This window comes from Vicia villosa, linkage group LG2 (genome assembly GCF_029867415.1).
Source record: "Vicia villosa cultivar HV-30 ecotype Madison, WI linkage group LG2, Vvil1.0, whole genome shotgun sequence".
In the NCBI taxonomy this organism is placed as follows: Eukaryota; Viridiplantae; Streptophyta; class Magnoliopsida; order Fabales; family Fabaceae; genus Vicia; species Vicia villosa.
Genome location: NC_081181.1, coordinates 18818403 through 18890491, shown reverse-complemented (window position 1 = coordinate 18890491; position 72089 = coordinate 18818403). Strand labels below are relative to the sequence as shown.

Below are 72089 nucleotides of genomic sequence, written 5' to 3'. Positions count from 1 at the left end.
ATGTAGAAGAAACACCTGTTTGTTACTATGTAATGGGAAAAGGAGTAGTGGAAGAACAAAAGGCTGTGTTTGAGAAGCCAGGTCGAGGAATGATGTATCATTTGAAGCCTTTATTCATAAGGGCAAAGGTAGATGGTGTTCCAATAAACAAAGTGTTTGTCGACGGTGGGGCTGCTGTGAACTTAATGCCCTATTCTTCACTTCAGAAAGTGGGTAAGTCTGACAAAGATTTAAGGCCCCATAATATGGTGCTGTCTAACTATGAGGGCAAGACAAGTGGAATACTTGGAGTGATTCAGGTAAAATTGGTTGTTGGTTCGACTGTCAGGTCAACCATCTTTATGGTGATTGCATCCCAAGCAAATTTTAAATTACTCCTGGGTCGAGAATGGATCCATGGTATAGGGGCAGTTCCTTCAACTTTGCATCAGCGTGTGGCTATTTGGAGGCCAGATGGTATAGTTGAAAATGTTGAGGCTGACCAAAGCTATTATAAAACTGAGAGTGGTCGCAGGCATTTCGACCAGCATCTAGCAAATGTAGCCCCTTGCTACAAAGCAGAAGAGGTGTATTCTTCTGATGAAAGTGTGTCTAAGTATCTGAACTTGGACCCAAATTATGGTTTCATTTGGAATAAGGAAGATCCCAATGAACCATTGAATCATGAAAGTCCTCCAGAGCAGAGGACAACAGTCAAAGATGATGACCACTGAGTCAGAATACCTGGCTCGAATAACGGCTTATTTGGCGGAAAATAAGAGAAAAGCGGCTTTAGAAGCCGAAATGGAGAAAAACATGGCTATTGAGGCCATGATGGTAAAAAGTGAAAACAATCAAGAAGTCGATCACCAGGTCGAAAGATTTGATGGGATATACGATGACGAACTTTTAGGCTTTGAGATGGATCCGTTAGGATCAGTAAAAAGAATGCAGGCTCAAGATCCTCTTGAAGAAATTGACTTGGGTGATGGAGTCATTAAAAGACCTACGTATGTAAGTACAAAACTTACAAGTGATCTAAAAACCAAGTTGATTCGACTTTTGAAAGAATATAAAGATTGTTTTGCATGGGATTACAATGAAATGCCTGGGTTAAGTCGAAGTGTGGTAGAACATCAATTACCGTTAAATCCAGGAAAGAAACCTATCAAGCAACTTCCTAGAAGATTTGCGCCAGAGGTGATGGAAAAAATCAAAGTAGAAATTGAAAGATTGCTGAGAAGCAAGTTTATTCGAATTGCATGGTATGTCGAATGGTTAGCTAATATAGTGCCTGTAATAAAGAAAAATGGTAGCCTTCGTATATGCATAGACTTCAGAGATTTAAATAAGGCTACCCCTAAAGATGAATATCCCATGCCTGTTGCTGAGATGTTAGTCGATTCTGCATCAGGATTTGAATATCTTAGCTTATTAGATGGATATTCAGGTTATAACCAAATTTTTATAGCTGACGAAGATGTACCTAAAACGGCGTTTCGATGCCCAGGTGCTTTAGGTACATATGAATGGGTAGTAATGCCTTTTGGTTTAAAAAATGCTGGAGCTACGTACCAACGAGCTACGAATTCCATGTTTCATGATTTTATTGACAAATTTATGCAGGTTTATATTGATGATATTGTAATAAAATCTAATTCTGAGAGTGGTCACTTAGACCATCTTTGACAGTCTTTTGAAAGAATGAGGAAATATGGACTAAAAATGAATCCTTTAAAATGTGCTTTTGGTGTACATGCAGGGGATTTCCTGGGTTTCGTGGTTCACAAGAAAGGTATTGAGATAAAACGGAACAAGACGAAAGCAATCTTGGAGCTTAAGGCGCCAGAAACAAAGAAACAACTCCAGTCATTGTTGGGGAAGATTAATTTCTTGAGGAGATTTATCTCAAATCTAAGTGGCAAAACGAAGATCTTTTCACCACTTGTGAAGCTCAAGAATCAAGATCAATTCAAATGGGAGCAAGAACATCAACAGGCATTCGACCAAATAAAAGCTTATTTAACTAAGCCTCCTATTTTGTTACCTCCCAATAGGACAAAAAGTATGAAGTTGTACATAGCTGCATCAGGTTCGACAATTGGGAGTGTGTTAGCCCAAGAGGATGATAATGGCGTCGAAAGAGCTATATATTATCTAAGTCAAACCTTAGTAGATGCTGAAACTAGGTATAATGATATTGAAAAATTATGTTTATGCTTGTACTTCTCATGTAATAAACTTAAGCAATATATAAAGCCTGTTGATGTGTATGTGTCCTCTCATTTTGATGTTATTAAACATATGTTGTCTAAACCAATTTTGCATAGTCGAATTGGTAAATGGGCCTTGGCGCTAACTGAATTCTCCTTAACATATGTTCCTTTAAAAGCTATGAAAGGACAAATCGTGGCTTATTTTATAGTCGAACATGGGTTAGTTGAACTATCAGCAAATCTGGTCGATCAAACTAACTGGAAGTTGTTTTTTGACGGTTCTAGTCATAAAAATGGATCAGGCATTGGAGTCCTGATTATTTCTCCTCAAGGACTTCCAACCAAGTTCCACTATAAAATAAAGGATGTATGTTCTAATAACGAAGTCGAATACGAAGCTTTGATAACTGGTTTGAAAGCCCTAATAGACTTGGGGGCAAAGGGAGTTGAAATTCGGGGTGATTCTGAGCTTGTGATTCAATAAATCAAGAAAGAATATAAATACATCAAAGAAAATCTAATAGTGTACTATGAAATAATGGTACGCTTGTTAGAGAAATTTGAGCATGTTGAGATCTTGCATGTACCAAGATCTGATAATTATATTGCCAACGAATTGGCACAGATTGCTTCTGGGTATAGAGTTTCCAAAAATAAGTTAGAAGATATGGTCGATATCAAAGAGAAGGAAACTCATGAAATGTTAGACAAATTAGGACAATTGTCGACGTCAAAACTTGAGGGGGTAGAATACAAAGTTAAAAGTGAAGATTTGCATGCCTTGGAAATTTTTTCCATCGACAATATGACAGTTTCTGATTGGTGAAACCCATTGGTCCAGTACCTAAATAATCCAGTCGGAGGAACTGATCGAAAGATCAAATACAGAGCTCTAAACTATGTGATATTGGGAAATGAATTATACAAGAAAACAGCTGAAGGTGTATTGTTGAAATGCTTAAGTGAAGCTGAAGCATATTTGGCCGTGTCAGAGGTTCATAGTGGTGTTTGTGGAGCTCATCAGTCAGGCCATAAAATGAAGTGGTTGTTGTTTAGACAAGGCTTATATTGGCCGACAATGTTGAAAGATTGTATTGAATATGCAAGAGGGTGCCAAGAGTGCCAGAAATTTTCAGGTATCCAACATGTTCCAGCTAGTGAGTTGCATTTTATTGTCAAACTTTGGCCTTTTAGAGGATGGGCTTTGGATTTAATATGAGAAATCAAACCTGCATCTTCTAAACAACAAAGATTCATTTTAGTGGGAATAGATTATTTTACTAAATGGATAGAAGCAATTCCCCTGGTTAATGCTGATCAAGAAGCAGTGATTAGTTTTATACAAAAATATATTATTTACAGATATGGGATTCCAGAAACTATCACTACTGATCAGGGATCAGTCTTTATTGGTCGAAAGATGCAAGCTTTTGCAGCAGAAACAGGATTTAAATTGCTAACATCCACTCCGTATTATGCTCAAGCTAATGGTCAAGTCGAAGCTGCTAATAAAGGTATTATAAACTTGATAAAAAAACATGTAGGGAGGAAGCCAAGAAACTGGCATCAAACGCTCGACCAAATCCTTTGGGCTTGTCGAACATCACCAAAGGAAGCAATAAACACTACCCCATTTCGTTTGACCTTTGGGCACGACGCTGTGTTGCCTGCAGAAATTCATCTACAGTCGGCTAGAATTCAACGACAAAACAATCTTTCGACAGAGGAGTACTGGAGTATGATGTTAGATGAATTAGTAGAGTTAGACGAAGAACGACTAATAGCGTTGGATAGGTTAATAAGACAAAAGAAAAAAGTGGCGAAAGCTTACAATAAGAAAGTAAAAGAGAAAACGTTTGTGGTAGATGATTATGTGTGGAAAGTTATTCTACCCATGGATCAAAGGAATAAATTATTGGGTAAATGGTCCCCAAGTTGGGAAGGGCCGTTTAAAATTTTGCAAGTATTTTCAAACAACGCATATGAAATTGAAGAACTGAATTCAGATGGTCGAATCTTGAGGATAAATGGTAAATATTTGAAAAAATATAAACCTATACTTCAGGAAATTCGCATAATAGAATAAAGCCAAAGATTATATTAAAAATGGCTGAAAACTGAGCCAGTCATTACAAAAAGATCATTGGAAAGTACATGGACAATCAGTCGAAAACAAAAATTTACAAAGTAGGAAAGTTGTTCCTAAAATAGGCTAGCTTGGCCGACTCAAAGTCAATTTTAGAGTCAAGTCGAGATAAGTTTTGTCTAAGTTGTCGAATGCTACTTTCCAATTTGAGAGCATTTTCACCATGACCAAGACCTTTCAAAACCTCTTGATTAACAGTTTCAGGCGAAGGGATTTCCACAGTTTGAGCCAAAGTGATTTTCTCTTGTTCAAGATCTTGAATTTTCTTGTTGAGAGCATCAATTTGGGCCTTATAGTCAGCAATCTTGTTGTCGATTTCTCCTTCTTTGTCAGAAAACTTTAAAGTTTTTTCCTGAAATTCTTCAACCTTCTTAGTCGAGGCTGCGCTGGCATCCCATTCCGTTTCCACTTCGCGCTCTTTGTTCTTTGCCTGTCGATTGATGTTTTTCTTTGTGATGAGGTCTCTCCAGAGCTGGTCGAAGTACGCCTCAAAATCAAAGAAGAACTGAGCAACAACTGCTAGAAGAGAAGCTTTAATGAGTGAGTCTAATAACTTGCGAATTTCTCCACCAAGATGTTCACAACTCTCAAGGATAGCAAGAAACTCAGGTTCGTTTAGGTGGGCTTTTAGTTGGCACATAGCATCGACAAGAGAAGCATCGATTTCAGCATCAGGATTAGTCGACTGAGCAGGAATATCAAGAGAACTTGGCCGCAGCTTCTGAAGTCAAAAGAGAGCTTCTAGAGGATTAGTCTTCTTCAAGTCCAGAATCTCCTCCTGACTAAGAGAACTATTAGAGTTAGTGTCATCAACAGTAGGATGTTGTTTGGACTGAGAAATGGTATTGTGCTCTGGACGAGAGGCATGGTCAGCAACTTCAACATTTTTAATTGTAGGTTGAGCTTGGTCGATGATGGGATTGTTTTGGGGCTCCGTTCGACTTCGACCTGGAGTATTAGCTGAATCTGTAGTACTTCCAAAAGCATCATTCTTTTGGGGACTAAGAAGGCTGGAATCAGAAGCAGCCTCAAGAATCTTTTCAGCAACTTCGACAATTTTCTCTTGAGTATGGTCGACAGTTGATGCACTCTATTTTAGAGGAAACATATTAGAATAAAATTTATTGAAAGAAATACATTAAAAGATAGTGCTAAGTTACCTCAGGAGGAACTTGAGATGAAGAAGGGATTATTGTTGGAACTGTTTGGGGCTGGACAACCACTTTAGGAATGTTTTTAACACCCTTTCGTTTCTTTGTTGGAGTTGGAAGAGGAGGTCGTGAGAAAATTTCACTCTCTTGATTTGGTGGAGATGTGGTTTCGTCTGAATCCTCAGGAACTACCAACTAAAGAAAGATCAAACAATTAATGAATGAGTATTGATAAGAGATGAAGGTTAAAAGTAGTACCTTTCTTACAGTCTTGTTTTTCTTGGTTGTGGTGGTGTTCGACGTACTGGGACGTTTTCGACCTGGTTTAGGAGCAGGGACTCCGACTTGAGTGGTAGGATCAGGCCCTGAAAGGTCTAAAATTGAAATTAGAACATTGCAAATGATAATAAAGAAAACGAAGTTAGATGTAAAATGCTTACTTATAGTAAGTTGATCCTCCAACACGTCGAATGCAGTATTCAGTTTCTTGACAAAAGAGTCTCCATCATATAGTTGGAAGTATTCAGACCACCACTCACTAAATTCCTTAGTTGTGAAGTAAGAATTTTGGAAAGTAAAGGTGGGGTGTTCCAAAGATTGTTTATTGTGGAATTTTAAGCAGTCGAGATGTTGACGAGCTGTGAATGGTCGACCAGAGTAACAGATGTCAGCATCATGGGTGTACAAGCTTTTGGGCAGCATTTGGCTCAAACCAAATTGTCGAGAGACCAGATTTGGTTGATAACCCACAAACCCATAACATTTACCAGTCGATTCAATGCGACGAGAGAGGAGTGTTGGAGTCAAGAATGCAGCCCAAATGGCATTCAATTGAGCTTGAAGGGTTGGAGTGTTTCCAGGGAAAATGGCTTTAAACCAAGTTGGCCCAAAGCACCGATTTGAGAAAGGGGCCATAGAAGCTATGAATGTTTTACATTCAGAAAACAATTTCACATATTTGAGGAGGTTTGGCCTGTTAGACTCATCTTGAGGAGTTTGAAAGGCAAGTTTGATGCCTTCGACCCTCCGGTCATACATGACCTCTAGAATGGACCTAGAAACAGTATAACCAATATGTGACTCGAAGGTAGCATTCAACCAATGTTGCAGAAGCCAATAGGGTCCTGACAGAGATAGTTGTTTTGGGGTTTCATGAAGGCGTTTGATTCTTAAAGACGCTATACCCAAGTTATGGTAAAGATAGGCAAGTAGAAGCTTACCTAAAGAAACCTTTCGACCTTCATGGATTTGGATAGCCAAGGGTTTATAAGCTTTAGCTATCTGGACCGACCCTGGGCAAAACAAGTAATACGAAAGCCAGTAAGTAAGGAAAGCAACATGTTCTTCTTCAGAAACTTCCTCAGTGGACTTGTCATAGTGATCTTGCATATATTTGGTGATAGTAGCATTGGTAAAGTTGAAGTTCATCTCCGTTGAGAGAGTTGGGTCGAAGATCTCACCCAAGGGCGAAAGCCCTGTGATGGCAGCCACGTCGAAGAGAGTGGGAGTCATCATTCCACAAGGAAGATGAAAAGTGTTAGTCGAGCCTTCCCAGAAGAACAACGAAGCAAGCAACATAGGAGGACAAACCTTATGGCTAGTTCTGGACAATTGGATGGCATCGAAGATACCCAATTCTTCCCATCTTTGTTGTTTTTTCGCTTGAACCTTGTTGAGCCAAGCCAGATACTCCTTGTTGCCAGGAGTTGGGGTCGAACGAAAAACCCTCACTGAAGGATCCATAAACTTCAGGTCGAGAGGGCGTGGTTTATCAAATGCTACAGGCATTGTAGTTTGAAATGAAGGGAAGAAACCAGTGGTTTGTGCTGGGTGAGAACGATGATCTGGAAGAGGCCCTGAGAAAGCCATCAACTTATCAGTAATCTAGAAAGGAATCAACATTTGATTATGCCAGATAATGGCTTTAGCTTCTGTGAGTTTGGGTTGAGGGACGAAATCCAACCCTTTCTCTTCCTCTTCACGAGAGATAATGGCCCCTAAAGGGTTAGAGCCCGTAGCATAGACGGTGGTGTTGGTGTTAGTGGTGGTGTTTGCAGCCATTGTTATGTGTTGAAGAAAAGAAGAAAACAAGTGTTTAAAGGTTAGAGAAAAAGAGAGCTCTGAAAACGTTTGAGAAGAAAAGGAAAACGAGAAGAAAGGAAAAGGGAGAAGAAACTCACATACATATATATAGAGGCTATAATGACGTCAATGAAATCGTGTGGAAAAGAAGTTGTTGAATCAAAGGTCACGTCAAAAACGCTTTGGAAACTGGTACAAGAAAGTGGGGAGCAGTTATAGCCCACTACCTAGGATTTAGGTAATAATTAGTGTCTAGGAATGTGTAAATTAATCATGGCGTTTAAAGACACCAAAAGTCGAAACCTACGAAGAAGATGAAACACCATCTTTCTCTTTTGTAAAAACAGTCGAAAGAAGCCGCTTGGGGGGCAATTTGTTACCCTAGGATTTCGACTTGTTAATAATGGTAAATAATCTTTAAGATATGTTGAAGTTATTAAAAAGTCTAAGGCAAAGCAGTCTGGTTAAGAGGCTTTCCTAGTCAAAGACTATGGTTCGACTACAAAATGCCATCGTTATCAGGGTTCGACTAAAATTGGCAAGCTCGCCATGATGGTCGACTAAAATAAGCAGAAAACTTAGGCGTTTTTGCCAAGTATAGTTTTGAAGTCGGAAAGCATCAGAAGTCAAAGGAAGCAGTTTCAGACAGTTTTCAGCAGTTCCTACAGGACGCGTGGAAGCCTCACAGACGAAGATGCTGCATGTCGAAGACACGTGTTGGCTAGTAATCAGTCGACCGTTAGTAGTAGTTATTTTATTTTCACTATTTAAGCAAGTTCCAGAGGAACATTTTAGGGTCCGCATTTTCTACAAAAACACAAGTAAACTCAAATCTCTGTGCAATAATGAGTGACGAGTGCAACTTTGGAATGTATGTATGCGTACCAGTTTAATTTATGCAATCATTTTACGTTATGCATTACTTTCAGTGCACATTTACTGCTTTTTATTGCTTTCATTTACTTTAAAGTCTTGAATTTCAGTGTTTACTTTTACTTTAAAGTTATTACTGCATTTAATACAAACCAAATACACATAATAGACAAATAAAAGCAATTAGTCCTAGAATATTCTATTTGATTCCGCAAAAGTAACCTTTAAAAAGGAAACTAGCGCTTGTTTACCAAATTTCTTGGTAAACACATACATAAAAGTTTGAAAATATTGGGATAAGTATTCATGAGCATTATCACTTTTTAAAGTATAAATAGACACACCAAACTAAGTTTTTATTTATTTGTAAAATTGCTCAAAAATAAAAAATAATTCATATATATTTTTCATTAAAAATAACCATGTGCAACGTGAAAAATCATCAATAAATGTGACGAAATACCTAGACTCAAAAGTAGAGACAGTACACGATGGATCCCAAACATCGGAGTAAACTAAAGTAAAAGGAACAAAGCTCGCTTATTGACTAGATTAGGAAATTGACTACGAGTGTGTTTCCCTAACTAACACGACTCACAATGTAAATTAGATACCTTCGCTAAACTTGGCACCAACTTCTGTAGTTTGGAAAAACTAGGACCTAACTTAGCAGGGATAGTTAGTGGAGAATCTTTGGCTGAGCATGTCTGAGATGACATAGAGAGGTAATAAAGGTCTTGAGACTCACATCCAACGCCAATCGTTTGTCCCGAACTCTGATCCTGCAGGGTAACATTACTTTAGTGAAGGTGACAATACAATCAAGAGAATGATTTAAACAACTAACTAAAAGTAATTTAAATGGACAATTAGGTACATAGAGAACATAAGAAACAGAGAGAGAATATAGAATTTGAACAATACAAACTCCTTTGGATCAGGTTTGAGAACCATTGAAAGAAGTTATAGTAGGTAAGAAACCAGAAGTAGAGAGGGATGAGAAATTATTTTTTATTACTGGTAACATGATCAGATGCACTAGAATCAAGGACCCAAGGTCTAAGATAAGATGATTAAGAAAGGAAAATAGATGAGTTACCAGTGTGTGCAACCGAAGTAGTCGAATCTAAGTTCTGATAATTATGATACCACTTGAGAAAATCATTGTAGTTTGGTGTAAAGTTCTAAGGAGTAGCCATGTGTATATGAAGAGAGAAAATATTACACAGACCGGGTAAAAAAGGCTATGTTTGAACTAGATCACAATTTTCCGTGAGTGGAAAATAAGATATGAGACTAGATCTTGAACAGTTGCATGATGGTGAGTGGGGTGGTGGAAAAATCATAGGGATCTAAGGAGGCACTTTTTCCAATAGGGCTGGTTTGGCAGAAGGTTCCCAAGAACAGTAGCGACGGTGGCAAATAGCGGTGGTGTGAAAACTGATTTTAAAGGTATTTTTCACAAAAGCATCAGGTATAACTGGTTACACCATATGGTTAACCGGTTACACAAACGAAAAATATTAAATATTTTTGAAACAGCATCGGGTGTAACTGGTTAACCAATTGCTGTAACCAATTACACCTTCGAAAAAAATCAAATTTTCTAAAAATGATTCAGTTGTAGTCGGTTTCGATCATGTGTTGACCAACTACCACTGAAGGAGTGACACTTTTTCACATAAAATCTGATTCCAACAATTTCTAAATTTCATCTATCAATCAAGGCAATGATTCATGGTATTATACTCATTCCTATGGGTATAGTGCATGCATAAATACCCGAGGTTTCAGATTTTGAAACAAACCTCTTTCATTTCAATTCAAACTTAATCTTTCAATTTTAACCAAGTGCATTGAGCCTTAAATTTTTGTTTGAAACTTTCTGCATTCAATTTCATTGCATCACTAAAAAATTTATCATTACAGTTTTGAGCACTTGTGTAACATACTTGTGAATTATTTACTTGAGAGAGAAGATCAATTCTACAAATTGATAAAAGTATTTCAACTTCAAACTCCTTATAAAAATCTAGATTTGTGTATATACCTAATTGTCCAGGATTGTTGGAAACAAGAGAGTGAAAAAAGAGAGGATTGTTTTCTTTTTCTACTTTGTAAAATCATAGGTGTTTGCCTTAGTGATTTAGTTAGTAACCTATGTATAGAGGCTATGATTTGGCTTGTACAAGGCTCTAACAAATAGTAAAAATCTCCTACATGTTGTAAGGGGACTAGACGTACTCTCGGACTGTGAGAGAAACTAGTATAATCCCTCTGTGTTCTTTACTTTTCTGCACTTTACTGCTTTCACAATCACTATCAAACTAGAAAATTAAAGTAATACTTTTCTAAAACTGAAAAAATCGTTCAAAGCACCTATTTCACCCTCTCTTAGTTGCACTCTGTACTTACAAGCAGAAATTTTTTGAAAACTAATGCCGAAATGAGTCACGACGGTTTATGGAAGGCAAACCGGAGTTATGACACGATTTGCCAAAAAATTTCTCACCGGAAGACAATGTGTCAATCGAGTAAAGCACATTGAAGAGTTGTCTCTCAGTAGGCAGTAGATATCATGTTGAAGAATGACAGACTAAGAGACATTTGAATGAGCCATGTGACTGAATAGCACTACGATAGATGCATTATATAGTAAAGTATACAACTCAATATATTAATTATACAAAATTGAGATATTTATATGGACCAATAATATAATTAACCCATAAAATTATTATGATTGATTTTTTTTATCCAATATCTTAAATACAAAAAGGAAAATATGTGAATTTTTATGAAAATTTAATTTTTTTAATAAAATGTTACAAATCAAATAATAAAATCTATGTAAAACTGATATTTTGATTAAGAAAAAGATAGTACTATTTAGGTGGTTCTTAGTTTTTTAAATTAAATTCAAGTATTTTTTTATTAAATCTTGATTATATTACTCTTTTATATGTGAACTACAAACGCTTCCATTTTATCTTAAGTCAAAAGAAACATTAGACAAATGTATTACTTATAATAGACTAATACTTCGAATATTTAAATAAATATTTCAAAAATTAGACTAATACTTCAAATATTTAAATAAATATATTACTTATAATAGTTATTTTCTTTTTTATTTTTATTTGTCTCAAATTATTTATTTTTTTAAAATATCAATGTGATATTTATTTTTTTTCATTAACATACTCACTACGCCAAATTTAACATGTAGCAGCGCAGCTACTAAAGCGCTTTTAGCAAAAGCGCTCTCGTAGGGCTCGCTAAAAACAAAATTAATAAACAAGGGAAAATGATGCAAAAAAAGTGCTCTGGTAGAGGGGGTTATGAGAGCGCTTTCAAAAAGCGCTCTGGTAGGGGGGGTATGAGAGCGCTTTTAAAAAGCGCTCTGGTAGGGGGGTTATGAAAGCGCTTTTAAAAGCGCTCTTATAGGGTGGGTGCTACGAAAGCGCTTTTGGGATAAAAGCGCTCTAGTAGGGGGTGTTATTAAAGCGCTTTTGAAAAGCGCTCTGGTAGTCCATTTAAAAAATTATATATTTTACAAACGCACGCGTTTTGTTTCAGATCCAAAACACGCGAACCTTCTTCTTCCTTTCGTTGCTCCGCCGTCCTCACTCCCTCTCCAGCCTTCAACCGACTCCGCCGCCGCCTTCCTCACTCCATCGCCACCCTTCAACCGTCTCTTCTCTGTTCAGGTTAGGGTTTTGTGCCGGAAATTTTCCTTTTTTTCATTGTTTGCTTTCAAAAATACAAAATTTTATTTAGGGTTATAGTTAATATTATTGGGGCTTTTTTAATTTATCAGTGATTTAGGTTTTATCAGTGTGATTTAGAGTATTGAAGACAAAGTTTGTTAGGTTTTTATCAGTGATTTAGAGTATTGAAGACATGTATCAAGTAAGTAGAAGATGTTATTGATAATGAGACCTACAAGGGATATCTGTTTCATCAACTTTTACATGATTCAAGATTTTCTATATGTAGTTAGTAATAATCACGTTTTTCTATTGTAGGTTGAGCTTCAAACAGTGGATGGACTGGTAAAGGATAGAACACAATGTGCCCCTGCCGATTATGTTCCACAGAATATGAATCAAGTAATTGTACCCCGAAGTCTTCTGTGGCAGGATCCTTCGGGGTATAGTTACTTGATTCATATTCTGTGACACAATACAACTTGGATAGAAATGAGGCGATGCAGGTTAAGTCCAACAAAACCTTCAAATTTCTAGTCCAACAACCCCTTCTCATTATTGCAACATTTATTGATTGAGTAAACATACACCCCTAGCTTACACCAACACCGTAATTTTCTACATACAAGGTATACAATTCATTTTTTATTAATTTATTCTATCTTAATTTCTGTGCACAAGTATCTATCTGTGTTAAAATATACGGTGTAATATACAAGTCTAGGAAAATAAGTGTAGATATAGCATAGCTCAAAGATGAAGGAAAACGCTGAAGGGTAAGTAGTAGTAACTAGTTGTCATGTATTATTTGTCATAGAAATTAATATTCAACTTTTATTTGTGTCTAATTTTTCCTGTCAATTGGTTGTGAACTTTACATTAATTGTTGTTGCAGAGAAACTTCTTATATTGCTAAGAGATAGTAGAAAGCTCACAAGGATACTGGGCTCTTTTGATCAATTTGGTAACAACTTCTCAAATTCTGTAATTGTTTGACATGCTGTTGGTTGAGTTTCTAATAGTGTTCCTATCAATAACATGTAGCTAATGTTGTTCTTGAGGGTGTCTGTGACAGGATTATTGTTAGTGATCTATATTGCTTTATCCCTCTGGGCTATATGACGTGGCTGTGTTAAATTTAAGGTAAACTTTATGTACAAAATTTGTTGAACTAATTTACAATAAATGATATTCCATTCCATGTATTCAAGTTAGATATATAAAGTCCTAAATATTAATAAATTAATTTGTATTTATTGATATATTTAATTTGATTATTCTTTTTACACGACATATATATATATATATATATATATATATATATATATATATATATATATATATATATATATATATATACTCGTTCTACTCTTTACCTTCTTATTTTAGAGCCTTTATATAATAATAATCTTATTTTGATTATATTATTTTTATTTTGTAGATTGTGAAGATTTTCAGTCATTTGAAGATGTTCAGACTTTGCAGGACTAGGACCGATTTAGTTGATTTAGTTGTTTAGGGATGATTTTCTTATTGTTATAATGTCATGTGAATTGGTTTAGTTGTTTTCATGTTAGAAATATGTGAATCGGTGTATATATATTTTGGATTAATTACAATGGTATAATTATAATGCATGTTTAGTATATAATCGAAATCGCTTCTTTGTTGAAATAATGAGATTACTGAAATAATGGGATTACGATTGTAAATTATAGGTTTATGGGATAACAATGGTAAATTACAGGTTCATGAAAGAATGCTGCCATAAATGTAGGTTTAGAAATTATAAAAATAATAGGTTTATAAAAAAAAAGCATAAAAAATAAAATAAAAAACGCAACCTACGAAAGCGCTTTTGGAAAAGCGCTCTTATAGGGGGGGCTATCAGAGCGCTTTTTCCAGAAAAAGCGCTCTAATAGGGGGGGATACCAGAGCGCTTTTTCCAGAAAAGCGCTCTTATAGGGGGGGTCTACCAGAGCGCTTTTAGAAGCGCTTTTGTTACCTACGTCAACGCTGACTTTCACAGCGCTTTAAAGCGCTTTTAAAGCCCAAAATAAGCGCTTTCGTAGGCCTTCCGTGTTGTAGTGACTGTTATTTATTATATTTTAATTTATATAACTATTCCACTATCTATTATTAATAAAGATATTTTAATAAATGTCACTCGTTATATATATATATATATATATATATATATATATATATATATATATATATATATATATATATTACAATTGAATTTTGACTTTTGATCTTTCATACATCACATTTAGTTATGTTTATACAATAGTTTGACTTTTGATCTTTCATACATCACATTTAGTTATGTTTAAAACCTTACACCAATGACTCATTCAACTACTTGACTGACAGAGACAGAAATGAAAGTATTCAATTTGAATGACTAGGAATTACTATTGTTCGTGGTGGTAGTAGAGTCTTGTACCATGGAATCAAATTTCATAAAGATTTACAAGTGCAGTCAAAATATTGCCCGGGTGGTAGTCAGTAATTTTATATTTTTGAAGACTTTCAAAAAGTAAAAAGTTAGTTACATTTAATCTTGTTTTAATAGTGATGATATCTGTTGTTTTTATAATTGGCGGTTTTAGGTAAGAGAAATAGCATGCCTCTTTAGGTAAAAACAATATAGGTAAAACAAGTGCATGTTTAGTGCTGCACACACTATACAGTTTGATATTTTTAGGACAAAGTACTATTGCCTTTCAATGCTCAATGTTTCAATTATGCGAATAAATTTATAAATTGATCTACAAATGATTAATCTATATAATATTTACTCGATAAAATTAAAAAATGATTATTTATATTAAAGATGGGGTTTTAACAAGAATATGCAATTAATCGAGTTAAAAGGTATCACTAAACTATACTAAATCTTAACACAATTTTGCCCCTAACATTTACCTCGGCGAGCTTCTCGACAATTTTCTTAGCATCCTCAATCTTCTTCAATAAAGAATCATTCAGCTCAATTAGAGGTCGAACTGCCTCATTACACTCATCAGTTGTGAACCTCGTTGAGTCTTCGACCTTAGTAAATGCCTCATTTGTTGTGTTTATTTTATTTTGGGCTATGTGCGTCATGCATTTGACGTTCCAGCATTAGGAAACTTAACAGGTGGGTCACCAGCAAGTTAGACATAAGTCTGACCCCCATTTAACTCGCCATATTCTGATCGTTGGGAATTTGGCTGCAAATTTAAAGTGATCACGTATGTAGCTTTTAGCGTAAAAATTCTCATTCTAGATGGAAGGCGCCGTCACGCCATTTAGCGAAACCCCACAGAGATCCACCCTTATAGGTGATCCTTCATGGTCCTCGCCATCATCTTTGTCCAAAACGACAGACTCAAGAGGTTAACACCTTTGTTTTTCTAACTTAGAGAGGAAATGTGTTAACCTCTCCCGACTTGAGTGTCTTGATAGATTGGGGAGAAAATATTGTTGCCCTTTATACAGGACTCTTCTTACCCTGATCAAAATGTGATAGCAAGCTTCTCCAAATATTATGTGTTTTGATGAAGACAACATGTGTGCACTCATAAATATCAAGAAAGGATGTATCAAAATTTGTACTACTCAAATTATTAAAGTCAAAGAAGATTGTCAAGATACAAGATCACTTGAAGACTTTATGAAGCTCATCTTTTAAATAGGTACAAACATGTTTTTATAAGAATAAATTTAGTGCTCAAAATCATCCTCAAATCATGTGCATTTTGGTTTGTTGAAAAATCTGTTTTTCTAACTTTTTCAGTCTGGAAATCGCTTTCCTATAAGTGGAAATCGATTTCCTATGCATGCCCAGCCAAGTCAGTTTCTGGAAATTTGTTTTTTGCTTGTGGAAATCGATTTCCTGTGGTGGTAAATCGATTTCCAGTATCAGATTCTGAATTTTAAGGCACAACGTTTCAGGGAAATCGATTTCCCATACTGGTAAATCGATTTCCATCGTTCCAGAATCAAAAAACAGTCTGTTTACAAATTTGAACGTGAACCATTTTTATACCATCAACCTTTGCACCTTTTCATTGATTCATACACATTCCTAGGGTTGTTAAGACACTATATATATCCTATATTTTCAGAATTGAAATCACCTCTTCCTATTGCAATTTAACATCATTCTATATCATAAAAGTTTTCATTCAAGTGTTGTGATTACCAAACTTTCAAAAGAATTTTCTGCACTGTCTCATAAACCATAACCAGAAAATTCATATCATATTCATCAACATTTGAGCACTTGTTATTCTTATAAATTGCATGATTGGTAGAGAAGATCAATCCAAGATTGATATATTACTCATCTTCATAAACTCTTGTATCATTCAAAGATATTTTTCTTTTTCCTTACCATCCAGGATTGTTGGAAGTAAGTGTTGTGTTTTGAAGAGGATTGTTCTTCATTCACATTAGTGTTGTTTGATCTTAAAGGTGTTAAGAACCTCTGATCACCCTATAGGTTAGATAGTAAGCATATGCCTGTACAATAATTCTAACTATAGTGAAATCTCTTTCGTGTTGGAAAGGGGACTGGAGTACTCTCGGATGGTGAGGGGAACCAGTATATATCATTGCGTTCTTTACTTTTCCGCATTTTATTGCTCTCATCACCATTACCAAGAAAAGAAAAGAATCACTCAAAAACCTTCATACATTCAGTAAAAAATTGTTAGAAGTATTCTCATAAAACCGATTAAATTTTTGAAGACCTAATTCACCCCCCCCCCCTCTTAGGCGTACTTTAGACTTAGACAAAAAACTGTCCGAATGACTTTTATGGTCATATAAACCACCTTTAGCATCGTCGAACAATATTCATATTTGCATCGCGAGCTTTTCATTCAGCAACATTCATGAGAATCATCCGTTTTTCAAAAAGGAATGAACATTAGAAAGAAGAAAAACCAAATCACAAAGGACTAAATAAAAACTAAACTTATGTAAGTACTCGTCAATTTCTTCTCCTAGTCATTGCAACGGTCAAGTTCCACTATTTCTCAAGAACTCATATTGGCGAATGCTTCAAGACCTCTACGACTTCCCTCTTTATGACAAACAAATTATCAGGACTAAAGTCGTTTATGGCCACAGGGTCTCCGGTCTTGTAAAGAGGGAAACAACAGTCTCCGTTTTTCTCGAATATTACCATGAAAGTGCTATCATTCCCACTCACTCTCATGATAATGTCCTTTCTATTCATAAACTTGTCTTTCCATCAGGTCGAGTGCTTCAAGCACTACTAGAAATACACGTATTTCCTGCGGAATTACCTGCGGATTTTTGATAAATTTCCGCAGGAAACGTGTTTCCTGCGAATTTTCCTGCGGTTTTATGTCCCCAGCTAAAACCTTCGTGGGTAATATTTTTCGCAGGTAATTCCGCAGGTAACTCCGCAGCTAATTCCGCAGGAAATAATTCGCAGGTAAATCCGCAGCTAATTTCGCAGGTAAATCTGCAGAAAACGTATATCCGCAGGTAAATCCGCAGGAAATTTCTTTCTCAAATTAAAATAATTTTTTTATTTTAATAAACTTTTGAACCATTATATATATTTAAATAACTGTAATATAAAATAAAATTATAATTTTTAATTTAAATTAAACTTGAATTCATAGAACATAATTGGTAAGAAGTACTTACATAGTCATTACTAAAAATGATTCAAAAAATCAAGTTATTACTAATCATTTGTCAACCAACTTAAAAAGATAATACAATCCAAAAATAAGTCAAAATGAAAAAAAAGTACAAATCAAAATTCATTACTAAGGTCTTCTTCATCTGTTTCATCGACGCCATCTTCATTTGTGTGATCACTTGAGGGTTTCTTTGATACAGAAACCAAAGTCTTAGATGCGGTTCCAAGACCAAATACCCTATTCCTTTTCTTCTTTCCAACCGACTCTACCCATATATCCAAATCAGGTGGCATTTCATTAGTTGGTTGACTATCAGCTCCGTCCTCTCCTGGAATAGTTGGATTCTGAGAAGAAATCTCCAACTTTTTCTGTTCAAATTTATCCTAAAAGAAAATTGAAAAATTAGTAAGGAATTAAATTCAATAAAAGTGATATTTTCCAAAAGACTTGTGTGCAGATTTGAAATTCAATCAAATTAACACTTCCCGAAATACTTACATATGTAGATTCAGCATGAACTCCAACCCAACTTTGATCCTTTTTCCGATGTGTGCGAAAATAGAACTCGGTCAATGATGGATCTGCACCCTTTTTCTTTCTCTACGAATTACAAAAGAAATAGAACTCAATAATTTTATCTATCAAAGTATATGATATTGATACAGTGAGACTTAACATGTGAAATTACACTCATATTCTCCAGTGTCTATTAAAATGATATTAAAATGACCCTGGTATTTTGTGTAATTGTAAAATATACACTAACTTCATCAGAGATATATTAAACCATTTCACCAAAACTTCAATCCAATGATTACATGTGAAATTAAAGCAGCAATTCCACACTTACATAAGGAAAACCATTCAAACCACCCTGAATCAGGAATCTGTCCCTTACTCAAACCAAAACATAACTTTTTCTAACCTCTTTTCAAGTGCCTTACAAGTGACCACATACACATCTGTGTGTGTCTGCTAAATTAATTTGTAGAGAAAACTTATAGAGTTTAAAAATTAGAAAATCTATTCAGAAAATGCCAGGGTACGTAACCATCAGAATTAATTGTTGAAGTAAATTTTAGACATTTCAAGCCTCTAAAAAATTAGTAGGTTTTCTTATCTGTGCATATAGCCCTTTAGTTTTCAAAGTTGAAACAAATATAATCACCAAGTCTTAAGAAAGACCTCTTTACTTTACAAATATAGCACATCTGTGTGACATTACTTTAACTCTGCCAAGTCTTAAGAAAGACCTCTTTACAGTGTAATGTGATCTCTTGTGAACAAAACAATATTTACAGCTCATATATAGTGTGCTACTATTAGTGTATGACTAATAATTTTCTCCTATTTCTTGGTGTCATATATCAACATTAAACTTTGTTGTCAATATGAAAAGAACATGTGTCATGTCTGAAAATACTAACTCAGCACATTTATTTCTTAACGTTAGTTTTTTTACTAGTATAATTATATAAAGGAAAGAGACAAAAAGAAACAGACAACTTACTGTTGAGTAGAAGAAGACAGATCTTAGAAGAAGATTATTGAAACACCCATCATGAAACAACCCATAGCTACCCACGGACTTAAACGCTTGCAAGAACACGCTCTCTTCTTTCAATGTAACTAAATGGAAACCAGCCCGCTCTACCTTTGCATTCCCCCTCGGCCCATCCATTGTTTGTCACCTGTTGAAAACACAACAAACATATTGAGGTGACAAGAAAATATGACCTTTTTTTTCTTTAAAAATGATGCTAAGCTAATAGATGGTGAAACACAACTACTTGAATTGGAACACACTAGATATATATCATAAATAGATGGGCAAACAAATCAATGATAACGTAATCATGTTACTCTGTATTAGGTTACCATGCTGTCTTAAGCTTAAACGCATCTTCACTAAAGATATAATGGAATAAATGATTTTTACTTGTGTTACTCCTGCATCAGTTTTGAAACTTTTTTTAACTTGTTTCCAACTCACAAGTGAAATGATGATTGAAATTACAAATCAATAACCCAAAAGAGATTGAGATAAGCCATCTTTGGTTCATTGAAGAAAACTATAGTTATACTCAAATTCAGTAAGCTACAAACCTTTCGAATGACAATATAATCACCAACAGATAGATTCAGCTCCACTTCGGATACAGCAGAGTATGGGAATAAAACCTGCATGAAGAGTAAATAAAAGTTACCAAGGAGAAAGCAGCCACTTGTTTTACAATTTTTAATATATATTTGACTCTGTGTATAAGAAAAGATCTCTTAATAACCTCTCCTAAGAAGTAACCCATGCTATCCGTTGATCCATTATGTGTCTGAGAAGCATAAACATCATTCACTTCTTCATATGGTGGGGGTGGTGGCATGTTATTATCCACACTAGGAGTAGGAGGGGCTTCAATTCGTTGTCTTTCGGATATCATCTATCATTAATTCTGTTTAAGAATTTGGGGATTTCTTAGATAAGGTAGCTATTTTTGCCATAACTCTAGTCGATGGTTCATTTTAAACAGTGCTAATTTGAAACCCCTAAGCTAACACTAAAAGCAAATATCTAAAAGGATGGTTCATGCAGAGATTAATTGCAAATAACACATGAGAAATAAGTCAAAGATCGTGGAAAGATATATCTTACCTTCAAAGCTGCTTCAGTAGGCATTCCATGGGCAACAAACTTATGCTCCGACAAAACACTCCGGCATCAAATGAAGAGAAACAAGCTAGGGTTCATTCGGGAGGGTTCACTTCGATCGATGGTTGTACTTGTGAGTGTTCAGATTCTGAGAGAAGTTTTCCACAACTTTCTTAATAGATGTTTCCTTTGCCGCTAGTTAAAGCTTACAACAGAGTGAAATATATGAAATTGTCAACCTTTACGCCCTGTCAAATTCAAAGCACTCATGTGTAAAGAAAGATACTAAATGATGAGTCAAATAGAAACCTTAAAAGCCATAACTCTAAATCTAAGACATAAACTATTAAATGAACTTTCCAGCACTTGACCTTCTATCGATCCAGCCTGCAGTTTGAACAAATTCTCAGATGCATTCAAGAAATATCACACCTTCAATGAAATATACAGCTCTCTAAATAGTTCAAAATTTCCAAAATTCATAAAATTATCTTTCCCTAAACAAATAATATAATTCAACATTCCATCACCATAATAAAGCATATTAACTTTAAATAGATAAATATTTATTAAAGACCAAAAAGAAATGGTGAAATAAAAAAAATGAAATGATGGAAAAAATAAAAAACTCTATATAATAGTTGTCCTTACCAAGTAACAATACTGAAAAGGTAATTTTACTTCTTAAAACCAATAGATATTGCAACACATAAATACTTAAATCAAATATTGGCTAACATTTAACAAATTTTCTTTTAAAACTAAGCTAATGCAGAATCGTAAACATGTAAAATTGGAGAAAACAGAAACCAACATTATGAGGCTTTCATCACTTAACCATGAATTGTAAGGCAAAGAGAGAGACTTTAATTGAGGGTATACTCCAAATTCCATCAAATAATCATAATTCACTACACTCTTACACCCAATGTTATCCATTTTGATATCACTAAGTGAAGGACATTTTCTAACCAATGTAAACAAAGTTGAATATGTGACAATAAAATTACGGAGACTTAGCGACAGCAAACCGACGAGATACGAAGACAGCTCCAATACATGATTATCATTCAAAAACGAGACTTCGCGAAGATCCAAATGTGTAATAGATTGACACTTGGATAACAAACAAAATGGTCCTGCATAACTATAGTCCGTATAAGATCGAATAACAATCTTACTTAAAGGAAGACCTTCGATTGCAATAGAGTTCAGCATTTCATCCGAAATAGAGCAAAACGACATATCAATATAAGTTAAATCCTTTAAATTCATCAAGGAGTCAATCACCCCTGTAACTGGAACAACATGGGAATTGTCAAATACCTCAATTTTGGTGGTTTCTGCCTCATAATGTTGGTTTTTGTTTTTCCCAATACAAACAGGGTATTAGTTGCTGGAACCAAAAGCCAACTTAGTAAAGATGGGTGCTAGTAGTAACACTCTTCTTAACACACTAGTTTCAAAATATATTGTCTGATCAGTATGCTAGTGGGCATTCATTAGAAGCCGCAAGAGCACATTTCCACATATTATTCTTCTTTTTAATTATGGTCACTGGTGGAACCCAGACAAAACTATTAAGTCGTAGTATATGTTAAATCTCTAGTTTTTTAAATGCAAGTATATACTTCTCTAACAAAGATCCGCTGAAAATTTTTAATGCACGACACAGATAGCTTAGGATATACAGAGCCTACAACCAGTGTTATCAAATATCAGCTATGGCAAGATATACATTGCGGGTTTTGATTCTTAATAAAGGTGTGATTACTGTTTAGTCTTTCTAGAACATCAAAATAAAACCAAAACCAATTCAAAGTTCACTCCTTTCTTATGTAAACCCAATAACTTCGATTAACACTCATGTTAAGGACTTACAATTCGGATAAACAATGGTAAAAGATATCATGTTAAGGATCTACAATTAGAATGAACGGTGGAAAAAGATATCATGTTAAGGATCTACAATTAGGATAAATGGTTACCTGGAGTCTGATGATAGTCAAATAAATGTACTCTGTGCTCTCTTTATTTGCATGAGAAACAGACCCCACAAGCTCCTAGAACACACAACATTAAACACTGAGTTTTGTTAACTGAGTTTTCACAAGCTCCTATTAACTGAGTTTTCACAAAAAGTATAAGGAAATAGTTATGGATTCTTATTTCACAAAAATGCATACATTAAACACTGCTTATTGTTACAGTAGTGTAAAATGGGACTCTATAAACCTCGAACACCCTTCAACTCTTGAAACCCTAGCTATGGAAACTGAAACTCTTATAACATTCACGATTTCAATTGATTTTTAGGTTAAACCATAACTTGAGAGAGGACCAATCTGAAGATTTCTATAATGAGAAAGAAGTGTATCTAATGTCGAGAGAATACCTGAGTTGAAATGTGAAGATGAAGAAGACGACGGCGAAATCGTGCTCCGGCGAGGTTACTGCAACAAAACACCGGCGAAAATGCGGTGATGGGCCGGCTACGACTATGGCGAGGTTGCGGCGAAGAACGTTGAGTTTTGAGGTTTACGTTTTTGAGCAGTAACAGTAACAAGGTTTTTGAGTCTTAACGTTTTTTAGTCTTAGTTTTATCAAATATAATTTCTTTCCAACTTTTTTTTAGTTTTTTAATTTTATTTTTAAAAAACTTTGATACCTATTGTTTTTTTATATAGTTTTTTTTTTATTTTATTTCTTAAAAACTATTATACCTATTATTAAAAATTTGCCTACCATTTATTTATTTTATTAAAAATTAAGATTAAAATTAAGATTAAAATTAAGATTAAAAAATTAAAATTAAAAATTAACTAAAATATATTATAAAAATAATTAATAACATAGAAAAAATTATGATTAAAAACAAAAATTAAACTAAATAAAAAAACACCATAAAAATAATTAATAAAAGAGAAAAAATAATGATTAATATTTTTTATAAATTAAAATATTGAAATATGTTAAATCCGCAGGTAAATTCGCAGGAACATTTTCTGCGGATTTACCTGCGGATTTTGTGTTACAGTTGGGTTTTATTAAGATAGATATTCGCAGGAAATTCCGCAGGTAATTTTCCTGCGAAATTACCTGCGGAATTCATATTTTTGTTAGATATTTTATTTAAAATATATATTTCGCAGCAAAATCCGCAGGTATTCCTGCGGAATTTGCTTCCAATACTTAATCCGCAGGAAACTTCTTTTAGTTAGGAAAATCCCAGAAAAATCCGCAGGTATACCTGCGGAATAAATTCCGCAGGAAATTCCGCAGGTAACTCGAGTATTTCTAGTAGTGAAGTCTATTGATTATAGAGTGATTTAATAAGTTTTTTCTCTTTAATTTGGCGTGTTTCTCACAGAGTTTGTTGCGTATTTGGTGCGTCTGGATTTTGGAATTTGAACTTTGAAAATATTTTTGAAATTTCGCAAGGGCGAGCGAGTAACCCATGGAATGTAATAAACAATTCCTCTAAAATAATTGAAAGAAATAACAGACTTGTAACCCAGGAAGCTACGGTTGATCCAACTCATGATATCCAAGAAAAAATATATTAACAATCCATTCAGTTTGGGGACAACCATACAAAATAAGATAAATAAAAGAAAAATGTTATTCATACACCATATACTACACTTACACCGTAAACACTGTTCAAAAATACGTAAACAGTGTTTTTCATTTTTTTACTTTTAATATTTTTTTTCTAATACTATTTTGGTTAATGAAATGTTAAAACTTGGTTAATATAGTTAAAAGGTTGGTTAATATATATTTTGACATAAAAAATTAATATATACGGTACAGACTTTGGTTAATCGTATTTATAAAATGGGTTAATAGAGTTCATAACTTGCACAATGAGTTTTCAAAAATAAAAAATATTAAATAGTAAAATAAAGTTGGTTAATATAGTATAAATGTTGGTAAATATATTTATAATTTAGTGTCAGAACATGGTTAATAGTATGTATTTTAGTGGTTAATAAAGTAGTGAAAGTGGTTAATAAATTATAAATAAAATAATTGGTTAATAACTTACATTTTTGTGGTTAATATAGTTGTGAAGTTGGTTAATGACACAATCTTATATTTGTTTTATAAAATGTATTTTAAATTTTTCTTAAAAATAATATTATTTCATTAAAAAACACTGTTCACCATATAAATACGGTGAACAATATATACGGTGTAGGTATTGGTGTAAGAATAGCATAGCTGTAAATAAAAACATATAACTACCTTGACACCAAAACCTACACTCAATTCTTACATTGTATACACTGTTCACCGTATTTATATAGTGAACAATATTTTTAAATGAAAAAATATAATTTTTAAAGATATAGTTATTTTAAATATATATATATATATATATATATATATATATATATATATATATTTATTTATTTTAGGGTTAAATATATTTTTGGTCCCTATAAATATCTCAACTTTCATTTTTATTCCCTATTAAAAAAATAATATATTTTAATCCCTACAAAAAATTTATGCATACAGTTTTAGTTCTTACTATTTTCTAAAATTTTGAAAACTATTTAATTACCCTTAAAATTTCAAAATTTTGAATTATTTTTTTCATACATGCTTAAAATACAATAAAACATTTCTTTACAAAATTTTAGAATTTTTTAAAATAAGAAGATCAAATTCATATTTAATTCAAAAATTAAATATGAATTTTTTAAATTTCAAAAGATAATGATAAAAGTAATGAAAATCTTGACTTAGAAATCAAATTTTAAGTTTCTTTGTTTCAGAGGAACTTTTAATAACGTTTTAAACATGCCTTCAAAATACTCATTCAAAAATACCTATTGGTTAAGCAGAAGAGACTAAAATTACATGCATAAAATTTTTGTAGGAACTAAAATATATAATTTTTTTAATAGGCACTAAAAATGAAAGTTAAGATATTTATAGGGACCAAATACATATTTAACCCTTTATTTTATAACACAAATATAAAATTGTGTCATTAATCAACTTCACAATTTTATTAACCAAAATGTATGTTATTAACCAATTATTTTACCTATAATTCATTAAACAATTTCATTACTTCATTAATCAATAAAACACATACTATTAACCATATTCTAACACTAACTTCTAAATATATTAAGCAACTTTTACACTCTATTAACCAACTTTATTTTACTATTAATATTTTTTTATGTTCGAGAATTAATTAATCAAGTTATGAATTGTATTAACCAACTTTATATATAATATTAATCAAAATTGATTTATCATGTAAACTGTTTTTTTATGTCATAATATATACTAACCAAACACTAAATTTTATTAACCAATTTGTAATATTTTATTAACCAAAATAGTTTTAGAAACAAATATATCAAAAAATTAAAATAATATAAAAATAATGTTTTCGTATTTATGAATAGTGTATACCACTAGTGTCAAAACAATATTTTTCAAAAAACAAATTAGCCAAGAAATAAAATAAGTCCAAAGAATAAGAAGAACAAGAGAAAAATGAATATTTCATTCTATTCTTGTGGCAAAGAAAATTGGACCCTGTACTTATAAGGCCAAAATTAAAATAAGTTAAAAAAACATACAGAAATATAACAATGCATTTTAACTCATTTTGCATTCTCTGACCGATGTAAATATTATAACTCATGATTGTAAGATTCGATATTAGTTACAACAGTTACCATTAATGTTTCATCTGATTAACTAGTTTCTCAACTGAGATGTATGTACCAAAGATTCCAATCAATGTACCAATGATAAGAATTCCAATGATGATCATCATCTCTAACCCAAATCTCTTAGCAGCTTTGTTTATCTTAAGGTAGCAAAGACAGGGGAACATCAAGGAGATTGCAACACTCAAGAATGCACCAATAAATGCCATGATGTATGCAAAAATGAAGAAAGTCGTCCTGATATTAAGTGTCGTGTTTGTCTTTGTGCTCGGTTTTAAGCAAATCCAAAGGAATCACATTTTGCCTCCATAAAGAGAATCATGAAGTACCTCAAAGGAATAACAAACGTCGGTCTATAGTATCCTAAAGGTAGCTAAGTCATCTGAGCATTCTCCCATGGCTCCTTCAAGAAGGTAAAAGGGCAGGGGAAATTTGTAGCTGAGTCATCTAGGCATTCTCCCACATGACCTAATCCATTGAACCTTGGAAGGTTGGTGTAAACCTCCAAAGAGAATAGATTAATGCTAGGGTTCCGAAACAAACCTCTCACTCCTCCCAAGTATGGTCACTTATCTACTTTCCTTCTGCAAGCCTTGATTTTCCTACACTTCTCCATTATCAAGGTTTAGGAGTATTAATTGTTGATTCTGGACCAATCTACCCAGATTTTGTCAAAACCTTTTACTCCAACCTTTCAATTGCACTTAGAAATATTGTGTTCTCAACTGCTAGGGGCAGAGAAATATTTTTTGACAATGGAAGAGTTTCGGAAATGCTTAGATATTCCTTATGACGATGAATAAATCATTCAAGATTTGTGATTGGGATGGTTATGAAAAGAAAAAGTATTATTCTAGCATCAGTCGTTTGTCTGAGAATGAGATTTTCACCAAGAGAGCTTGAAATTCTGGATCCTCTCAAAGTCGGATAATTTTGTATTCTTCCAACTTATTTGTGAGCGGTCAACTAATTCATTATTTTATTGCTTACATTTTCTTTTCTTATCAAAGCATTCAAATCACTCACAAATCAAAGATACCGAAATGCAAATTATCTATGTTGTGAAGAATAAACTGAAGGTTATCTTGTCCTATGTTACCATGTACCACATGCATAACCAAAGAGGAATTAGTGATGGTCTTCCTTATGCGAGATTGATTACCAAGATTTTAGAGTTTTGTGGCATTGATTTTAGAGGAGAGCCAATGAATAAAATGACTTCAATGGAATGTGGGATAACTGTCGGGGAAGCCAACAAAAACATGGAGATTTTCAAAGACAAGGACGACATCTATAAACATAGAAACACTGCTCCTTTCGCTTCATCCGCTGCTCATATTCTCGAAGGTGGCTACACCAATGAAGTAATCTACAACAAGATGTGATCCACTAAAAACCTTGTCATAACCGAATTTCGTGACCTCCTCCTAGAGGTAGTCGATCTTAGAAACAAAAACCAAGAGGAGGAGAGTGAGGAAGAGATATGGAAGATGAAAGTGACTAGAAGCCTTTAGTGTTCCCTTGTGTTGTTTATGTTTTTCGTACTTATGTCAGTATTTTTATACAATTCATGTTGTTTCCTTTTTGTTTTATCATCATTTATGTTATGTTTCATACTATGCTTTGGTTATGTAATTCTAAGACATTTTCAATGTTATGTTATGGCATGAAGTTCATGTTTGGTTATACTATTAGTTGCAAAGTTTATGTTTTTCTGATACTGCATCTACTTTTATCTCGTTTCCCCATCATTTTTGCTTATGAAAAAAAAGGGAAAAGATATATGTGTATACCTGTGTTTGTCTCTAACTTTTGCAGCATAAACAAAGTCTTCAAATTTTTACTATTGATCAAGGGGGGGTCATCAAAATTAGGGGGAAAACTCTCTTCAAATATTCTAAGACATTCAAGCATTTCAAGTTTCAATATTGTCATCATCAAAAAAGGGGGGAGATTGTGAAGACAGGCTTCCCCAACATTATGTTTTGATGAAGAAAATTTTAATCTCTCAAGATCATGTGTATTGTCAATAGATGAGCAAAAGCGTCATAAGTCAAAGTTATGGTATCAAGACTTGTATGTCAAGAAACATTGTCAAGGTGATCTTCGACCTATGGAGTTTGATGATTTTATTAAGGTACAAGTTGCAATTCCATCATATGTCCTACCATAATGCTCACAAATATTATACTCATTTTATCTTGATGCATTACATATCTTTCAACATCAAAAGGTTTTGTCTAAAAACTGATTTTAAAGGTATTTTTCACAAAAGCATCAGGTGTAACCGGTTACACCATATGTTTAATTGGTTACAAAAACGAAAAATTAAATATTGAAACAAAATCAGGTGTAACTGTTAACCAATTACTATAACTAATTACACCTTCGAAAAGTTCAAATTTTCAAATAACGCTTCACCTGCGACCGATTACGATTATGTGTTGACCGGTTATCACGGAAGCAGTGACATTTTTTCACATAAAATTTGACTCCAACGAATTCTTAATTTCATATATCAATCAAGGCATTGATTCATGGTATTATAGTGATTCCTACAGGTATAAATACCTAAGGTTTCATATTTTGAAACAAACCTCTTTCATTTCAATTCAAACTTAATCTACCAATTTTAACCAAGTGCATTGCATCTTAAATTTTTGTTTCAAACTTTCTGCATTCAATTTCATTGCATCGCTAAAATTTTTGTCATTACAATTTTGAGCACTTATGTAACATACTTGTGAATTATTTACTTGAGAGAGAAGATCAATTTTACAAATTGATAAAAGTCTTTCAACTTCAAACTTCTTATAAAAATCCAGATTTGTGTATATACCTTGTGGTCCAGGATTGTTGAAAATAAGATAGTAAAAAAGAGATGATTGCTTTCATTTTCTACTTTGTAAAATCATAAGGTAGTTTTCCTAAGTGATTTATAGATAATATCTCGTACATGTTGTAAGGGCACTAGACGTACTCTCGCACTGTGAGAGAAACTATTATAATCACTCTATTTTCTTTACTTTTCTGCACTTTACCGCTTTCATAATCACCATCAAACTATAAATTAAAGTAACACTTATCTAAAACCGAAAAATCGTTCAAAGCATCTATTTCACACCCTCTTAGGTGCACTTTGTACTTACAAACGGCAGTGTGGCGGAAGCCGGAGAATTTTGAAAACTGATGTCGGAATGAGTCTCGATGGTGTATGAAAGGCAAACTATAGTTATGACACGGTTTGCCAAAAAATTTCTCACAGAAATATAGTGGATCGATCAAGCAAAGCGCGGTGAAGTGTTGTCTCTTGGTAGGCTCTGGATACTAGGGATGGAAAAATAGGCCGCCCGCCTCGCCCTACGCCCGCCCCGCCTTAAGCCCGCCAAAAAGCGAGCAGAGTGGGCAAGGCCGCCAAGTAAAATGGACTTAAAAATCATGTCCGTCCCGCCAAGATGGTGGGTTGGCGGGCGGCGGGATTGCCTGCCTATTTTTTAATTTATTTTTCTTTCATTTTACCTTTCAATTAAATTTTTCACTTATTTTTTAGAACAATTTTTTATAAAATATCTTTTAAACAAATTTTACATAAAAAAGTATTTAATATATTTACAAATAAATGTATAAAATAAAATCATCCAGAACTTAAATTACTAGAATTAACTAAAAAAGGGTGGACTTAAGGCGAGACGAGCTTAACGAATATGTGAGGCAGGCTTTAGCGGGCGACAGGCTTTGGCGGGGCGAGCTTAGGCGGGCGGCAGGCCCAAAATCCCAACCCAACTCGCCATTTTTTAGCGGGTACACGGGCTGGCCCGGCGTGCCACCGTCCATTTTGCCACCCCTACTGGATACCATGTTGAAGAACGAGAGACTATGAGACATTTGAATAAGTCGTGTGACTGAATAGCACTACGGGAGATGCATTATATAATAAATTATACAGCTCGTCGTATTATTTACAGCAACGAATATACTTAAGTATATCAACTAATTTCAAATACAATTTTCATTTCACTCTTCATCTTCATATATTGACTCGAACGTTGGAATGCTAACTTTACAAATATCCTCAATTCTACCGCACCAAAGACAACAAGTCACGTCACCTCCGATTAAACTCCTTATTTCTAGTTCCAAGACGGAACATATATATATATATATATATATATATATATATATATATATATATATATATATATATATATATATATATATATATATATATATATATATATATATATATATATATATATATATATATATATATATATAACATTAAAAATACCTAAAATATTTTTAAAAATAAATTTGTTTGCAGGAAAATGAAAAATACACTAAAATAACAACATCAGTATTGTTGTAGCTTTTAAAATCACTTTAATATATTTTATTTTTGAATTTATTATATTATAATTATATACATATAAATTATTACAACTGACTTTTTTTATCCAATATCTTAAATACAAAACGGAAAATATGCGAATTTTTATGAAAATTTAATTTTTTTAATAAAATGTTATAAATCAAAAATGAAATCTATTTTTTTTTACCGAAAAATGAAATATATTTAAACCTGATATTTTGATTAAGAAAAAGATAATAATATTTTAGTTGATTCTTAATTTATTTAAAATTTAATTTAAGTATTTTTTATTAAATCTGGATTATATTATTTTTTTAAATGTAGACTAATGTATATTTCACTAGTTATTACTCCAATACTTCAAATATTTAAATAAATATATTAATGTTTAGACTTTTGATCTTTCATACATCACATTTAGTTATGTTTAAAACCTTACACCAATGACTCATTCAACTACTTGACTGAGAAAGACAGAAATGAAAGTATTGAATTTGAATGACTCTGAATTACTATTGTCGTAGTGGTAGTAAGTTACGGCTGATCCAACTCATGATATTCAAGAAAAAATATATTGACAATCCATTCAGTTTGGGGACAACCATACACAATAAGATAAATAAAAATGAGCCAAAAAATAAGAAAAATAAAATAAGTCCAAAGATTAACCAAACTCTAAATTGTATTAATCAAGTTGTAATATTTCATTAACCAAAATAGTTTTAGAAAAAATATATAAAAAAATTAAAATAATATAAAAATATTGTTCACGTCGTATTTGTGAGTACAGTGTATACGGTGTAGTCTCAAAATAGTATTTTTCAAATAAAAATGAGGCAAGAAATAAAATTGTGTCAGAGAAAATTGGACCCTTTGCTTATAAGGTCAACATTAAATTAAGTTACAAAAAAACATACAAAAATATAACAATGTATTTTAACTCATTTTGCGTTCTTTGACCGATGTAAATATTATAACTCATGATTGGAAGAATCAATATTAGTTACAACAGTTAGCATTAATGTTAGCATTAATGTTTCATCTGATTAACTATTTTCTGAACTGAGATGTATGTACCAAAGATTCCAATCAATGTACCAATGATAAGAATTCCCATGATGATCATCATCTCTAACCCAAATCTCTTAGCACCTTTGTTTATCTTTAGGTAGCAAAGACAAGGGAACAATAAGGAGATTGCAACACTCAAGAATGCACCCATAAATGCCATGATGTATGCAAAAAAGGGAATGTATAATGCCACAAGTACACTGCTAGCAACAATAGATGTTCTAACTACAATGCTAATAGGCCTTGTCATGCATACATGCCATTTTTCCTCAATAGCAATTGTTATTGGACTTATTATAATAGCATACTTAGTGAAAGGGTTAATTATGGTGGAATAGATTGCTATTTTTGTGCTTATAGTGTTAGTTGGTAAATTTAATGTGATTTGAGACTTTAATTTATCTCCAAACATCATGTAGCCTAAAACCGCAATAGTTCCGTAAATTATTGCGCTTGCACCAAAGCAAACAACCAAAACCTGCATTTAGTAACAGACGTTAAAAAGTAAATTTTCTCATATAAATAGGACCAGAGGTTAAAAAGTAAATTTTTTCTTATAAATAGGACCAGAGAGAAACAACTTACCTTGGAAAATAGTTTTGTGTCGGTCATGGAATTGCGTATTGTGGGGATTAATGCATGAGCATTGTAACAAAATGCAAAAAGGCTCATAGAAGTAGACAAACCTCCCAAATTTAGCAACACACCTCTTTGATGAAACCCTACACCATCAACTTCACCCACCCACACAACACATCCAATCAAAATAACACAAGTAAACACCCCACCAATAGAAACATAGGCTAGAACTCCATAGTTTCTCAACCATGTTGTTGGTAATATTGCAAAGGCAGTGAGAATAACAAAACCACTTTTACCACCAATTCTAAGTCCAAAGATTGTGAATATCATATTTGGATAAAGCTTCTCCAAATTGTCACCTTCTAATATAAGAAGCTCCACAGCTACTAAAAACAACTCTATGTATATGAATATAGCTAATGTAGCTCTTCCTTTGTATCCAAATGCAGCCTCACCTAAATCACCATAGGATTTAATTCCTGGATTTGCATTCATACACCTATCCAAAAGTAAAGCTGTGTAGCAACATATCATCCCAAATATAATCAGCAGCAAAAAACTCAACCATCCTCCTTGATAAACTGCATACGGCATTGACAGTATTCCAATGCCTATTAAGGTATTGAGTACATTGAAACATGTTTTGAAAAAATTGGTTCCTCCATTTTGTTGGTCTGCATTTGAAACTTGGACTTGGTTTTTATTCTCCAGTTCCATATTCTCTAACTTTGTTGGCCCCTATATTCTGTTATATGTTATGGATTCTAGTATTTTGTTCTAGCAAAATGACATAACCTTGTTAACAAAGAGACAGACAGTGTCACAGTGACTTTTGGTCTACTTGAATAGATGATTATTGTTATAAATAATAAATAGTTCTTTCCAAAAAAATAACTTTTGGTGAACATGATTAGATTATTATCTTCATAAATAATAGTAAATAGTGTCAAGGATCTTAAGAGGTGAGCATAGCATCTTTTTCTTTTTAATAGATAGCCATTTTGTATTTGTAGATCTCGGATGTTAACAAAGATTAAAAACTTCTATAAAAGTAAGAATGAGATTGAATTAACTTAATACAAGTTAAAATATTTATCATTACCATAAATATAAGATGATTTTAATAAATTATATTTTTACTCATTTTAAGATTTCACATTTTCTTTAGTCTTAAACTCTTTATAAAAATTGTGATATTTATTTATTCTATCAACAAATTTAATACTAGTAATATATTATTCGCGATTATTTAATGGGTTAATAGCACTTTCATCCTGTAATATAGATTTTTTTTTTGTAATCTAGAAATTATATTAAACGGAGAACTAAGGGTTCTCCAACCCGATTACAAAGGAGGAGCGGGAAAGCCCGACAAAAAGAAAAATTACACACCAATTACCCTTACGAAAGAAAGAAGAGCGGATCCTTACTAAAATCGTAAAAAGAATAATTGGGATGAGTAATCTTTCCACAAAAAGACCATTTCCAAACCAAGAACTTGATGTTCCAAACGGTATTGTTAATGCTCCAAGCTTCCTTCCGAAAACGCACACCATTCCTAAGTAACCAAAAAGACCAAACGGTTGCTAGCCACACCACGTCCAATTTACTATCTATAATCTTACGAGAACGGAAGAAAGAGTGCCACTCCATAAAATGCGGTATACACTCCTTTTCCAAAATTCCTCCTTTACCAATCCAAAAAGCTATGTCACTCCAAATCTTTGTACCCACCAAACAACCAAAAAAGAAATGGTTCCTATCTTCCGGAACAATACCACACAAAACACATTTAGAATTATCAATGGAGAAAGCCATACCTCTATACACCAAACCGTCAACCGTTGGGAGCCTATCTAGAAAAAGTCTCCATCCAAATGCCTTGATTTTGTACGGAACCTCCATTTTCCACAAAATGCCAAAAACACCATCATGAATGTTAGGTGGTCCGAACGGAATATGGAGATTCAAGTAAAAATTACAACAAGAAGCCACCGAGAATTCCATCGATGGTCCTTCGGTCCAACAAACCGAATCCGAACCGTGTCTCCACCCGGAAAAAGCATCCACCCGACTCTTCAACTTCAACAAATCCGCCTCTAAAAAAGTACCCTCCAAATTTAAGCCAAAATCACCCCAACACCACGTGCCTTCCTTCCACCCCCCATTTCCGCCACCGAAACACCTTTCAAACTAGAGTATAAATACAAATCCGGGAACTCCTCTTTCAAAGGAATCCCTTCCAACCACGAAGTTTCCCAAAATGGTGTGTGGAACCCGTTGTGAATATTAAATTTAACCTTTTCCACCATAGGATCCACATGGAAAGAAGAACTAATCTTAACCAAATCTCTCCACCAAAACGAAGAAAAAGATGAAGAGACACCACAGATAAGGGAGGGAGAATTACTAACCTTATTATTAATCAACAAAGAGGACGCTAAATCACCATATCGGGCTTTTAAGACTTCAAGCCAAAGAGAACTTTGACCTTGGAAAATACGCCACCTCCACTTGTTAAGAAGAGAAATATTAAACAAAGATATATCCTTAACACCTAACCCACCTTTCTCCATGGGAAGACAAACGTCTTTCCATCAAACCCAATGTATCCTTCTTTTCTCCTCTACCCCTCCCCAAAGGAATTTACTTTGTATGCTATTAAATTTCTTCACCACCTTCAACGGTATTTTATAAAACGACATGGTGAAAATGGAGAGGGAACTAAGAACCGACTTCAAAAGAGTAATCCTACCTCCTAAATTCAAGTAGCGATTAGTCCAACCTTCCAATCTAGCCTTCGTCTTGTTTAAAAGAGGATCCCAAGTAGATTCCAACCTTGGATTGTGACCAATCGGAATGCCTAGGAAAATAAACTTGTTATCCTCCACTTTACAAGATAAAAAGTGAGACGCCACTTCCAAAAATTGATAACTAGGATTAATACCAATCAACTTACTCTTGTGATAATTAATCCCAAGGCCCGATACAAGCTCGAATGCTCTAAGAACCGCCTTAATCGCCTGAATATGCTTCCAACTACCATCCCCCACCAATAAAGTGTCATCCGCAAATTGAAGGATGTCCACTCTACACTTTCCCTCGATGACAAAACTTTGAAAGTCGCCTAACTCAATAGATTTTCTCACCAAGGCCGTGAGTGCCTCCGCTATCAAAACAAAGAGAAAAGGAGATAGGGGGTCTCCTTGTCTCAACCCTCTAGAAACACCGAATTCTTTTGTAGGGCTCCCATTCACAAGCACCGACATATCACTCTTAAACACCAATAATTCCATCCATCTACTCCCAAACCCCATCGCTTTGAACATGAAACGAAGAAAATTCCAACTCACCTTATCGTACGCCTTTTCGAAGTTAACTTTGAAAAGGGTGCACTTACTACCCACCTGTTGCACGCTCGTGAAAAATGAACAGAGTCGCCACCAATATATTTATCCCATAAGGGAAAGGAATATCAGAAAACCTAACAAAGGAAGGAACATGGTCTTGCGACCAGAGAATCTAGGTACGGGAGTCGGTTACGCGAGGGGAAGGTATTAGCACCCCTCGCGCCCATCGTACTCGATGGTATCCACCTATGTTTGTTTCTATCTAAAGGGTGTGTACTATGTCTATGTCTATATGCGAATGCATGCAAAAGAAATACGGGGAAAAGAAGGAAGTATTTACAAGTGTGCTCGTTCAAGCCCCGCGACTTGATGCCTACGTATCCTTTTCAGGAATCAGAGCGCCGTAGTTCGGTCAATATTTTCTGTTTGTTTTTGTGCTTTTTAGTTGGGCGGAGTTAACGCTCGCGCTCTTGCATAAGGGGACAGCCTAGGATGCAATAGAGCGGAGATAACAATGCCCTTAAGAAAGGAGGTGAGAGAGTGATTTTGAGCGTTTCGAGGAAATCCCTTAAGCAAGGGAAACTCGAGTTACTCTTTGGTTGGTGTTTTTTAGAAGTTGGGAACTTACGCCTGAATGGTACCCTTAAGCAAGGGAGATCCAAGCACTCGAACATTCCCTTAAGCAAGGGATGTTCAAGCTTCCATTCCCTTTTTAAGAATTTTCACTTTGATTATTAGTGTTTTAAGTATTTTCTTTGTATTTTTTAAGGGGATTTTATTTTGAATATTTGTTAGATGTTTTGATGTTGAAAAAAAAGAAAAAGAAATGAAAAGAGGGAACTATTCCTAATTTCTAAATCTATGTTATTCTAATTCTAATAGAAAGGAACAAGATCTATTTATTTATGGTTTATCAACCAATCAACAATCAAAGGAAACAACAAAAAAAATCAATTAAAAGAAAATAAAGTTCTAAAAGTCTACTTGGGTGAAAAAATATTTTTGTCATCTTTTATTTAGGCAAAAAAAAAAAAGAATTATCAAGCAAAAAGCATAAAAAGAAAAAATCAATTATTTATTTATTTTTTTATTACCGGCATGGGGGTGTATCAGTAAACAAAATATGAACCGGATTATGTTATAGCCGAAACATGGGCCTAAACCAGAGGGTGGCGTTAGCAGTAGCGCTCAAGGCCCAAGAATCAGATGGTGGTGCATTAGCAAACATGGAGTGTAATCCAGAAGCAAGACAGGGCCCCAAAGCGCAAGGCCCAGCTACACAACACTATTTTTCAATCTTATTATCAGCATGAGTATTTATTATTTTATGTGACATGCGTGGCATACATTCATCAGTTGGTCATAATTCATTTAAGTCACAAAATGCCAAAACCAATCCAGAGCCAATCAGGATCCGCCACACCTTAGTTCCAGTCATTGGCAAGAGAAAAGATCCACTAACATGTGGGAAACGCAGCCAACGAGGCGTGGACACGCGAGCAAAGCAGAAAACACACAAGCCCAAAACTCAGACGCCGGAGCTAAGCTCCGGTCGTCTTCCCCGGCGACCTCGCGGCGGAGCTAGCATTAACTTTTCCAAAAATCCACAAAACCGACACTGCTCAACTCGGATTCTCTCACTGAACACGAATCTGAGCTCAGCTTCCATTGATGCTCTCTTGAAATCCAAAACCGATGATGGATTCAAAAACCCTAACATATGAGATCTAAGCCAAACTCAAGATAAACACACCAACGAATTCCTCACACGTTCTAAAGCGCATAATCAGCAGATAATCACTCACACAATCAGGTTATCATGTTAATTGAATTCAAAGCAAATGAACTTCATACAATTAGCCTCACACGTTTGCATTAAGCACAGTCATGGCAAATGAGTTGTCATCATCACACATCATGCTTATGGATGTAGAACGAGTTCATGAAGCTTACCTGAAGAGATCTTGAATTGAAAGGTGAGGGAGAGCTTTCCTTCTCGGAGAGCAGCTTCTTTCTCCTCCTCTTGCAGTGAAGATGATGATGAATATGGATGACCGGTGAAGATGATGATGGAAGGTGAGGACTGGAGCAGAAGGAGTGGTTGCTAAGAGTGATTGTGGTGGCCGGAAGGATTTGTTGCAGTTAGTTAGGGTGGCACCGGAGTTTGTTACGGCCGCTGGTGGTGGAGAGGGAGAGTGATAGGAAAAGAGAGTGGGAGTGGAGAGAGAGTGGAGTCTCAGAGTGAGAGAGTGAGATGAGAGCTGTATGGAGAAGTGAAATCGTGAATGTAAGTGTGAGGGCTATGCAGCTTTATTTATAGGGCATGTGTGGAAAGAGTGGTGAGGCTTCCATGAGTGTGGGGCTTGTGAATAAGCATCTTGCAGCAGCATTGTTTTTCTTGGTGTGGGACTAGGGAAGTAATGCTTAGTGAGCAAGTTTTGTACACTTGTGGCAAGTCTTCCCAATGCTTTCACATATGTCATATATGCATGGTTCAATGAGGAAAAGTTGGTGGTGGTGCATTGATGCTATCAAAGCACGTTGCAGCTTTCAACCATGCCTATGCCTCGTGCCAGGAGGAATGCTCAAGGTGCCTTCTTCCCATGCGTATATCTCTCACCATGGTTCATCAATTGAGCTATTCTTGGGCTCATTGCAAAGAGGGTGTGTGATAGAGCAAGTTTGATTTTGGTATGCTCAAGTAATAGTGCCTACATCCTTCAAAAAATAAGTTGGAACATGATTCATGCACCTGGAATGAGACTCACGAGCATGGCTTGAATCTTGTGCATGTACTTTGGCAGGAATGTGACTGGGTCGAGGGGTGACTTCAAAGCCTTATAACTTGCTCAATACATGTCCAAAATTAATGAAACTAGATTCAATAGATAGGGGACATGGCAAGGAACAATTTAAGATCATGATTGTTCAATGTGGAGACTTGTGGAGGAAGAAAAATGCATTAAGATTTGGCACACCATGTGTTTGCTGAAATGCATGCGTGTGCCCTAGAAATCTGCCTTGGCTGGATGCAGGACTTAGTCAGTGTAAGGGCACAACTTTGAAAACTTGCATCTCACTCAATACTTGTTCAATTGACCCAATTCTTGGCTTGTTGGAAAGAAGACATGGCAAGGATTAGAATGATACCAAGTTTGCTTCCATGGCCTTTTTGTAGAGCTCTGAAACTGGCTTGAGATTTGGCATGCCATGTGTTTGTTGAAATGCCTGGTCATGACCTGACTTGTGACTTGAATTATGACTTGGGTTGAATGAATTTTCAGTAACTTCAAGCAACTTTAACTCTTCATACAAGCTTCAAATGAAAAATTGTCCAACTACAAAGTTGTTCTCCTCCACGAGGGGAATAACTTTGATGTTGGAAATTTCTTCAAGAAATGTCATTTGCCACGTGTAAATCAGGGCTGAAGTGGACTGCTCACCAAGGTTCAAAATGCCAAAATATTTTCTAAGTGTTGAAACATTCTTTTTTTTTTTTGTCTTTTTTGCTATTTTTGGCAACTTTTGTCGAACTTCCGATTTTTTCCATTCTTTGACTTTTCTTGATTGATTTTCCACCAAAAGTCAATATTTGAATAATTCTTCTGATTTTGACTCAAAAGTCAACTGTTCTGATTTTTCCGACTATTGATGAAATTCCCGATTAAATCTCTTCTAGTCAAATCCAGTCAAACAAACACATCCACATAGTCAGTATGAGAAGCTTCCCACTCATAGAGTCCATTCCTGATCAAATGTTGACCAGAAAGTCAACTGGTTGACTTTGGTCAAAGAAACCCTGATTTGGGAGACCAGATGATTTGTAAGCTTGTACCCTTCAATTAATGCCTTGAATTGAGACTGAGAAAACCTTAATCCAGGAGGACTTCAATGAACATAGAGCCACAAGATTACACCTCAGTCCTCTTGTTTTCTGATCAAAACTTCTTTGCAATAGAGCTCTTTCTTGTTAGTCTCTGATTAGTACCAATGATATGTATGCATGGGTATGGATTATGACCTAAGTGATGTATGTACATGAATGCAGAGCCTAAGCCAGTTAGAAGTTAAAGGGTAGGACAAATTTGGGGTATGACGCCACCTTCCTCGCATAATCAACCACCTCATTAGCAACGATCACCCCATCAAGCAATTGCCTACCGGGGACAAAAGCGGTTTGACAAGGAGAAATGATTGAATTTAGCACCTTTTTAAGTCTCCCCGCCAAAATTTTAGCCGCCACTTTATAAATACATCCCACCAAGCAAATAGGCCTATATTCATCCAAACCCAATGGATTATGCTTCTTTGGGATAAGGGTCAAAAAAGAAGAGGTAATCGCCTTAGCCAAAGAACTCCCTCCAAAGAAATAATTGAAAAAATTGAAGAAATCTTCCTTAATAAAAAACCAACATTTTTTAATAAAGAGAAAAGAATACCCGTCCGGCCCCGGGCTCTTGTCACTTCCACAATTCCACACCGCCTCTTTGATCTCATCTTGAAGAAAAGGTCTCTCCAAATCCTCCGCCTCTTCCTCACTTAAAGTATTGAACGGAATGCCCTCTAACAAAGGTCTAGAAACCTCCGGTTCCACAAATTTCTCCTCAAAGTGTTTGAATACCGTCTCCCTCACCTCTTCAACCGTCTCAGCCAATCCTTCCGAAGAGAGAATCGGACCTAAATGATTGTTCCTCCGTCTTTGTTTCAACACCTTGTGGAAAAAACCGCTATTGGAGTCTCCTTCCCTAATCCAACTCAATCTAGACTTTTGAAGTAACATATTTTCTTTTATTCTCAAGTTCTTCCAAAATTTACTACACGTTTCCTTTCTACACACCATGGTGCTATCAAAGTTGAAAACATCATCCGAGGCTAATTTATCATCGGCCAAATTCATCTTGCAAGCACCGTCCTCCATCTCCAAGTCAATTCTACCAAACACTTCCTTGTTCCGAATCCTAAGTTTATCTTTAAGAAGCCTTAGTTTTTCCTTTAACACAAAGTCTCCTCTTCCTTCCACCTTAAGGCATTTTCATTCTTTCTCCACAAAAGGAATAAAAGAATCGAAGCTAAACCATTCATTGTTGAATTTAAATGGTTTTGGGCCCCAATTCCTTTGGTCCTTCAAAATCCATATTGGACAATGATCCGAAATATCCCTATCACCAATGAGTTGGCCCATAACCTCCCATCTAGACACCACTTCATTAGAGACGATAAAGCGATCGATTCTACTCATCGACTTCCCGTCCCTGCTAAACCAAGAATACTTTTTTCCTTTGCAAGGAATGTCCACCAACGCACTTCTATCAATAAACTTCGAAAAAAGTTCCATATCTCTTTTTTTCACGTACATCCCTCGACCCTTCCTTTCTCTAACGTTAGTTATCGCGTTGAAATCCCCACCCATTATCCATTCCCCATCCTTAAAAGCCTCCTTTAACTCAAGCAACTTCTTCCATAACTCAATCTTTTTAATCAAAAGACAAGGCGAATACACATTAATCACATAGTAAAAGTTATTCTCCCAAAAGGCTTTAATTCCTAAATAGCCCTCTCCTTTAAAACTATTAACAACCTCAACTTTGTCATTCCATAAGATGAGCAAACCTCCCGATCTACCTATCGAATTTGAATAAGAAAATCCCACCTCCGGAGAATACCAAAATGACTTGGCCAAATTATCTTCCATGTTTACAATCTTAGTTTCTTGAATTAAAAAAACATCCGCATTCCCTTTTTTAATCAAAGCGCTAATCCTCCTTCTTTTGAGTGCATTCACTCCCCCCCTAATATTCAATGAGCCTATTATCATTGAGCACCTTCTTTATTCTCCTTCCTTACCTCCCCCTTTTTAATATCTTCACCAAACTCCAAAGATTCAATCCTTTTCAAAAGATTATTCCTACCCTTCGAATCAACCACCCCAAGCGCCACAATAGCCGAGCAAAGTTTACCCCCAATGTCCACATCCATTAACCTCCATTGTCTCCTGTTATTTCTCCCAATATCGGATTCTTCATTTTGTTCGCCATAACATAACGAGCTAGCCCCAATATTGCCGCCACTATTAAACTCCACAGTATTAGTCCCCACTAGAGAATAGGTAGGACTCAAAACAGGACCAACATTGCTTTGTTTAGGATTCACACTTTCCGACCCAATCTTGAAACGCCTCCTACTGTATGTCTTAACAGCCCTATCGTTAACATGTTTCAACGGAAGCTTTTTCCTATTTTTTGGAACAGTTATGTCCACTGGCAGAACGAGAGAACACACAACCCTGCTGGGGGAAGCTTCCAACCCCGAACCACCATGCTTACCTAGTAAACTTCCAGTCCTAGAGCACAAGGAATCCGATTCCGGAATTGAGGAGTGTCGCGCCACAAGCCTCGGATCCTGACCAGAAACAGCACTGCTGTTGCGCACCTTTAGGATGGCATTATCAAAATCCCCATACGCGTTATCCGCTGAAATATTCACGGAACCACCAACCACACTAACACCGGCTTTCACCTGAGACTTGCAGGCCTCAGCGTCAACGGAACCAGAACCAGTGGGTTTCCTCACATTATCCTCCCTAATAATCCTATCCGAAAACTGCTCGATACTGTCTACCGAATTGGCAGAATTACGGTCAAGGTTCCTAAGGCTGTTATCATCAAAAAGAAAGTCGTCTGATTCAGATGACGATGCACACGAAGATGGCGATTTAGAAATACCTGCAGAATCGAAAGGTATGCCCCACGGGTCCTCACGGATCGTTAAGCAGAATTTCTCGCCATCAATGTTAGCTGTGACCGAGTTAGGGGTAATAAATGACAAATGTACCTTGACTAAAATCCTAGCAACGTCATAAGCGCGTCCTTTGGCTGTCCTCTCGTCAATACATACGAAGGAGCCCCACGATTCAGCTAACGACACAAAGAAGTCAGAATGCCAAGCATGAGGGGGTAAACCATAGACTCTCAACCACACCTCTCTGTGTTCCTCGATTAAGTCTTCCTCCCACTTCCTAACTTCACTGTGTAACACCCTTCTAAACCCCCGCGGAAATAAATAAAAATCAGAGTAAATACACAGCAAGGATGCTACAATTAATAAAAGAAATAGAATACCAAGTCGTTTGTCATGCTTTATTAGGAATAATCCAAAAATATCAAAATACATGTTCAACACAGCGGAAACTCATTCAACAATGTTATAAAACATTTCCGATAAAATCAACGGTACATTATACAATAATGGCAAAATAGTGTATCACAAGTAAACTCTAAGACTATCGTCCCCCAGTGTTACAAGATCAGAGCATGACCGACACGACCCAACATAACCGGATAAACTCTACGAGTCATCCTCACCGATTGCTTAGGCCGCTACTTCAATCTGAAATCATTAAAGTAAGGGTGAGACTACATCATAATTAAATAGCATTATAAATCATCAGATATAGAATTTCATAAGCAATTATCCACTCTACTTAGCATATTCAGATTAATCAATTCATACTAATCACAAGCACAAGTCAATAGTATGCAACAATAACACGACACAATCATAACACCGGATTTCATCCTGACATGTCACAATTTATACAAAGACCATGCAGACTCTTATGCATGTGGTACCATACATGGGATACACCCATCCAACTGATCTTTTTCATCACCGAGATACAGTTTAACCAGCACAAATTCCACACAATGGGAATTATGCCCACCATTTTGATCCACTTTCATCACCGGGATCCATCACCAAAAATGTATGCGAATGAATGTAACATATAACATGCTTATAACATCACCAATCCGATGTATCACATCGTCTCATTATCATCACCAATTCATCATCAATTCATCACCAAATAAGCATGCATTAGTTTTAGCATTCATACAAATATATCACACGCATACATATAAAACATCACCCAATAAATAATATAAACACGATACAAAACTCGGAACTTACGTCCATATCACCTATTCATCATATATAGTTCACACCACATATAACGTCAAATCACAGTTATATCATTACAACATCACCACATTGTCACATTAACCAAATCATGCACACAATGTACAAAAAACGCCATGAACGAAATAAATCAAGATTTTCAAAATAAAATCAAGTTATTGTTGTTTTCTTTACTTTATATTATAGAGTATTTAATTTAAGAAACAACGTCCAAAACGGCGTCAAAAACGGACTTACGGTTTGAAAATTAGAGCTGTTTGAAGTTAGAATAGTTTTCAAAACGCGCTGCTGGAAATTTGTACTGGAACCCGGTTCGTCCCACATGGGAACCGGTTCCTAGACCCAAAAATGCTATTTTTAACGTTCTAACACAGTGGAACCCGGTTTCTCCCACATGGGAACCGGTTCCCACGAACCCAGTAGCTGAAAAACATGATTTTTAAGGCTTTTATGCATCCCAAACACATACCAACTTATGCCATTACGAAATTGATCATCAATAACATCAAAATACTCCAAATACATGATTCTAATGCACAAACAACATACCACAACACTATGTAACAATATTACATCATCAATTGCAGTCAATTCATCAAATCATACATGTCAGTGTTGAAATTTCATAAAACCTAACATCCCAAATAGAGATTCTAATCCCTTAATTCAATCCTATCATCATCAAAATCATAATACTACATAATTAGAGTAATCACCCCTTACCTTGATGGAGATTCTTGAATTGATCCTTGAACTTTGGGGTTTTCCTCCTTCCTTTGCTCTTCTCACTTCTACGATCAAAGTCTTTTCTCCCAACTCTGCTTTTCACGTTCCTTTTTCCTTTCTCCCAATTCCTCATTATTTTATAAAATAAATTTTAATTAGAATAGGGCCTTTACTAATATAACACCCCCCTCATTCCTTAACACCACACGTGGCCCAACATCATAAACCATTCTTTTCCAATTAACTTCCACAAACCACCAATAATTCTAATTATTAATTAAATTTCTAATATTTCTCAATGTTCCTCACACCATCAATTATACCAATTAGATAATTTTCCTACTTAAATTAAATAATTAGAAATAATTTTCGGGGTGTTACAACTCTCCCCCACTAAAAGAGTTTTCGTCCTCGAAAACATACCTCAAGTGAAAAGTTCCGGATAAGAGCCCTTCATCTTACTCTCCCGTTCTCAGTTAACACTTTCTTAGTCGAACCTCAAAATTCATCTGACATAACCAACATAAGCATGCCTCATGCATTCAATCTCAGCTCTTACGTCGCATTTGACCATCCCAAGGTGTACCACTCGCCATATCTCCCAAGGTTAACGACAATGGGGCGTCAAGGTGCGACTCATACAATACGCCCAATAACTGAGTAATATAATTACAAAACCATGGTATGACCACACCCGATCAACACTATAGTAAAGAATTCCATCTACCGAACGTACCAACCTTAGACACACTTTTCCATCTGAGCGATGAAATAACACTTACACTTTTCACCAAGTGCTTCCTTCAAGAGTTCGACAATAACATTCCTATACCATTGAATTTCAACTATCTGACTCCTCTCAAGTTATACCAGCAATTATCCAACATGTTACATTCTGCTGTTGCTGCTCTATTTGATTACTCATTACAATCGTCATTACCAATTAGATTTCTCAGTTTTATCCAATTTCAACTCTCTTTACTCATTCGTTCCAGAATCCTTCTTTATCATACATGGTACTAATCTACCATTTAGCAACACTTACTCGCACTCAAAAACAAAGTACTGATTTACTCCCTCTATTTAAACATTCTAACCATCAGAACGAGTACACACAAGTAATTATAATCACACTCATCATCCTTAATATACCATTGCTTACAAAATAGCTCAAACTGAGTCCCGCTCTTCTCTAAGAATTAAATCAACTTCGTCCTTCCTAGAGTATAATTCCCATTATATCTGGAAATCTACAATAACACCTTACAACAGTACAAAATTATTATAGCATCATATAGTATCAACTCATCGCCTTAACTTCGCTGAATACATACTCGTTAACTAACTACATCCACAATAACATACTCATCATCTCGGCAATTATTCAAAAGAGTACTAATTCTCCGAAATGACATCCTTTCATCCACTAGATTATAAATCCAACATATAGATCAATACACATCCTCTATGTAGGCTCCTGACATATTAATTCCTCACTGCCCACGAGTAATACTCATAACACTACTCCACATCACACTTTCGTTACGCGATTCTGATTACCCGTCTTAAGTCACCATCCAATATATTGCACTCTTTCCTATTCACTTCTTCATAAAATCACACAACATGGTGAGTGATTATTCTCACGGTTTAATATCCATCACAACTTATACCATTAAGGTAACAAAACAAGTTCATCCCATTTATATGATCCCGTCTACTATCAACAAGAGATTAAGGGTGATCAAGTCCTCAATTTGTCAATAGATAGTCGACAACCATATTTAAGCATAAACCGTCGTTACTACATAATAGTGTCCTTTTCCGAGTTTGCACTCAAACTCATTAACATCGTCATAGTCCAATAGTTCACTCTGAGTCTTTACAACTCGCACACTTCCTTTTCATTGGATCTTGTCAGTGGGATACCAACATCCAAACATTTTACATAATCTGCTTCATGGTCACTTAGCATTCACACACCTGTTAAGTACTTCCAACTTCATAATCACTAATATACTCGTACCTTACTATTTTTCTGTTCCAAATCAAAATCTTCATCTTAGCAAAAGACCGCGACAACATTCATACTCCTGGTTTCACTCTAAATCCCAAGACATCTTTTGCGTCCAAGCATCATTCCACTCGGAATCTCAACAAATTCTTCCTCACACCAATAGGTTTAAGAAATCCTCTACAATTCTTCTTCTATACATGTCGTTGCTTTGGCATCATAAATATGACTTCAACCGTACTAAAACTTATTTCACCTTTTCTACTAATTCATTCTTCACTAAAATCCATCGGTACTCAAATCATCTTTATTACCGAACACCTCATCAACTTAATCCTCAACAACATATTCTACTCAATTTTGTTTCAAACAATCGCGGTAGTAGGCATTCCTATTCAACAAGTTTTGCGCTGCCTTAACCAACTTCAGAATATCTCCCCAGAGGATCAAAAGTTATGGGTTTTTAAAGTAAAAACAATTTTCTAAAAACTCACAGTAGAACCCGGTTCCTCCCATACAGGAACCGGTTCCTGGCTACTTCCCATAACTCGTCTCTGATTTTTACTATGGGGAACCGGGTTGTCTCTATCTGGGAACCGGTTCCCAGCAACCCAGAATCCACACGCCTCTGTTTTTATAAGGGGGAACACATTTCAAACAAGTTTTAAATATCAAATAACAATATATCTCATGGTTATTAAGTCAGCTTCGCAATGCCCCAAACGACACTTAAATCAGACACTCGGATCTCAAGATATGAATTTTCCAATCGTTGTCCGAAATTGCAACACTGACGCCATGCAGCGACACTTTAAATGATATTTCCAAAACTCCTCAAATGGTACATTTAATTCCTAAAATTGCTTCTCAACAAACCTTTTAATCATTCCTTCAATCCGTTCAATTCTGACACTGTTATCCCGTGCAGTACCAACAAACAAGTTTAGTTCTAAGAGCACGCGTAACCGCAACTTCACCTCTTTCCAACATCATCCTGTCACAATTAAATATGTTACAGCTTCTGCAACCATTTTTATAACCAAGTTCATCTCTTTAGCTTTCCGACGCTTCAAACGGAACTCAAATCAGATGTCCAGAACTCCAGTTATGAATTTTCGAAGTTCTGCAGCTATTCCGCAATTTTCCTGCGTTTTGCTTACGAAAATCCCACTCCAAAACTCATTCTCTTCAACTCGATCACATTCCAAACAGCTTCTTATCATATCTCTTCACTTCCAAACATTATTATAACTTGAGCAACACATCCCATTGCCGAAGTGCGATTTCTGAAACATTACGACAACAATCCTCTTTGCAACTTTCAACTGAACCTCTTCCGAAACGCAAGACTACTCAACTGACAACTATGCAGCCCCTCAGCAGAGCTGATACATTGCAACTTCCTAATTTCCTCTCCTACAAATATTCATCAATTACCTCTAATCATCTTCCTTCAAGACGTTCCAACTTAACTACCAGTCAAGTCCTAATTTCAAGTCACCTTCGATTCGGAAAACAACAACTCCAACAACGCTTGCACGGTTGCCAACAACAGCCTACTGAATCAATCGTCTTACAACTGAAACATAACCGAGAAGCCAAGCTTCTCCCCCACTTGTTTCAAACCAACTTCCGCAACAAACAACCAAGTACCGACAGTGATTTACTCACATGTCGCGTACCAAGGGATAATATGCCGACAGTATTCAACTGTCGTGCAACTCAACTGACTCTACAATTGGCCGGACGGACCGACCTGCTCTGATACCACTATTGTAACACCCTTCTAAACCCCGCGGAAATAAATAAAAATCAGAGTAAATACACAGCAAGGATGCTACAATTAATAAAAGAAATAGAATACCAAGTCGTTTGTCATGCTTTATTAGGAATAATCCAAAAATATCAAAATACATGTTCAACACAGCGGAAACTCATTCAACAATGTTATAAAACATTTCCGATAAAATCAACGGTACATTATACAATAATGGCAAAATAGTGTATCACAAGTAAACTCTAAGACTATCGTCCCCCAGTGTTACAAGATCAGAGCATGACCGACACGACCCAACATAACCGGATAAACTCTACGAGTCATCCTCACCGATTGCTTAGGCCGCTACTTCAATCTGAAATCATTAAAGTAAGGGTGAGACTACATCATAATTAAATAGCATTATAAATCATCAGATATAGAATTTCATAAGCAATTATCCACTCTACTTAGCATATTCAGATTAATCAATTCATACTAATCACAAGCACAAGTCAATAGTATGCAACAATAACACGACACAATCATAACACCGGATTTCATCCTGACATGTCACAATTTATACAAAGACCATGCAGACTCTTATGCATGTGGTACCATACATGGGATACACCCATCCAACTGATCTTTTTCATCACCGAGATACAGTTTAACCAGCACAAATTCCACACAATGGGAATTATGCCCACCATTTTGATCCACTTTCATCACCGGGATCCATCACCAAAAATGTATGCGAATGAATGTAACATATAACATGCTTATAACATCACCAATCCGATGTATCACATCGTCTCATTATCATCACCAATTCATCATCAATTCATCACCAAATAAGCATGCATTAGTTTTAGCATTCATACAAATATATCACACGCATACATATAAAACATCACCCAATAAATAATATAAACACGATACAAAACTCGGAACTTACGTCCATATCACCTATTCATCATATATAATTCACACCACATATAACGTCAAATCACAGTTATATCATTACAACATCACCACATTGTCACATTAACCAAATCATGCACACAATGTACAAAAAACGCCATGAACGAAATAAATCAAGATTTTCAAAATAAAATCAAGTTATTGTTGTTTTCTTTACTTTATATTATAGAGTATTTAATTTAAGAAACAACGTCCAAAACGGCGTCAAAAACGGACTTACGGTTTGAAAATTAGAGCTGTTTGAAGTTAGAATAGTTTTCAAAACGTGCTGCTGGAAATTTGTACTGGAACCCGGTTCGTCCCACATGGGAACCGGTTCCTAGACCCAAAAATGCTATTTTTAACGTTCTAACACAGTGGAACCCGGTTTCTCCCACATGGGAACCGGTTCCCACGAACCCAGTAGCTGAAAAACATGATTTTTAAGGCTTTTATGCATCCCAAACACATACCAACTTATGCCATTACGAAATTGATCATCAATAACATCAAAATACTCCAAATACATGATTCTAATGCACAAACAACATACCACAACACTATGTAACAATATTACATCATCAATTGCAGTCAATTCATCAAATCATACATGTCAGTGTTGAAATTTCACAAAACCTAACATCCCAAATAGAGATTCTAATCCCTTAATTCAATCCTATCATCATCAAAATCATAATACTACATAATTAGAGTAATCACCCCTTACCTTGATGGAGATTCTTGAATTGATCCTTGAACTTTGGGGTTTTCCTCCTTCCTTTGCTCTTCTCACTTCTACGATCAAAGTCTTTTCTCCCAACTCTGCTTTTCACGTTCCTTTTTCCTTTCTCCCAATTCCTCATTATTTTATAAAATAAATTTTAATTAGAATAGGGCCTTTACTAATATAACACCCCCCTCATTCCTTAACACCACACGTGGCCCAACATCATAAACCATTCTTTTCCAATTAACTTCCACAAACCACAAATAATTCTAATTATTAATTAAATTTCAAATATTTCTCAATGTTCCTCACACCATCAATTATACCAATTAGATAATTTTCCTACTTAAATTAAATAATTAGAAATAATTTTCGGGGTGTTACACACTGAACCAGCTCCTCCACCAATCCTGCCCCTCCCCAATGAGGTCCTGAATAAAACCTTCTTTCGACTCTTCGAGGAGACAAATGTTACCACCCATCGGGGATACTTTGACAGCAAACACTCCTTCCATCTCCATATATGTTTGAATGTTGTACGCCGATCCCGGTACGGCCACTTTCCCCACAAAGGCTTTAGCGAACTTGGATCTGTGATTATCCGGAAAAGTGAAAGAAACTTCCTTAACCACTGCTAATCCCTCTGCACGATTCAAGTTGACATTCACCGAAGATCCCTCGACAACATTGGCGAACGAACGTGTAAGCGGCTTCGCAACATACAAGTTACTGCTATGACCAGCTCTATTGGGGATATTATGCCCTTCAGAATGCCTCGCTACGCCCCCTGCCTCCTCTCGAAATGGGGAAGATTAACATGAAGTTTCTTTTCCCCAATCACAACATTGTCCAATCTGACCGCTAATAACCATCTGACTTCCACATCCACGAATCTAGCGAAGCCAAAGCGTTTACCAAAATTGTTTCGTCTAGGCGAAATAGCCACCTCAACCACGTTCCCAACACACCCGAAAAGTTCATACAAATCTTTCGCACAAGCTGTATCTGGAAATTCTGAGACATAAAATGAGGTCACCGCCTTAGATAGGTTTGGTCGATTACGTCTCCAACCATCCAACGGAAACGCATCCCACCAGAGATAGCTCTTCCCCGCCTGACAGAATCGCGAAACCTGCTTCCACCCATCCTCATGCTGAATGAATCTCCTATCCCTCATCCGAATTAGAACACAGATAACCCACACCGAAACCAAAACAGAAGACAAATGGGAGCTAGCGCGAGGGCTCAACACCGGAACGAAGCTAAACCCAGAGAGCACCAACAGAGAAACCTGAGAAGAAAGAACCCTCGGAGAGTGCCGCACGCTGCGTTAAAACCGGCGAACCCAAAAGCCCTAAAATGATGTCAATTGTGCCTTCACACCAAGGTCCCTGAGCCCTAAAGCCAGGAATTTAAACCGAAGATGCTGGGGAACACGATACCACACTAGGAACCTTCGAAATCCTCTCAGAACGCAGTAGAACACTCGCAGCAGCGCACCGATAGAGCTACCGGAAAGCCCAAAACGGGAATCGCCAGAACAAAGAAAATGGTCCTGCTTAAAATTATTATTCTTACAGTTTTTAATCTTCCTGTAATATAGATAAAATTCACTTTGTTGTCAGGTAATTTTTTTTTTTAATTTCTCTCATGTAATATTATATATATTTTTTATTATCCCCCTAAGCGTGTAGTTTAAACGCCAAACTAGAGAGAAATAAAAAATATATATTACATGAGAGTAAACTTTACATTTAGGGTCAAAAAAAGATTACAGGGGTAAACTTTACACCTAGGGGGCAAAAACAAACATTACAGGGATAAACTTTTTAAGGGAGTGTTTGAAAAAAAAAATTTACTGAGAAAAAAGCAAATTTCGCCTATATTACAGAGAATTTTGTATATTTAACCCTTATTTAATTTGATAAATAATATAATATTTAATTGTTCATCGTTATTAAAGTTTGTTCTATTTTGTAATTCATTTTAGAATTTGTTATGTTAAGAGCACTGAGGTAACATTGAGATTTTGTATACAGTTAAATGATAGAAAATATGATGAAAAATATTTTGTTTAATTTTTTAGAATTCACTTTATATATTTGAGAAGTAAAATACTTGTATTTTATAGTATTGATTAACTTAAAAATTGAATAAAAATTATTAAAAATTATTTAACTTAAATATAAATATAAATTATTAATGTTGATATTTGTAAATATATAGTGTTAAAAATATTTGTATATAGAATAGTTCCACATTGATTATATCATGTACTTAGCTGTAATCTCTCTATATAATAATAAAGTCGTGGTGCTTTACAAAACTACATGATTTATTCAAATGTCTCTTAGTCTCTCGTATTTCAACATGGAATCTAGAGCCTACTGAGAGACAACCCTTTACCGTGATTTACTCTGTTAAGCCACTGTCTTTCGGTGAGAAATTTTTGGCAAACTGTGTCATAACTCCGGTTTTCCTTCCATACATTGTCGTGACTCATTTCGACATCCATTTTCGAATTTCTCCGGTCACCACCGAACTGCTGCGCCATCCGCTGTTGCCGCTATTGTTTCCGACAACATTTCAGCAAACTAACCCTACCTGCAGAAATGCCTTCTCCGATCCGTTCGATTCCAGCAATTTTCCCATCGCCCCACTCGCCACCGTGCAACTGTTCCAAATCTAATGCTTATGGCTACTCCTCAAAACTTTACGCCAAACTACGATGATTTTCTCAAGTGGTATCAAAATTATCATAACCTAGATTCTACTGCTTCAGTTACACACACACACTAGTAATTCATCTGCTTGCCTCTCTCAATCATCTTCTCTTGGACCTAGGGTCCTTGATTCTGGTGCGTCTGATCTTGTTATTGGTAATAAAAATATTTTTACTTCCCTCTCCACCTTAGGTTTCTTACCTACTATAACTTCTGCCAATGGTTCTCAAACCCGATCTGAAGGGATTGGTAATGTTCAAATTATAGCTTCTTTCTCTGTTACTTCTGTTCTCTATGTACCTAATTGTCCATTTAATTTACTTTCAGTTATACGTTTAACTCGTTCTCTTGATTGTATTGTCACCTTCACTAACAATAATGCTACCCTGCATGATTAGAGTTCGGGACAGACGATTGGCGTCAGATGCGAGTCTCAAGGCCTTTATTACCTCTTAGTGTCATCTCAGACATGTTCAGCCAAAGATTCTCCACTCACTATCCATGTTCAGTTAGGTCATCCTAGTATTCCTAAACTACAAAAGTTCGTGTCAAGTTTATCGAAGGTGTGTGTCTAATTTACATTGTGAGTCATGTCAAGTAGGGAAACACACCCGGAGTCAATTTCCCAATCGAGTCAATAAACGAGCTTCATCCCCTTTTGCTTTAGTTCACTCCGATGTTTGGGGTCCCTCGCGTACTCTCTCTACACTTGAGTCTAGGTATTTTGTCACCTTTATTGATGATTTTTCACGTTGCACGTGGTTATTAATAATAAAAAATAGATCTAAATTATTCTCTATTTTTGAACAATTTTATAAAGAAATATAAACTCAGTTTGGGGTGTCTATTCATACCTAAAGAAGTGATAATGCTCGTGAATACTTATCCCAATAATTTCAAACTTTTATGTCCATCAATGGTATTTTCCACCAAACATCTTGTCCTCCAACACCTCAACAAAACAGGGTAGCCGAACGCAAAAATCATCATCTCGTAGAAACCATTCGGGTCCTACTTCTCCATGGTAATGTTCCATTTCGGTTTTGGGGGGATGTTCTGCTAACGACATGTTACCTTATAAATCGCATGCCCTCATCTCTCCTTAATGATAGAATCCCTCATTTAATTCTTTTTCCCAATTCTCCACTTCACCCAATTCCTCCCCGAGTCTTTGGGTCCACGTTTTTTGTACACAATCTCTCTCCCGGTCTTGATAAACTATGAGCTCGATCACTAAAGTGTGTCTTTCTTGGTTATCATTGAAGGATAGAAAAACACTTAGAAAGGGGGGGGATTGAATAAGTGTGACTTAAAATCTTGAGCGATAAAAATAAAATGCACAATTATTTTTATCCTGGTTCGCTGTTAACGAAGCTACTCCAGTCCACCCCCGCAGAGATGATTTACCTCAACTGAGGATTTAATCCACTAATCGCACGGATTACAATGGTTTTCCACTTAGCCGCAACTAAGTCTTCCAGAGTCTTCTGATCACAACCTGATCACTCCAGGAACAACTGCTTAGTTCACTCCTAAGACTTTTCTAGAGTCTACTGATCAACACGATCACTCTAGGCTTAGTTCACTCCTAAGACTTTCTGCTCAGCCAACTGCCAAGACTTCCTGCTCAGCCAACTGCCAAGACTTCCTAGAGTATACTGATCAACTGATCACTCTAGTTCCTTACAACTTAATGTAATCTATTCAAGAGTTTACAAATGCTTCTTAAAAGCGATAATCACAACTGTGATATTTCTCTTACAATTTAAGCTTAATCTCACTAAGATATTACAACAGCAATGTAGTGAGCTTTGATGAAGATGAAGATTCTGAGTTTTGATTTGAACAGAGTTTCAGCAAGTTAATTTGAATTGTATTCGTGCGAAAATCGTTAGCCTTGCTTCTCATCAGAACTTCATATTTATAGGCGTTGAGAAGATGACCGTTGAATGCATTTAATGCTTTGCGTGTTCCGTACAGCTTTGCATTTAATGTTATACGCTTTTGTCAACTACCTCGAGCCTTGTTCACGCTGTGTCTACTGACGTAGCCTTTAGTAGCTTTAACGTTCCTTTTGTCAGTCAGCGTAGTCTGCCACGTGTACTTCCTTCTGATCTGATGTTTGTGAATACGACGTTTGAATATCATCAGAGTCAAACAGCTTGGTGCACAGCATCTTCTGATCTTCTGACCTCGAAGTGCTTCTGAGCGTGATACCATCTTCTGATCTTCAGTGCTTCTGATCTCATGTTCTTCTGATGCTTCCATAGACCCATGTTCTGATTCTGCTTCGACCATCTTCTGATGTCTTGCCAGACCATGTTCTGATGTTGCATGCTGAACCATTTGAGACACATCTTCTTAGCGCTGAATTATGCGTACTCTTTATATATATTTCCTGAAAGGGAAATTGCATTGGATTAGAGTACCATATTATCTTAAGCAAAATTCATATTATTGTTATCATCAAAACTAAGATAATTGATAAGAACAAATCTTGTTCTAACAATCTCCCCCTTTTTGATGATGACAAAAACATATATAAATGATATGAATTTGCGATCAGAAAGAGTAGACGGCAAAAGACAAATTACACAGCTATAGCATAAGCATATGAATATGTCTCCCCCTGAGATTAACAATCTCCCCCTGAGATAAATAATCTCCCCCTGAAATAAATACTCGAAGAACTTTAATAAAAGACTTCCCTGATTATTTCGGTAGAGACGATCATATGAGCTTCTGCCTTCAGAGAATCCATAGCTTCTGACTTCTGCTTCCATTGGACAGCTTCAGAACTTGAATTTCTTTGATCTTCAGAACATTCACAGCTTCTGACTTCTGCTTCCATTCAGGACAGCTTCAGAACTTGAATTTCTGGATCTTCAGAACATTCACAGCTTCTGACTTCTGCTTCCATTCAGGACAGCTTCAGAACTTGAATTTCTGGATCTTTTAGAACATTCACATCTTCTGATTTCTGCTTCCCTCGGATAGCTTCAGAACTTTGAATGTCTACCAACATCACTTCATGCTAGATTTGTATCAGAACATTGTTGAATGTACCAGAGCATCATCTGAGCATCTCTACATCCTGAAATGTTACAGAACAAAAACTAAACGACAAAAGTCAGCATGAACGAGTTAGAACATAAAATGTATATTCAAATACATGATATGTATCAGAGCCAAATGTATCAGAGCATTTTAGGCTAAAAACATGTATCAGAGCAAATAATGTATCAGAGCCATAACATTATGTGTATCAGGGCAAATAGAATTTTGTCAGAACAGGAATGTTCAAATTCTATTGTCAGTGCTTCTGATTCATTCTTCTTTCTTGCTTCTGATCTCTGAAGCTTGACAGCACTCAGCTTGCTTCAGTTTCAATGGTTTTGCTTCTAGTGTTTGCTTTGAAGATTCACTTCACTTCTTTGTACCTGCAAAACACTTAAACCATATAGAACTTGCAGTTCATGTTAGTGAATGTGTGGGAGCCTTTACCCAGCAACTGATAGATTTAATCAAATCATTTATCATTTATCTTTCTCCCCCTTTTTGTCATATCATCAAAAAAATAGAAAAGATTCAGATGAATAAAACAGAACACATGGAGGAAGAAGATGATTTCATTAAGGTTCAACCAAAGGGTACAGAAGTACAAGATGAAAAAATCAGATGCACAGAAACAAAACAGATGCAAAGAAAAGAAAGAAACAACATAGACTCAATCTAAGATGGCCCTAGTCTTGACAAGATCTTGGCCAGCATCTGTTTGACATCATTGTTGTGTTCTTCTTGCCTCTCAATGAAAGCATCATACTTCTCATTGAGTGAACTTTGCTCATCCTGTCTCCTCTGAATCGCTTCTAGAGTCCTTGCAAGACGAGAAGGTTCATCAAGAGAAGTTTTACCGCTTTCAACCACAGGAATGACATGTTGATCTGCAGCTTCCATAGAAGTATCATTTGCTGGGATATCCTCAACAGGGTCTGATTTAGCAACATGATCTTCAGCATCTGCTTCTTGCATAGAAGCATCTCCATACTCTGCAGCAGGAATTTCAGAGTCTCCATTCTCTAGAGCCTGAAGAATGGCAGCTAAATTCCTTGGAGCAGAGGGACCTTCCACTTCTGGTGGGTCAACAACTTCTGGAATGACCAAGCTAGGGTCTTTCTTAGAAGGGTTTTCCCTTAGAAAGTCAAATAAGGTCTTGAAGTCTCCAAGCAGAACAGGATACTCAGGAATCCAGATAACCATGTCCCTGCATGGGTTTGCTTCCATTGCAGCAGCCAGTCTCAATACTTCCAATTCATCTACAAAGGGCTTCTCCTCAGCAGCAACACAATTTCTGAGAGGATGATAGTAGATACCATTATCTTCCTCCAGAAGGTAACCAGGGTAACCAGGGGCAGCAGCCACTAGTCTTTTCTGAACACCCATTGCTTCTACTTGAAAATCCTTGCGAAATCTTCTCCAGAGATTTCTTGTAGAAACATCATCCAGACCATTTAGGAATGCATCCTTCAGAAGATCTAGACTGTTAATCACCTCATGTCTGAAGAGTTCCAGGTATGTAGAAGGTTCAGGTTCAGGCGGATTGAAGGTAAATTTGTAGTCTGGGTAGAGAAGGCAGTAGGGTTGGGATTTTCTGGTAGGTAATGGATGAGATATAGAAGATGGAGGTATGGTGGTTGAGGAGGAGGGAATATCTGAGAGAATGATTGATGAGGTTGGAGTGTCAGATGGAATGACTTGAGGAGAGGGTGAAGTATTTGAAAAGGAAATTGGTGAGGGGAAATTATCAGAAGGAGTTGGTGGAAGAATGCTCAACGGTGTGGGGTTTAGAATGGGAGAGGAGGAGGATGATGGAGAAGGATTTGGTAGAGTGAAGTTTACTTTTGGTTCAGATGGAGGTGGTTGGAAAGATGGTTTAGGGACAGAAGGAGGTGGAGTAAGGACATCTCTGAAGATTTGTACAGAAGAAGAGGAAGAAGATCTGGTTCTGCGAAAGGAATCTCTGATCCTTTTATCTCTTCGTTCTTTAGATTCCACCTTGTCAGGATCATAGGTGACCCTCAACTTCTTGGCTCTTTCAGCCTCATCTTCTTCAGCCTTTCTTTTTAACCTTGCCTGTCGTTCCTTCTTATCCTTCTTCAGAATATCCTCTTTAGACGGAAGTACTCTGCCACGGATCCAAGCAGGATCAACATCTGATTGCTTCCTCACGCAATCTTCCAAGTAAAACTTGACAACTTGATCAAGTTCTTTATGAAACAGAGAGATGAACCCTTTAACAGCAATTCTTCTGGACAGAATGTCAGGAAAGCTTGTGCACATAACAGGTACATTCTTAATGACTTCCAGTCCGAACAGATCAACGCCATTGAAGATGGGACCTTGAGTTACTCCAAGAAAATGCGAGGCATTACGATCTCTGATGGAGTCCACCACTTTGCTTTCAATCAGAATGTCTGAAATCATCCTTCCGAAAGGAATGGTTGTTCTTGGAATATGAGGGTACTTTGCCCTTTCATCTTCTCTTGACTCAAGGATAGAGGTTTTCAGATTCTCAAATAGAATATGAGAGATGTTGATCTCTATCTTTTTGCCAATGCAGAAAAGAGTATACTTGTGAGTCGGGCTGATGTAGGAGGAGCAGCGCATCTTTTTTCTATGGTGAAGAGAACCCAGGATAATCTCAGCCCATACTTTATAAAAAGGCTTTAAGTTGCCCGTGAAAGCAGAGTCAGTTCCAGCAACCGTAGAGATTTGTTTTGCAACTAAAGTCCAGTCAACTGTATGGGGTTGAAACTCAGACCAACCTTCTTCATCATTAAGATTGTACAGCTTTCTGATGAGTTTCTCAGTGATAGTCACTTCATGCCCTAGCACGAAAGAAATGATGGCAGTTGGGGTCACTGTTGCATGTACCCAAAAATCCTTTACAAGTTCTGGATAAATTGGACCAACCAATCTATCAAGATATTTAGACCATCCTTGCTCAAGGATTCTTGCATCACACTGAAAGCCATTTGCTTTAAGGTTGTTGATATCTACAGCCGATTCGCATAAAACTTCCAGTTCTTTCGTGGGTATTAAGCAAGTTTTCAACGGAGCATCATTTTTGTTTAAACGGTTTTGTGCGGAAGTGATGCTATCTTTAGAGATTGAAGAACGAGAAGATGAATTCATTGTGATAATGCTTTGAGATCAAATCAAGAACTAGGGTTTGAAGAGAGATGTAACGAGATGAATGCACAAAAGAGAGAAAAAAAATTTGGAATGAAGATGAAGCGGGTTAAATAAAAGATTTAAAAAAAATTGTGCATTTAATGAGAAATGACATTAGGAGAGAGAACACAGTAAATGAAATGATTTAATACAGTTACCTAGGTCGGCGTCTTTTCAACTGCACGCTTTGTACAAACCGTACAGACACGTGTTCATCATTAGATAATAGATGACAGCTGTATTAGGAACAGACTTTACGCCTTCAGATTCTGATCACTGCTTCTGAGTTGATCAAGTTTCACTTCTGGAAATACTCCTTCTGAAGTGTGCAGATATAAGACTGAATAATCTTCTGATCCATTACTTCTGATATACACAGCTTCTGGAGGTTTACTTCTTTGTTCTGCAGCTTCTGATAGGACACAACTGTATCTGCAGAAATTCTTAAGCTCTTTGTTTCATCAGAAACAAGTTTATCATCAAAACAGATGTTTACTGATTTGTCCATAATTAATGTTTCAATGTTTTGTATATTCTGTAGTATCAAGAATGAAACATCAATGCTTCAGAGACAGACAAAAACAGATGGTTCCAAGACTAATAAACTTTCTTTTCTGAATTCCTACAAACAAAGTTTCTTCAACAGATTTAAGAGCCAGAACTTGAAAGACAATCTTTCTTCCCTTCAAGTGTTGAGACCAACTTGAATCCAGGTGTCAAGTCATGTTGAATGTTGTCTTCTTTGTTATCAAGAGAATCTGCAAAAGAAATAATCCTTTTCTTTGGTACCCACATCTTCTTGGGTCCTTTCTTGTTAGATTTTCTCAAGTTCTGATTGAACTTGGGTTTAACATTGTAAGCAATAGGAGGAACAGCATGATAATTCTTAATGTGAGTTTCATGATATTTCCTAGGTTGTGTCACATGCTTCTTAGTGTGTGTAATGTGAAAACTTTGTGCATGTGAGGTGTGCCTAATATCATGTGAGTGGCCATACTTGAACTGATCATACAATGGTTTGTATGTAATTTTCATTTCATCAACAGGTTCAAGTTTGTATGGGGTTTCACCCTCATAACCAATGCCAACTCTTTTGTTTCCAGACACAGCATATATCATAGAAGCTAGCTGACTTCTGCCAATACTTCTAGATAGGAACTTCCTGAAACTTAAATCATATTCTTTCAGAATATGGTTCAGACTGGGAGTGGATTTTTCTGAATCAGAAGGAGATCCAACATTATTGGATAATTTTAAAAGTTTTTCTTTTAATTCAGAATTCTCCAACTCAAGCTTCTTTGTTTCAAATTCAAATTGCTTTTTCAGCTTTTTGTATTTGAGACTGATCTGAGACTTGAGTTCCAGAAGTTCAGTTAGACCGGAAACTAACTCATCTCTAGTAAGTTCAGAAAATACCTCTTCAGAATCTGATTCTGATGTAGATTCTGATCCGTCATCTTCTGTCGCCATCAGCGCACAGTTGGCCTGCTCATCTTCTGAATCATCTTCTGACTCATCCCAGGTTGCCATAAGACCTTTCTTCTTATGAAACTTTTTCTTGGGACTTTCCTTCTGAAGATTTGGACATTCATTCTTGTAGTGTCCAGGCTCATTGCATTCATAGCACATGACCTTCTTCTTGTCAAATCTTCTTTCATCAGAAGATTCTCCACGTTCAAATTTCCTTGAACTTCTGAAGCCTCTGAACTTCCTTTGCTTGGTCTTCCAGAGTTGATTTAGCCTTCTGGAAATCATGGACAGTTCATCTTCTTCTTCAGATTCTGATTCTTCAGGATCTTCTTCTCTAGCCTGAAAAGCGTTAGTGCATTTCTTGATATTAGATTTTAATGCAATAGACTTACCTTTCTTTTGAGGCTCATTTGCGTCCAGCTCAATCTCATGGCTTCTCAAGGCACTGATAAGCTCTTCCAGAGAAACTTCATTCAGATTCTTCGCAATCTTGAATGCAGTCACCATCGGACCCCATCTTCTGGGTAAGCTTCTGATGATCTTCTTTACATGATCAGCCTTGGTGTATCCTTTGTCAAGAACTCTCAATCCAGCAGTCAGAGTTTGAAATCTCGAAAACATCTTTTCAATGTCTTCATCATCCTCCATCTTGAAGGCTTCATACTTCTGGATTAAGGTAAGAGCTTTTGTCTCCTTGACTTGAGCATTTCCTTCATGAGTCATTTTCAAGGACTCATATATGTCATAGGCCGTTTCCCTGTTAGATATCTTCTCATACTCAGCATGAGAGATAGCATTCAGCAAAACAGTTCTACATTTATGATGATTCCTGAAAAGCTTCTTTTGGTCATCATTCATTTCTTGCCTTGACAGCTTCACGCCTCTGGCATTTACTGGATGTTTGTAACCATCCATCAGAAGATCCCATAGATCACCATCTAGACCCAGAAAGTAACTCTCCAGTTTATCTTTCCAGTATTCAAAGTTTTCACCATCAAATACCGGCGGTCTAGTATAACCATTGTTACCGTTGTATTGCTCAGCAGAGCCAGATGTAGATGCAGGTGTAGGTATAGTCCTTTCACTTTCATCAACCATCTTTTAAATGAAGCGTTTTTCTCTTCCTGAATCTTTTCTAAACACGGTTAAGTGCTTGCACCTTAGAACCGGCGCTCTGATGCCAATTGAAGGATAGAAAAACACTTAGAAAGGGGGGGGATTGAATAAGTGTGACTTAAAATCTTGAGCGATAAAAATAAAATGCACAATTATTTTTATCCTGGTTCGCTGTTAACGAAGCTACTCCAGTCCACCCCCGCAGAGATGATTTACCTCAACTGAGGATTTAATCCACTAATCGCACGGATTACAATGGTTTTCCACTTAGCCGCAACTAAGTCTTCCAGAGTCTTCTGATCACAACCTGATCACTCCAGGAACAACTGCTTAGTTCACTCCTAAGACTTTTCTAGAGTCTACTGATCAACACGATCACTCTAGGCTTAGTTCACTCCTAAGACTTTCTGCTCAGCCAACTGCCAAGACTTCCTGCTCAGCCAACTGCCAAGACTTCCTAGAGTATACTGATCAACTGATCACTCTAGTTCCTTACAACTTAATGTAATCTATTTAAGAGTTTACAAATGCTTCTTAAAAGCGATAATCACAACTGTGATATTTCTCTTACAATTTAAGCTTAATCTCACTAAGATATTACAACAGCAATGTAGTGAGCTTTGATGAAGATGAAGATTCTGAGTTTTGATTTGAACAGAGTTTCAGCAAGTTAATTTGAATTGTATTCGTGCGAAAATCGTTAGCCTTGCTTCTCATCAGAACTTCATATTTATAGGCGTTGAGAAGATGACCGTTGAATGCATTTAATGCTTTGCGTGTTCCGTACAGCTTTGCATTTAATGTTATACGCTTTTGTCAACTACCTCGAGCCTTGTTCACGCTGTGTCTACTGACGTAGCCTTTAGTAGCTTTAACGTTCCTTTTGTCAGTCAGCGTAGTCTGCCACGTGTACTTCCTTCTGATCTGATGTTTGTGAATACGACGTTTGAATATCATCAGAGTCAAACAGCTTGGTGCACAGCATCTTCTGATCTTCTGACCTCGAAGTGCTTCTGAGCGTGATACCATCTTCTGATCTTCAGTGCTTCTGATCTCATGTTCTTCTGATGCTTCCATAGACCCATGTTCTGATTCTGCTTCGACCATCTTCTGATGTCTTGCCAGACCATGTTCTGATGTTGCATGCTGAACCATTTGAGACACATCTTCTTAGCGCTGAATTATGCGTACTCTTTATATATATTTCCTGAAAGGGAAATTGCATTGGATTAGAGTACCATATTATCTTAAGCAAAATTCATATTATTGTTATCATCAAAACTAAGATAATTGATAAGAACAAATCTTGTTCTAACAATCATCAATCCCAAAAAGGTTATTGTTGCTACTCACATACTCTACAATGATACCTCGTATCAGCCGATGTCACCTCCTCATTTTCCATCCTTCGATGGCAAAAGTGATCTTCATGAGCATATCATCGCTGTCAATAATCAGACGACCATAGTTGGGGCTTCAGATTCTCCAAAGTGAAAACTAATCTTCGGAACTTTCAAGAATATGGTGTTGCATTGGTACTGAAAATTCTAGTAACCCACACGCAATATTGTACTGGATGTTATGACATCCACAATTACACAGAACAAAACGTTAAAACAAAAGCGCATAAAAACACTAAAGAACACAACAAATTGTTCACCCAATTCGGTATACAACAATACCTACTCCGGGGGATACCAAGCCAGGGAGGAAATCTAATATAAGAAGAATTAATTCGGAGTTAAAATCCCCCGTTTACAACTCCTCACTTAAGACCTAGACCTAAGTATCTCCACTCACTCCCCCTAATCACAGCAGTGATTACAAACACACATTAAACAAATTAGAGAGAAGACACACTTCAAAAACACACCTTGATCTGCTTAAAAGCTTCAATCAAGAGACACACACTCATGCTTAAAAGCTTAGAGTGACAAAGTACATAAACAACCTATTCCAATACAATCAACAAAAGACAATTGCTTGGAGTACAAGAGACTAAACACACAGCTACAGAACTACAGTTCTTCACAATTAACAAACCTTTCTCTCTGCGTTCCAAATTAGGACTGCAGTCTTCTTATATGCAGCTCTTGGGACTCGGGCTTTTCAAGAATCAAATTAGGGTTAACAAAGTTAACCTAATTTACACGTCATCAGGTTGTTACAAAATGTGTTGTTAACGAAATATTCTAGACGAAATATTCAATACACAATAAAAGGTTTCTTAAATTATAGATCGAGAGAAATCAAGAAACATAATAATAAACCATAACAGCTCCTGCTGTCAGACAAGGATGTCATGACATCGGTTCATGACATTCACTAACAAAACCTGTATGAGTTTAACACATGCAGCCTGCATAACACAATATAAATCATGTCATGACATCAGTCAAGACATTAAACATCCAGGAATGTTTTACCACAAAAAGCAGCCAATTTAAAAACATCTACAATCTCCCCCTTTGGCAAATGTTTGGCTAAAACATCCTGTCACACCATATCAGAGAACCACTTGTAGCAAAAAGCACACAACCATACACAATCAGAGCTAGTACAGTACAACATACCACACATACAACATACACCACTACTACCATCAGTATGCACACAACGCCCACAGCTACTGTTAGTTCTATATCAAGCATTTAACCACATAACATAGCTATACTACCACACCACAAGAGCAGCTGTCAAGTATAACAGAAATAAACTACTATACTACACACAATCAAATAGATCAACACAAAACAAGCATATCAAAATTGTTGATCACACAAACTTGTTGTTCTGGGTGACACTACTACTTCCCCCCTGTTTGGCCACAAAAGTTGCTAAAGTAAACTTGAAAATGCAAATAAGTACACACCAAATTTAAGTAAAAATAACAAAACCAAACAAAAAAAATCACCACCACCATCTGTCTTTATTCTTCAGAATCAGGCCCACCAGAGTTGTCTGCATCACTTTCTTCATCTTCTTCATCTGAACCATCAGCTGGACTGGTATTTCCTTCTTCAACTTCTTTCTCAAAATCTCTTCCCTCTTCTTGTTCATCTTGTGTTTCTGTCCCTGCAGCACCTGCAAAATCCTCATTACCACCCTTCTCTAGAGTGCTGATCATCTTCTCAAGAGATATCTTCCTTGCCTCCAGCTCTTTGCAAGTCTCTTTCAACATTGCTATGACTTCAGCCTTACTGGCTGATGATCCACTCTTGGATGTCTCACATGATGTCATGACAATGTCTGGGACATGTGTTCCCTGAAACAATTTATAATGGAAAGACAGAGCACTTTCCCTTTTGCAAATAGAATCAGTTTCAACCAAAATGCCAGGGTGCTGGTTTAAGATGATATTTGTCATACCCTAATTTTTGACCCCCCTGAGATGACATATCTTCAGGATTTTCATCAGGTCAAAGCAAGTACCCAGAGCAGTCACTTCTTCATCTGGCATTTAATCGAGGATGTTCAAAGACAAGAAAACTCAGGCAAAGGATCAATCAGTAGAAGGATTAGTCTCTAACATAATCATAGGACTCAAGAGCTTCATTTTCTCACCTATGATTGATTAGACACCCAGTCCTCTGAATACAGATTTACTCAGGTCACCAGACTAGGGTTTTTGAGCCTATCAAGGACTAAAATTAGGGATCACCTTTGGGAAACCCTAAAAAGCCCCAGGGGATCATTCAAAGACATCAATCATCTTCAAATAGCTCATATGACAAGATCCACTGGACATCACACCTCAATTCAAAGTCTACAGTCATTATTTTCATATGGTCGACAATTAGGGTTTTTTGACCTAATTCACCAGGATAGTTGACTTTTAATCAGAGGCATGGATCCAAAACTCAAGACATGATTCAAGAACCTCTACTACCTCAATATAACCCATTTACATCACTCATTTAAGGAGAAGATCTTGATTCTACACAAAAGTCCAAAATCTCACTTTATCTGGAAAACGTCAACTGTATGGGATCACCTTTGACTTTTAAGATTTTTGGTCAAACCATGACTTTCAAAAATCAAAATCATCAATATATGGATATTAAAGTCATTTGACCAAAGAAATTCAAGAAGAATCATCAAGGAGCAAAAAGTCGGGAATTAGGGTTTTTGAGGGCATTGTGGGAACTCAAAATTTCACCTACACAACTCAAAAAACTTCCAACATGAAAGTTGTAGATCTTGCAAAATAAAACAACATCTTACATAGGAACTTTTTACAAAAGATCAACCATTTAAGAGTTTTGGAATTTTGAAGCTTTAGGTTATAAAAACTTAGAAATTTTTCTAAGTGTTTTTAACCTAGTTTTCATCCAACTTTGGGCTCATTTTTCACAAATTTCCCTAATGATTCTGAAGGAACCATAAACTAATTATTTGAAGTAGATGTTTAGGGCTTTCCAAATTGTGTTCAACCTTCTCCAAATTCATTTTGAGCTAAGAGTTATGCTTGTTCAAAGTTGGCCTCATGAAGTGAAATTATAGGTCATGCCTCATTTTTGAACTTTGAAATTTTGTGCACATGACCTCATTTATGGATGCTACACGACCCATACCACATCTGAAAACATGCCATGCATTCATTTTCACCATAGCATAAGAATTGAGGAAGATTCCCAAAACAAGAACATGTGATTATGTAATGATTACATTTGGGAATTTATGGCAAATTGATGAATCACCCAAGGAATCTTCTCACCAACCAATTAGAGCTCATTTCTGTCTCAGAATTGTCCCCTGAGATCAAGAAAAATCGAGGGCTAGGGGATTGATCAAATGGAATCAAAATTCTCATCATTGCATAAGAGATATTTGCAAACTTCCTTCATGGCCAAGAAAACCAAATCAACCTCACTAAGCAAGCTCTCTCCTCTGCAACTATACTGAACCATTTGCCTATAAATAGGAGAGCATACCTCAGTAGAAAAACACACCAAAGCAACAGAATTCTTGCTTTCTCTTTTCTTTCTTCATACTTAGTTTTTTCAAAGGTCCTTTGGCAAGAAGACTCGGATTCTTCAAACTAAAGCTCTCTCTTTGAAAATAAGTATTCAAACACATTGAGGGAGGCATTTAGAGGTGATCCAAACCTCTAGAACACTTCTGGGCGTGGAGAATCATCATCTTCACCTCTCATTTGGAGCACTTGCAGTTGGAGGACCACAGAACAATTCAGGAGGTTCCAAGCAAGGTTAGGCATCCAGGCACGTTCCTTAGATCATAGTGAAGCTGTTCAGATGGCTGCAGCTCACCTGTAACTCCAGATTCATCATCCTCCATGTTCACTTGAAGCTCAAATCGAAGGAGTCGAGTAGAGCAATTCAGAAGGTTTGAGGACACAACAAGCATCCAGTTAGCATCACTGAGTCCCAAGGAAGCTTTTGGGATCATTCATACAAGCCCAGGTGCTCTCTATCATCCTCACGACCTCCATTTTTAGAGGTAAGTTTCTGAACTCCATCTCTTTAATTTAAGCACTCTTTGTGATAAAGCTCAATTCTATCTTGTTCAGCATCATCAGAGGATTGAAAACCCTCTATCATCATTCATTTATCTTTCAGTATAGTCATTTAATTTGATTTTCAAATTTTAGGGTTCTTCACGTTTTTTAGTAAATTAGTTAGATGTAGTTAATATAAATTTGTGTTAGTTACATATTTAGAATCGTGAGTGAGTTTAGAACAAGTTTCATGTTTACACCTGGGCCATTGGTTGAGATTTGAGAGAATCAGAATTTCAAAAATGTTGGAGCTTGAGGTTGAAGACGAAGATGGAGGGTGGCGCCATTTTTCAAATCTCTGAACAGAGTTTATTTTATATTTAATGATATGTGTTTCATAAACGAATGAATAACTTGCCCCAGTGGTCACACATGCGCTCTTAGTCTCCTCATGCCCAAGGTCTGAGGTTCGAATCCCCCTCGCCTCAGACCTTTTGATTTTATTTTCTTTTTTGCTTCTATACACTTGAACACTATATGAATTGCATTGAAACCAGCTTACTATCACCACACGCGCGTTGGCTCAGTGGTGTTTGTTTTGAGTGTGTGACCTAGAGGGCGTGGGTTCAAATCCTCCAAGGGCCAAACTATTTTTTTTAACACCCATTTTCTTTCATTTTTCTCACAAACTTCACACAATTAATTCACCTATCAAATTAAGTTATTTTCACTTCATTTTTCACACACTTATTATTTAATATATCTATTTTGTGAATAATCAAAAAAATCATAAAAAATATTATTTATTTCATGTATTTTTATTAGGTTTAAAATAGTATGTTTTTAAGTGTTTTCTTAAATACTTTAGATATATATACTCATTTTGTTTTAACCTAATTATTTTGTGGATAATTTTATGATAAAACCCTAATTGTTTAGGTCTTAATTAGGTAAAGAGCTTTATCTTTACCTTAATTAAGTTGACTTTTGTCAATTTTCAAAATTGTTTTCGATCTCCGATTAAACAAGATGATTAAGGTTTTCTAACAACAAAAACTTACATCATTCCAATCTTCATTTTCACTGCTTCACAAACAGTAAATAATCTCTGGGCCTCTATTAGAGTGTAAGTCCCAACACCTTCTTTCTTTTCATAGTTTGTTTTACAAAACTGTATTTTCAAAATCTTCTTTCTGTTTTCAAAACATTCTTCTGGTATTTGAAGGGCATTATTCCCGGTGAAACTCTTCAGATACCTATGTGACCTATGTCCATCTTCACTTCTTCTGTTTTCAAAAACCATTAACTGTTTATCATATATATATTCAACTGTTATCCACCAATTACTGTTGAGGCTCTGTACATACTTCTTCAAAGGCCTCCACTCCATCCAGGTTAGGCTTTACAAGCTTTCAATTTACAGTCTTTATTTAAATTACTGTCAAATATAGAACTGTGCATATATATATTAGTTTAGAACTACGTTTGAGTATAAACCCTAGGACAGTTAAACTATATATATATTATAGGAATATGGCCTAGGATTGAGAATGTCTTCCCGGTGAAGGCTCTTTCCTAATTAGAGATCTGTAGTTCAAACCCCCAAGATGAATTATTCCCGGTGAAACATCTTGGCAAAAACCTTAGAATCCAAAAAATAGGACACATCCACCCAAAGAGGAATTATTCCCGGTGAAACCTCTTACCCATTTGCTTAGAGCCAAAATAAGTTCAAAACTACATAGCTTTCTCTTGTGCTATAACAAGGACCCTCGATGACCCTCGATTAGCCTCCTCTTGGGCTTTGTACAAGGACCCACAGGCTTCTTAAAAGCATTTCCAGCTTCCTCTTGAGCTTGTATACAAGGACCCATCAAGTTTCTTATAAACATAGGAACAGGTCTTTAGTCACCTTTTAACCTACCCTGGTGAGTTTCTTCCAATTAAAACCAGACTTTAAACAAGCTAAGTTTGTCTCAATTTTACATTGAGTACACCTTTTTGGAATGAGAGACATGGACAGTCTCTGTCACCCTTATCTTCTTTAATTTTCCTTAGCAGAGTCTAGGATCCATGTTTGCTTATCCTCAGTCAGTGTCAGCCTTCATCTTGGGCTTTAAACAAGAAGTATCATTAGATAATCTTTCTGCCAATCATTTTAACAAAAACCCCTGGAAAGGGTTAGCCTCCACACATTCTTTCATTTTAACAAAAACCCCTGGAAAGGGTTAGCCTCCAAAATCACTTCTTCAAAAACCAAAGATTCATTTCTCTTAGGAGATAATTTCCCCAAAAGAGTCAAAACCCCTGGAAAGGGTTAGCCTCCAAAGTCAATTAATAAAAACCTGTTTAAAAGGATAAAACCCCTGGAAAGGGTTAGCTTCCAAAAATCATTCTTTTCAAAAGATAAACTCACCAGCTGAGTCAAAATCCCTGGAAAGGGTTAGCTTCCAAAGAAAATCAGTCTTTTAATGAATAAATCCTTCAGTAGAGTCAAAACCCAACACAAAAATAGTTAGCCTCAACCTTGGGCTTCATACAAGGCACCAAAACAATAAAACTCCCCTATTAATAGTCAGCCTCAACCTTGGGCATTGTGCAAGGCAGATAATAGAGTCTCCCCAGTGAGTCCTTCATTGTTCAGTAGCCACAACCTTGGGCTTTGTACAAGGCAGATAAACCATATGTCGTGTGTCAAAGATTCCTAACATCTAGGATCTTTTCCCATAGAGTCATCCATACTCAGTTTATTTAAGAGTCTGCCACAACCTTGGGCTTCATACAAGGCAGAAAATAATATTTCCCCTAGTTAGAGTCAGCCTCAATTCTGGGCTTTGTACAGAACACCAAATAAAACCCATCAAAATAGATTTTCCCTAAGTAGAGTCAGCCTCAATTCTGGGCTTTGTACAGAACATAAAAATCCCTTGTAAATTAATCCTCAATGGAGTTTTCTCCCAGAATCATAATAATAATCAATCAATCAAAAAGCCTCAAGCTTGGGCCTCATACAAGCCAGTTAAAAAATCAAATCTTTTATACAGTAGATAGACATAGCTTATCTCTATAGAGAGATCTTTCTTCTATCTCACCACATTTAAACAAACAAACATTACATTTCATTTCAATTTCAATCAAGTCTCCCATTTAGGATTTTGAAAGGCATGAGCTGGCAGTAAAACCCAGACATGTGGTAACTTTCCCTAATTTGGATGAGCATCTTTCTTTCATTTAAGAGATACTAGCATACTTGCAAACACACAAGTAAGGTCACTCTCTTAATGAAATGAATTCAATCATTCTGTCACTCTTTTAAAATGTTTGTGGTGGAATAGTAGAAATACCTCTCTATAAAGATGACTTCATGTCTCTTTACTGTAAACAGAGATTTAATTCAAGCTTCAACCTTGAGCTTCAAGCAAGGCATCCAAAAATAATTAATTTCCCTAGTTAGTTCCCCGAACTACATTAAGCTCTGACTTCCATTAGGGATATGTAGGCATGAGGTTCACAAGGAATCTTAGCGAGCTAATAAAATACCAAAAATAGTCAGTCAGTCTGTCTGTCTTTCTTTTAATCAATTCAATTCCTTCTCCTAACACAAAGGAGAAACTTTCCCAATAATCATTAGCAGCACAAACACAATTAGACACAGAGAAGGTTCCTGTAGAGTACTACAGATATGTAGGGTGTTTAAACACTTCCCTATGTATAACCGACCCCCCGGACTCCAGAATTTCTAGTCTAGGTGAATCCCCACACTTAGCAAACTCCTAGGGTTTAGTTGAGATCTTTTTTTCCCTTTCCTACTTGTAGGACAATAAGAAAGTTCATGTGATATCGTAGGAAGAACTGAAACAAAATTCATCCCACCACGGGCGCATTCTCCTTCCAAATTTCGCGTGAAGGGTCTAGCGTGCCGTCCTCCCAAGTGAAACGGGGAGGTAAAAAAAACGACAACCACAATATCAAATATGAGAGAAGGAAATTCTATAGGGCCTTTTACAATGTAGCTACCAGCATGCTTCATGGTCTGCTAAAAAATGTAGGTACCATAGTCAAACTTTGCTTTTGTACCAACAACATAGATAATTCTTCCAAGAAGAGTTGAGACAGAAGACTTTGGATTTGTTGGCACCCAATTAGCAGCCCCAATCTTGTGCAGTATTACATATATCATGCTTAATTTACTAGCAGATAATTTTCCTCAATGGCCAGCTCCTGACTTGGTTTGCAGTGATAACTTGGTATACCTTGTTATCAGAGACTTTAAGATCAAGTTGAGCTTCATCAGACCTTCCCAATATGTTGTTGATCACAGTGGACGAGAAGTTAACACATTTTCCTTTTACAAACACTTTTCTGAATTCCTAAGATCTTTTGTCAGCACACTCTTCAGAGAGGTTAACTATGAACTCTTTGACTAGAGTTCCATAGCATTTACTCAGATGGGCAACAGTTTTGATTAGGCCAGCAACCTCAATCAAGTCCATTATGTCCTTACTGTCACGCATATTTTGAGCCAATTCCCTCTCAAGGGCCAGTCTCTTTTGATACATAAATTTCCACCTGTTTGCACTTGCAGCAAAGTGGAAGGATACATTGTCAATGGGAACTTCAGGAACACTCGCAGCAAGCTTGCTAGTTGTGGGCTTCTTCTATAATGGAACATCATGGACATTCACTTCAACATCAGACTCAGATTCTTCAATAGCTCTTGCCTTCCTTTTCTTTGGAACAACCTTGCTCCAAGATTTTGAGGTACCAAATCCAATACTTTTAGTTCTGCTTTTTACAGGTCCTGCAGAGGTACTCTTCTTCTTGACAAAATCTTTGGAAGGGCTTTTAACCGCAACTTTCTTCAAAGGAGAATTTTGAATCACAACTTTGTCTTTTCTCCTGGTCATGAGCCTTTCAGCTACACTCGGGTTCACAGTAGCAAGCAATTCATTGTCAGAGTACTCATCTAAATCCATAACATTTGTACTTGTTCCAGCCTCTGCCCTTGAACTATCATCAGCTTCAGACTTTCCGATGTCATTGACATCCTCAGTGACATTGGTGTTATCAGCATCTTCTTGAACCTCTTCATTGTTCTTTTCTTCAGTCATGTGAATGTCACTACCAGCAGTGTGACCATCAGTTTCATTACATTTGTTCTTGGGAGGATCAGGAATCACGGTTTATAAGGGGACAGATATCCCAGGGTCCTGATGATTTTCATCCAAAATCCGTTTGACAATCTTGGCTATGGAGTTATGGACATATCTTGTTCCTTCTTTAGTAAGTTCCTCACGAGGGTTGGATAATGAGGGGAACACACCCTTCATTCTACCGCCAAACAGAATTATAGAAATTAATCCTATTAGGGG

At 36.1% G+C, this 72089-nt stretch overlaps 4 protein-coding genes and 2 long non-coding RNA genes across 6 annotated transcripts; all 6 read right to left on the bottom strand.

The window, feature by feature from the left end:
- Positions 1 to 17942: 17942 nt before the first annotated feature.
- LOC131648665 (uncharacterized) lies at positions 17943 to 20270 on the bottom strand. Its single transcript, XM_058918401.1, has 5 exons — positions 20115 to 20270; positions 19936 to 20010; positions 19340 to 19520; positions 18328 to 18429; positions 17943 to 18212 (listed from the first exon to the last, which is right to left on the bottom strand). Exons 3-5 carry the CDS (start codon positions 19508 to 19510, stop codon positions 17943 to 17945), a joined length of 543 nt encoding a protein of 180 aa, XP_058774384.1. The 5' UTR covers positions 19511 to 19520; positions 19936 to 20010; positions 20115 to 20270.
- An 11022-nt stretch (positions 20271 to 31292) lies between these two features.
- On the bottom strand, positions 31293 to 32988 carry LOC131645979 (amino acid transporter AVT1I-like). Its single transcript, XM_058916164.1, has 2 exons — positions 32207 to 32988; positions 31293 to 32099 (listed from the first exon to the last, which is right to left on the bottom strand). Exons 1-2 carry the CDS (start codon positions 32918 to 32920, stop codon positions 31581 to 31583), a joined length of 1233 nt encoding a protein of 410 aa, XP_058772147.1. The 5' UTR covers positions 32921 to 32988; the 3' UTR covers positions 31293 to 31580.
- Positions 32989 to 33604: 616 nt separating this feature from the next.
- On the bottom strand, positions 33605 to 34210 carry LOC131648664 (uncharacterized). Its single transcript, XM_058918400.1, has one exon. The coding sequence runs from the start codon at positions 34208 to 34210 to the stop codon at positions 33605 to 33607; it is 606 nt and encodes a 201-aa protein (XP_058774383.1).
- Positions 34211 to 40585: 6375 nt separating this feature from the next.
- On the bottom strand, positions 40586 to 41245 carry LOC131648663 (uncharacterized). Its single transcript, XM_058918399.1, has one exon. It carries the CDS (start codon positions 41243 to 41245, stop codon positions 40586 to 40588), a length of 660 nt encoding a protein of 219 aa, XP_058774382.1.
- Positions 41246 to 42665: 1420 nt separating this feature from the next.
- Positions 42666 to 44382, bottom strand: LOC131645978 (uncharacterized). The gene is made up of 2 exons (XR_009297243.1): positions 44254 to 44382; positions 42666 to 42939 (listed from the first exon to the last, which is right to left on the bottom strand). It is a non-coding gene; the product is annotated as an uncharacterized LOC131645978 (long non-coding RNA).
- Positions 44383 to 48128: 3746 nt separating this feature from the next.
- Positions 48129 to 49845, bottom strand: LOC131645977 (uncharacterized). Its single transcript, XR_009297242.1, has 2 exons — positions 49717 to 49845; positions 48129 to 48402 (listed from the first exon to the last, which is right to left on the bottom strand). It is a non-coding gene; the product is annotated as an uncharacterized LOC131645977 (long non-coding RNA).
- Positions 49846 to 72089: the final 22244 nt, after the last annotated feature.

Bases quoted from the DNA above. Each gene is read 5' to 3' on its own strand.
- LOC131648663 (XM_058918399.1), bottom strand. From the start codon at position 41,245: ATGGAAGATAATTTGGCCAAGTCATTTTGGTATTCTCCGGAGGTGGGA.
- LOC131645979 (XM_058916164.1), bottom strand. From the start codon at position 32,920: ATGGAACTGGAGAATAAAAACCAAGTCCAAGTTTCAAATGCAGACCAA. The intron at 32,100-32,206 runs GTAAGTTGTTTC...TACTAAATGCAG, and splicing joins ACACAAAACTATTTTCCAAG to GTTTTGGTTGTTTGCTTTGG.
- LOC131648664 (XM_058918400.1), bottom strand. From the start codon at position 34,210: ATGGAATTCTCGGTGGCTTCTTGTTGTAATTTTTACTTGAATCTCCAT.
- LOC131648665 (XM_058918401.1), bottom strand. From the start codon at position 19,510: ATGGATGGGCCGAGGGGGAATGCAAAGGTAGAGCGGGCTGGTTTCCAT. The intron at 18,430-19,339 runs GTAAGTTGTCTG...TGTAATTCGTAG, and splicing joins CTGTCTTCTTCTACTCAACA to AGAAAGAAAAAGGGTGCAGA. The intron at 18,213-18,327 runs GTAAGTATTTCG...ATTTTCTTTTAG, and splicing joins TTCATGCTGAATCTACATAT to GATAAATTTGAACAGAAAAA.